Below are 72,089 nucleotides of genomic sequence, written 5' to 3' on the forward strand. Positions count from 1 at the left end.
AAACATTTGACTTTGACACAGTGCAGTGCGGCCAGAGAGCCGCAGTAAGCGTGTTCTGCTTTGTCGGAACTATATATTTCTATTTGTTCATAATTCTGGTTCTACTGATTTTATTTTTGCTGTTTTAGTTTCAAATAATTTATTAAAATGTACTCTTTTTTTCTAAATTGGATTGGGACTTTTCTTATGTGTGTTTTCACTTTATTGCTGTGTGTGCACTGCATACATTTTTTACACATTACCTCTAAGTTAAGCGTGACTGCTTTATGTGCCACAAGCTACCCAGGCTTAAACACAAGATAATATAATGACTTTTTGTGGTTCACCCTGCAAGGGACCGTGGCTGTTGCTTGAGCAGGTCTCACAACCCAATTTCTCTTAATGTATATTTAGACATTTGAACAGAAAATCCAAGGTCATGCATGTAAGTTTTCTACTTGGTAGTACATGTATAGCGATTGGGGGACTTGGACGAAAAAGGTAAGTACTCAACTAGATGAGAGTGGTTTGATGATGTAAACGGAAGGGTTTAGAGAGGGATATGCAGGAGTCTAGGAACAGATAGGGAGAGGTTTTGGGAAGGACATACACCCACCCTCAATGGAGTTAGCCCATTACAATTCACAAAGTGCACTTCTAAAGTTACTACAGCTAAAAAGGGACACAAAACAATAGTAAATTACCCCAGCTCAGAACTTTCATAATTCCTGCACCACAAAAGGATATCCACTGGTACTACACCATACACCCATAGAAAATAATGATGGCAGGGAGTTAAAATAAGACTCCTAGGAAATAATGCAAACTTAAATTAAATTATTTACATTAGATAAATATAAATACATATAATTTCATATTACAAAATCTAAAAATAAAATATGTATTGTTTATTTATAAAATATTATATAATCCTTTTTCAAATATATAAATTAATGTCACATTAACTCTTATTGAAATATAATAACATTACTTTTCACTCATTTTAAACATCACTTTTGATATTTATTAATTAATCTATATAAATAATGTATGTCTGTCTGTTTGTCCTTTATGCATTAATACACCATTCATCCGATCGGCATGAAACTTTAGGAAGTTGTTGAGTACACTCCTGCGAGGGTTTCTGGTAAGAAAATAAAAATAAAAAAAATAATCAAAAGGAAAAATAAAAAAAAATTGTTAAAAGTTGTTGAGTACACTTGTGCAAAAGTTTCTGGCCCAAAAAAAAAAATGTTAAACATCGGCCCCCCAGGGCCCTCATAATCTTTCCAAAACTGAAAGCTTACAGTTTCCGGTGCGACTCACTTTTGCAATGACCATCAACAAAGCACAAGGACAATCGCTGCGTGTGTGTGGACTAGATTTGGAGAATCCGTGCTTCTCACATGGACAACTGGACAACTGTATGTGGCCAGCTCACGTGTCGGAAAACCTTCTGATTTATTAGTGTACGCACCAGATGGAAAAAACAAAAAATACTATGTATCCACAAGCACTCGAATAAATAAACAGAATTAAAAAACACTTTAAAATGTTTTCCGTATTAAAATGAATAAGCTTCAATAAAAATGACACAATGTAAATTGAATGTTATCATAACAAGTTTCCTTAAATTTCCTTTCTTCTGAGATAGCAGCAACGCGCAACGGGTAAGCTAGTTCACTATAAAAAATACTTTAGTGGGAATTCTTTTAATTTAAACATCAGAAAATATTTGTATTTAATTTATTATATTTTAAAAATAAAATATTTAACTGAAAATTAAGATAATCATGTATATTTTGTATTTATTTCCATATATAAAAATATATAAAACAAAATTAATTTATTTTCCCGCACCAGGCAAGTTTAGTTGATGCTGATCACCAGGACAATTTCAGGAAGGCCTCTGGAAGTTTGTTGTGTCCCTATAGCTCACACAGGACGTTAGCCAACTGACCATTGGAGTAACTCAGAGGAGACTGGCATGAAAACAAGCAGGTCCAATCTTGCTTCTCCGAGAGCAAAGCAGTTCTTCAACCAGCAGGGAAGTCCTCTGGCAGCAGGATTCCTTCTGAATCTTCAAAAGGGCCAGGAGTGTTCTGATTAGTGGCTCAGGAGGTCCAATATCAGGTGCCAAGATTTGTGTGAGGGACTCACTCGCCTATGCTCAACACTAGTTGGGGGAAAAAAGGCAGGATATGCCTGGTGTCAGGTTCCTTTGTATATTGTAAATGTAAATGTACATGTATTTATATAGCGCAAATCACCCACCGTGGTAGGTATCTAAGCGCTTGCTTAGGGAACCCGTCCTGGTATTCCCCTGTGAGATAACCCCGGCAGGGTATCCACAAGGTGAAAGCCAGGCATCCCCCCGCGAGGGGCCGTAGTGGCGATTAAGCAAGCTATTGCCCAGAGTCGCAGAGTGTGAGCCCATGAGGCGAGTAGGCACCGGAGCGAAAATTATCAAGTCTGTGGAATTTTTTGAGCCCAAGACCCGTCGAAGCGGGGAATTGAACCCTGGTCCAGGGCCGATCACAGCTTCCGGGTCTGCTGCCTCTAACCCCTGAGCCACACTTCTGTTGGCAAAGTCATTTGAAGTGTAAGTGATGGTGGGAACAGGTCCTCCCCAGCCATCCTGTCCGGATGGCCCACCTGTCCACACCTACGCCCCCTTTGTGTCACTGTCTGGAAGCAATACACAAACCCCAACTGCAGAGCCATTCCTAGTCAGTGGCATTTGCAGAATTCTAATTTAAAATATGACTTTGCAATTAAAGAGGATTTTAAATTAGAATTTATTTACGTGCAAACAGCATATCTCTATCTGCTTGCTATCTGACGTTCGCCCTTATTAAATGTCGTTAGGTCAGTCAGTGTTAGTCAATGGGAGAGACAGGTCTTCCAACAGTGAAAAACGACTTTGAGAGTTTTTTACTATGAGAACATGTAAACTTTAAGTACACATGTTCTACACTTTACATACAATGCACTCTGCTATATGAGCCTTTAGGATCTGTCTTAGGGCTGGTCTATAAGTATTAAAAAGGCAAACTGAGGCCAGGGAAATGTTTATTCTGCCAGGTCTAAATGTCAGTTTAAAACTGCATAACAGGTTGCTGAGGCAGGCCTGAGATGGTTTAATTTACTACTTTAGTGGGTGGCACAATGAGTGCTGCAGACTCCCCAGTAGCATTTAATTTACTGGCCCTGGGTACATGTATTACCATTTAGTAGGGACTTACAAGTAAAATAAATATACCAAAAAGGTGTAGGCCAATTTTACCATGTTTTAGGGAGTGAGCACAAGCACTTCACCACTGGTTAGCAAGGAAAAATCCAAATGCAAACAAAAAAATGGTTTCGGGGGAGGGGGGTGGCTGACAGCCGGCGGGAATGGTCGCTTGCTAACACAACTCCCGACCCTTGCCCGACGATCCACCACATTGCTCCTTCAGCAGACCGAGGATTCCTCTTCTAGTTAGGGGAACCCCGCCAGGACACGACTCTGCCTATATTTGCGGGGTGCTGGCTTTGTCCGGGCTACCTGGAGGCTGTGTTTGAGGGGTCCCTGGGGGTTCCGCAAAATGGCGGCAGCGTCGGAACCCGGACCGGCCTTCTGACTGTCCTCGGCTGAGAGCGGCTAGCCCCGGACTACAGCGGAGCCAGTTCTGCCTCCCAGCGGCACACCGGACCTGCTCTCTACCCTACGGAGGCAAAGCGGGCCCCCTTGCGTGATCTCTGAGGACGCCCCTGGCCAGTAAGAGGTGACGCTGTGGAGGTCGCTCCCACGCCGGGGAGCCGACTACGCAACGCCCCGGCTTCAGGGCCTGCTGACCGCGAGGCCCCGATCAGCCCGCATTTTGCTCGCTGGACCCGCCTTGCCGCACCGCTGCCCACCGGACCTCCCTCCACCCTGCTGTGGAGGGGTGGACCTTTGATTTGCACGTGGCAGACACCTCAAACCCACGGGAGGGTGGATGGCAAAATCGGCTCTGAGCCTCATTACTTCTGCGGCCCTGGAACACTTCCTTCGTAACTTGCTGGGACTTTTGCCCCCCCCGCTAGTGACTCACCAGCAGCACCTTCCCTGAGCTGCGGGGGGTGTGTGCCCTGAGGACCCTTGCGAGTCCCTGCTTTTACTGGGCCTGCTCCGGGCCTACATAGTGGGGACCCACCCGGCCCTTTGAAACCTGCCGGAGGCCGAGACGGGGGACAAATGTCTCGGAGGTGACCCACTCGCCAATTTACACTGCACGCCACACCTGTCCCGGCGCCCGACCTTGTCCAGCGGTGGTGACGGCGCTCCTAGTTGCTGTACCCATTCACGTCTTGGTACCTGGAGTCTCCATTCAATGTTCGGGGGAACCCCCCCTCTCCTGGTCCTAGCAGCATTTCGGAGACCAGACACACACAATTGCACCACAGCGCCTTAATTCTTCCTGATCTCCACGACTGTCCCGTGTGCCCCTATGGGTCTGCCTGAGTAACTTCAGACTTAGATCTCCAGGCACGGAGGTGACCTGCACCTGTGGACCCGCGTGGGGGGTGCCCAGCTGGAGCTGCAGTGGGTGGCCCCGAGGACGCAGTGAAATTCACTTCTGATCTGCTCCATCGCCGCTAGGACGTGTTGACCTTCATCCTATCGCTCGGCCCCGCCTTGCCCAGACTGTTCTGAAATTCTACCTGCAGGAAGAGATGGCGTCCAGTAAGGGGACACGGTCTCCTACTCAAAGACAGATCAATAAGAACTCCTGGGGCGTCAGAGGGGACAACAAGGATGCCGCCCCCCCGGGAGACCCGAAGCTCACTTCCCCCTCGCAAGGGGCTAAGGCACTCACCCTGGAGGACGTAATGGAGGCCATTGCTGGAGTCCGTTCCTCGCTTGAGACCCGTATTGACTCCGTGAACATTGAGGTGACCCTCTTGCGAGCTGACTTGCGTAAAATGGACACTAAAGTTAAGGACGTGGAAGTCAGGACGGCGGCCTTAATTGATGATACTTCTACACTCCAGCAGCAGGTTGCCCAGCTTCAGAAACAGCAGAAGCAGATGAGTGAACAACTGGACTACTATGAAGGGAGGGCGAGACAGAACAACATCCGCATCCTAGGAGTCCCGGAGAGAATGGAGGAGCCCTCAGCTGACCTATTTGTGGAGTCCCTGGTTAAGAAGCACCTTAAACCGAAACAACTCTCGAACTACTTTTCCATTTCCATTCTGCCGAGTAGGGGTGTGGATAGTTTTGAATCCGCGGGCAGGGAAGCAGGGTGGGGGGAAGGGGTGGGGGGTGGGAGGGGTTGGCAATGTTTTGTTGCTCTTATGTGGTTCTCTTTTGTCCTTAGCAGAGTTTCCAATTGTCATCTAGTTTTGCTCACTTATCCTTGTGTTTCCAGCAGAGATGTCTTTAGCTTTGCCTTCTTGCCTGTTCAGGGTCCCGTGGGGCGTGGCTGGCGCCTCGGGCTGCTACCTGGCCCCCGGGGACATCACGTCTTCACCCTCCCTACACTCTGAATCGTCCCAGGAACTGGCCGGCATAAGTGGCCCCTTCCTGAGTGATTCACTTATTTGACTCTCCCACCTCACAGCTATGACTCATCAAATCACTAGATCCCTTACTGTTCTCACATGGAACATCAATGGTTTAGGTCACAAGATAAAAAGAAGTGTGTTCCTTCAGTTCCTTAGGCGCCACTCCCCCGACATAGTTTTGTTGCAGGAGACCCACCTGGTTGGTAACACCTGTCAGGCGCTGCAGAAAGGGGGGCATAAGCTTCTGGTCCATGTTGGGTTCACCTCTGGATCCCGGGGCACAGGGATTTTAGTTAGAAAGTCTCTTGCACTCACCTACTCACGCTGCTGGGCAGACCCCCTAGGCCGTTTTGCATTAGTAGAGGCCACCTGGGAAGGGCATCCTTTGAACATCATTTCCGCATACCTCCCGCCAACCTTAGTACAAGACTCCCTAAGCAACTGGGCACCCAACTACTGGGCCTCTCCCCGGGTACACTCATAATAGGAGGGGACTTCAATGCCACAATGTGCGACGACCTGGACCGTATGCCCAAGAGAGGATCACACCGTCAGAGCTCGGAACTGGCTGATTTTGCTCATGCTTTGGGGCTAAAAGACATCTGGCGCCTACACTTTCCGGACACACCTTATTTCACGCACTATTCTAACGCCCACAACAGCATGTCCAGAAGTGACTATTTCTTTTGCCCCATCGCAGACCTTGGTTGCTTTGTCCGCCCGAGGGGCCTCCCCCGTGGTATATCCGACCATTCGCCACTCATGGTAGACCTAACTTACAATCGCCAGATAGCGCAAGGACCTATCGTCATCAACCCCTGGCTCTTGCAGATCCCCGATATTAAAGAGGGGCTGCAGGAGCGAACGGAACTCTATTTTGCGGAAAATGTTGGCTCGGTAGACTCGGCGGTTACGCTCTGGGAGCCCTATATTACAGTTCTGAAGGGTGAAGCTTTAGCTCTCAAGACGTGTCACTTGCGTAAGCACGCCAAGAAAATCACGCAGGTGGAATCTGCCCTTATCAGCCTTGAGGCGTCCCATAACACTGCACCTTCGGATTCTACTGCTGATCGCCTCCGTGCCCAACAACTGATATACAAGGCGCTGACCCAAGAGAAAGCACAGGCTCGGTTGCTCCACACGCGTCACCGGGTCTATGAATTCGGGGACAGTGCAGGCAAGATGCTCACATGGCTGGAGCGCCGTGACCAAGGACCTCGATGGGTATCGTCCATAAGCAGGCCGGATGGGTCTGTGGCGATGGATCCGCAGGACATCGCGGAGGCATTTGCCGACCACCTCGAACAGGTTTACACTGCAAGTAATGTTTACTCGTCCGCTGAATCCAGACAACTGTTGGAGGAGATGCGTCTCCCGACCATCTCAGATTCTGATCGGATTGCCCTTGACGCTGACCTTTCCGCGGATGAACTCACCACGGCGCTCTTTGAGGTGTACTCCGGTAAGGCCATGGGCCCCGACGGTGTCCCTGTTGAGTTCCTGATATTATTCCTCATCTTCTGGGCATGTTTACAGAGAGCCTGGAGCTTGGAGTTCCCCCCCTTGACCAAAGACTGGCCTCAATTGCGGTCATTCTGAAACCAGCTAAGCCTCCCACTGCATGCAGCTTCTATCGTCCGATTTCCTTGATCAACGCTGGGGCCAAGGTCCTGGCTAAACTATTAGCGACTCACCTTCTCTTGGTGCTCCCCTCCCTGATACACGCCGACCAGTCCGGTTTTCTACCGGGCCGGAACACGGCGCTAAACCTCCGTAGGGTGCAAAATGTGTTGAGTCGTCAGCCCACCATGTCACAAAATGCTGCTATATTATCCCTCGACGCAGCGATGGCACTCGACTCGATTGAATGGTCCTACCTGTTTGAGGTCCTCCACCGATTTGGCTTTGGACCCATTTTCACCGGATGGGTGCGTATTTTATATACAGACCTCTTTGGTCTAGTCCGGGTCAACAATTACACGTCACAGAGATTCCCGCTCCATCGGGGCACCAGGCAGGGTTGCCCCCTCTCCCCCTTGTTGTTTGTCCTCACCCTGGAGCCCTTGGCTCACTGGGTCCGCACCAACGCCTCAATTAGAGGCCTGCGGTGGAGCGACGAGACTGTAGACAAGATCTCTCTCTACGCCGACGACATCCTGATATATGTGTCGTCCCCACAGTCCTCCATTAACAGTCTGTTCCACGTCCTTAGAAACTTTGGAAAATACTAGGGCTATGCCATAAACTGGACCAAATCGGTGCTGTACATGTTGCATGGTCCGCCACCTCGCCTGCCCAGGGGGTTTACAATTACAATAGCCACGGAAGTCTTTACATACCTTGGTATTTTCATCACTCCTGACCACTAGTTGTTTTATGATCGTAATCTACTAGGCCCCATCCGTAGGCTCCGTAGCGACGTGGCTCACTTGCGATCACTCCCGCTCTCTCTCCCGGGCCTGGCGGCATTGTTTAAGATGTTAGCGCTTCCACACTTCTTATATGTCCTACAGAACTGCCCCTTCCTCATTCCAGACTCCTACTTCAGGGCGGTAGACAGCGAGCTCAGAACGCTACTTTGGGACGGCGGCACTGCGCGAATCCCTCTCTGTAGGCTGTTTCAGGGCTGGTACGATGGGGGAATAGCCCTCCCCAACCTCCATCTTTACTATTGGGCCTCCCAGCTTGTAGTGATCAACCAATGGATACACGGTTCACCTCTTAATCCGGCCTTCCTATTAGATAGAGAGCAAATGGGACGGGAAGGCTACCTGGGGGCCCTATACTGCAAACCCACTAAATCTAGATATGTGGGTCCCATGCTACATACGGTGGACATTTGGCACAGAGCCAATAGAAGGTTGGAATGGGCTGATAAACTCACCAAGGCATCACCCTTGTGGTCTGCGCAGCCCCTGGGCTCCCTCTGCTTCTCCCAGGGCTTCAATACATGGGACACGATCGGGATTTCCGAGGTTGGAGACCTTATCCACAAGGGTAAATTGTTGTCCTTTAATGACCTACAAACCAAATATGCCCTGGCACCCACCGAGTTATTTAGGTATCTGCAAATTACACACGCTCTTCGACTCGCTTTTCCAGACATCGCCTCCATACCTGACACCTCACCTTGGAGGACCGGCTGCTGTCGGAACCCCTTCCTGAAAAGGCCATCTCCCTTACCTACCGTAAGCTCTGCAAGAACCTCCCTGACCCCTTCCTGTCGCTACGGACCAAATGGGAATCAGACTTGGGTCCTTTAGATGAAGAGGACTGGCGGTCGGCGCTAATGTCTCCGAGGGAATCGACCATATGTCAAAGGTTTAGACTGATTCACCTAAAAGTGCTGCACAGAGTATACATGTCCGCCCTTACCCTGGCCAAGATTGGTCGGCAGCCTGACGCTCTATGCTTATGTGGATGTGGCCTCCCTGGGACCTTCTACCACATACTATGGGATTGCCCAGTGATACAACGGTTCTGGACGGCAGCGATACATAAAATGAGCAGCTCCCTGGGAAAACCACTTCCCACATCACCTAGGGAATGTGTCCTCAACATGTGGGGGCCAAACGACCTAAATGCCCCGGAGGTACAATGGGCGGCGCTGGGGTTTCTGTTAATCAAACGATCCGTGGCGATGGGCTGGGGCTCCCCAGATAGACCTTTGGTAGTCGGATGGGTGGCTGCAATGGACCAATGCATGATAGTGGAGAAGACAGTGTATAAAATAAGGGGCTGCCCTAAGGTTTGGGACAAGAAATGGGGCCACTGGAATTCGTACCGTGGCAAACTGTGTGATTCCCCGACGGCGGAACTGGCACTGTCCCGTAGGGACCCGGGGATGGGTCTATGAGCTTGGGGGGATTGGACTTGCCTCTGCTGTGACCTGCATAGGCTAATTAACGAAGTATGTGTTGTTCCTATGACTAAGTTTTATATATGCCTTGGGCGATGCGGCACCACTAGTCTGCACTGGACACTTGGGTTGGACTATACGCTATTTTGACTTTCTCTGCTGGATTTATTTATTTGGTTAATTGTTACTGTTCATAACAAAATATGTGGTGCAAATACCTTATCTGTGTCCTATGCGGGTATTAATTTACTCTTAATATGGTTTAGTTATACTAAAATGCCGTCCGGCCTCAGGGTTGTGGACTGAATGTCTGTGTACTACAACTTAACCCGTTTACTGCTCTTCACCTTTCGCCTGCATGTGTACAGATGTGCTGTAACATTTGTTTCTTGGCAATACCACAATTAAAAAAAAAAAAAAAAAGGGTTTCTGCAACAGAAGTCATAAAATCCGAGGCTTAGCCTGCAGAAAGGGCCAGAGTTTACTGTAAATATAGCAAAGATATAATGTTTGTAAAAGCAGAAGGTCTTTAGTATCTCCAGATGTAAAATGTACATTTGATTTCTCAGAGCAGTGATGTCATGCTTAATATCTGTGTGAATTACACTTACACTGATTTCTTCCTATGGAAAGGCCTTCTTGCGAAAGAGGCTCTTAGATTAGGCAGGCAACTCAGTATAGGGGTCGATTTATTTTTACATTGAGAAATAAGCTGCTTTACAAGGAATAAGAAGCTTTGTTTTTGGCCATGCAATGTAGAAGAAAATGGGGCAGGACAGTGATAGATGCAGCAGCTGGCAAGGTAAGGCCACGCGGAAATACTTACATGCTGCAGCCATCTTACAATGGCAAAACAAACCACAAAAGAAGCAACCGTGTATGAAATAGTCACGTTTATGTGTGCCTGGTCTCATTTATAATGAAATTTTTTTTTATGTGCTTGTCAATCAAAAACATATTTTCTTAAAACTTACAACCTGATAAATTTAAAAGGGAATTAATGAAACTAATGCCGAAAGGAGGGTTGATTAAAAACCATATTTTCGTATACTTATTATACTGTATCTCATTTTTTAAAAACATTTCATATTGAAAGTTTTATTATACATTAAAAACCGATATAATGAAATCCAGACAACTTCACAAAGTACTCCACTCTAACAAAAATATTACACTAAATAAGATCCCAAAAGGGAATAAAAAGAATTTAAGAAAGAATGAAAGAAAAATGAACATTGAAAATCCAATAAGGAACAAAAGAGCCATCCCCCTTAACAACCACAGTTTAACCAATGCCCAAGGTAACCTTTCCCCACACATAATACACACCCTATAAACAAATAAATTAAGTCACTAGCCTCAAAAAATGAATCCTAGACTCAGATCACAGGTGAAAACACTCCAATTGCCATAACAGCTAAGCAGACAAAGAAGTATATTTCACACAAGAGAAAAACAGTGAGAGTTCAAATAGGCTTAAAGATGAGCCCCAAATCTCACTGAATAAATACCTGGATTTGATCTTGGACCGTGTAAATCCACCCTGCATCTGTAGCTAAGCAGTAAAGTTCAGCTCGCCAATCTTAATGTGTGGGCACCTGGGTTGTATGTCAATGCCGCAAAGTGCATATCTTAGCCATCATAAGGGCTGTCAACATCCATCTATGCCAATGATTTCTCATACTATCCAATGCGACAAAATCATGCAACAAGGCCACCTTGTCGGACCCCTCAAAAGGAATACCTCTAGATGAGCGTTGGGTCTCCTATACATAGCTCCAACACATATCCAGTGCAGGACATGACGATAGTATATGGGACGAATCACATGCAGTATCTGAACATCACCAACATACGACACAAGGAACCGGTCAAGCCTTATATAGTTTTAGAGGAGATGAATACCAATTCTGGAGAATTTTGAAATAGGTGTACTTTAAATGCACTTCCCTATATGAGTGATCATGATACCCTAGGATTTCTTTTAGATTCACCCTATGAATACTTTACACCAAGCCACTCCTGCAAGTAGGATTTAGCTGCAATGCTAGCATTGTATGAGTAGAGATTGTCAATGAGTATTTAATGCATATTCAACACTCCCCATTAGAAAAACACTCTAATTTTTGGCACGAGTACAACACAGTGCTGTGAAAATGTGAGTATTGGACAACATGTCTATTCCCATGACACCCAACGGAGTTGTTCAGCTATACCAACCAATAAATATGCCAGTTATGATAAATGTTGAGCCAGATAGTAAAGCTGGATGTCAGGTAGCCGTAGACCACCCAATATGGTATCCACATTCAACTTTGAAGATTTAAAATATGGTTTCCTGCCTGTCCAGATAAACCTCTTAATATCCAAATTTACACTATGAAGGGTACTCATAGGACTCATCAAAGGCAGCATGCCAAAAGCATAATTAAATCTGATAGTCATCAACATCTTAATCATGTGTATTCTACCCCAAATAAAGACCTGGAGGGCAAATCATCGTGTGAAGTCCTGTCCATTCTAATCCTCAATGGCTGAATAGTATCCTCGACCATATTGTCCACCCTTTAGTCATCAGCAAGCCCAGATACTTTAAACATGAGCTCTTACATGAGAACCCAAGAGTATCTTGCAAAAATCTCAAATCCCTATTTGTGTGTGGCAACACTTTGCACTTAGACCGATTTATCATATATCTAGAGAAGAATAAAAATGGCTCAATTTAGGGCATGAGTTGGAGAACAGAGGAGTTTGGCTCACTCAGAGTCAATAGGATATAATTGACATGAGTGCTCCAACAGACGTTTTTATTATATGTACAAGGAGAGATTGACGGATTGCTGCAGCTAAAGGGTCGATTGATAAAAGGAACAGCAATAGCGATAGCGGACAGCCTCGTCTAGTGCCCTGCGAGATATGAAAGGGCCTTGATTTATGGCCTGCACAGTCAATCCGCAAAATGGAGCAGAGTATAACCATTGCTGTTTGGCCAGAAGGCCAGGTACTATTCCTGCCCTGCTCAAGGTAAGGAATAGATACCCCCATTCAACCAAATCAAAAGCTTTCTCTTCATCCAGAGAGCGAAGCAACTTATCATCTGAATCATTTTGTACTTTCCATATAACATTGCACAGAAGATGCATATGATTACGGGAAGTATGCCCTCGTAAAAAACCAACCTGAGAGCTATGAATCAAGCTTTGGAGGACTTTCTTTAAGCGGTTTGCTATTATCTTTGCTCGAATTTTCATGTCTGCATTAATGAGCGATATTGGATGGTAGACTGATCAATTAGTAGGATCCTTTTCAGGTTTCAGAATAAGGCTAATGAGTGCTCTATTAATCTCCAGCCTAATGACAACACCACCCTTTAGGTCCTTGAACAGTATACAAAGAAGCTAAATCATGTAAACTCTGTTAAACTTAAAGAAATCAATTAGGAAACCATCATCTTCTAGGGCTTTGTTGTTTTAGGCATGCTCTTAATAGGATCTGAAATCTCGTCCTTCATGATACTCCCCTCTAGGAGCTACCTACTATCCTCAGATAAGGAGGAGAGTTTAAGCTCGCTCAGGAAATATTGCCCAGAGGCTATATCAATAAGAGCCTCCGTTGTTGAAAGTGCTGAGAAGAAACATGCAAATGCTTCTGTAATCTCCACCCGCTGTGTAAGCAATCCTAGTTTCTTGCTATGGATTGCTGGAATTGCAGACTTTTCCTCTCTGTGGCAGAACTGCCCTACAGGTAGCCCACCTGCCTTTTAACCTTGCTCCTAATGGCTCCATTTCAGCTGAAGCAGGGCATATTTAGCTTGCATTGTACAATGCATATTTAGATCATATTTTACTTGGTCTAACCAATGTAAGTAAGTCATCGTGGGAAGTTGTACATAAGCTTTGGTGAGATCACATACCACCCTCTCTAATCGAATTTGTGTATCTCACTTTTCACGCTTGCGTATTGCTAGATCACTGATGAGCATGTCTCTGAAGGTGTCCTTCCCTGCTGACCTTAACACCTGTACAGTAATTGTAGAGGATGCATTATCTAATAGAAATTGATGCAGATGGCCAATAACATTCTGTTTACTCTCTGAAGTACGATAATGCAAGAGATTGAGCCCCCAGCATTTGGATACAGGAGGCACATGTCCAAGTTTCAATTCCAGAACTATCAGGGCATGATGAAAGATTCCCCAATATTACTAGCACAAGCACTCTGGTAGGCCAGTAAGGCATAAGGCACTAAAAAATGTCTATGTGGGAACAAGTCCCATGAACAAGGGAGATACATGTATAACACTTGGATTTGTTAAACACCACAGATCTTTCAAGCCATGATTTCTCAATGCATCATACAAGATTGCTCTATTTCTTGCATTAGCTCTGTCTATCACGCCAGAATGATTCAACTCTATATTTCAGCCCACCCCTATTATTGTTTGGTCGACAAACCTCTGTCAACAGTCTGGATAACTCTTAGAAAAAGATACCCAATCATGGTTGGGAACGTACACTAACCCCACAATCAAAATCGGATCCATAGTTTTAAATTTTTTGTAGATATAAAAAAATAACAGGTCCTACCATGTCTTCAGTGCAGTAATCGGTACAGATTTGTGGAACAAATTGGCAACTCTACACCATTTAGAATAAGGCTGAGTATCAGAAAGGGTTGTTGACAAGAACAACACGACCCACTCAACCTCTTCTCAATTTACTCAATTCCAGGGCTGAAAGATATTTCCTCTGCAAATATGGCAAAGTCTGGGGATTTCGAGGCAATGTTAGACAGTACCTTCTTCTTAATGTAATGTTTGAGGCCATTAACAGTAAGAGACAGTATGGGCAACTCTTTGAGCTGTGATGGCAATGACATGAATCTAGGACTGAATTAAACTACTCATAGCGGGAAGGTGGGGAACTAGTGATGGATTTAGAGAAACTACAGCAACAACTCGTTTTTAAACCCTAATTAATTATATGCAATTGGGTTTAGAACAGTAGATATTGAATATAATTTATAACACTTTTGGGAGAAAGAATGTTTAGTACAGAAATCGTTCAAGATTTAAGGTCTGTGGTGTTGATTGGGCAATGCCTACAATGATTCTCACATTGAGATTAGAATATTAATGATCTTCTCCAGGCCTGAATTCTTTATGTGTGTATATAACAACCACTAATTAAACTCAAACTCCACAATTACTTCAAATCCTGTTTGGGCAGAACATTATAAAAGCTGTTTCAATTATTCTCTAAACATATTTGCCCTTATAGTGAAGATATTGATAATAAAACAAGTCCATTACATCATTTTCCTGCACCCTAAAACCTTCTTGGATTTGTAAGCCCAGGTTTTGTCAAAGTCTTGGTAGAACTCTGCTGCATGTACAGGATCTGGTTTATACATTTTGAAAGTCACAAGGGACACCTCTTTCAATTTACTGGCATTAGTCAATTAGCAAAGGTATTTTACTAAGGGCTTGATTACAAGTATGGCAGTCTTGGGACCGCCGTACTGTCGTTAGTGATCTGACTGCCTAATTATGAAGACTGCGTTTGGACTGCCACAAGACCGCTGTCACTGCCAGGATATCACTTCCCACGGCAGTAGCGGTGGGGGAAGAGGCGGTCTATGGAGGCAGTGCCAATGCTGGCACTGCTGTGGTTATCACAACCTGCCTTTCTGTTGACCTTTTTATGGCGGTGACCTCACCATGAAAAGGACAGCAGAATGAAAGGGAATGGGGCCCAAACAGGACCACAGGGTATTTTAGCCCATTGGAAATTGGGGCTGAGGGTGCATGTTGTTCCCCCTATTCCAGCATTGGCGTACGCACATGGTGTGTCATGCACAACATGGTGCATGGCAACCGTGTACCCAATATGCAAGTGGTGCTGCACTGTGACGGTTTGTGCTTCAGGCTCCCGTTATGACCTGAAGCATGCCGACAGCACAGACACACCACCAGCCCAGCGGTAGTGTCCTAATACGGCAGCCTAGATGCCACTGGCATGGAGGCCTTCTCCCAACTGCTGCAGCAGCAGTCCAGCTGTCAGACCCCTGAACTCATAATCAGGGCCGTAGTAATTAAATGCTAAAAGCGGCCACTGAATTTTATTTTCACACTATCATGCAAGTCGGGCACATGAGCAGGGCTGGACGTAACTCGTGTAATTTGCTGTAGTATAATTACTAGAAATGACAGCAAAACTGCACGATATTTTGCAGAATTACTTGCAGAATACCCAGTATTTTCCGGAAATCGACCCTGGCCTCCAAAATGGGCACAAAATTCAACAAAACACAAATAACAGCAGATAATTTTGCATCAAAAGAGTAAAGCAAAATTATAGAAATTACTCTGATATATTTAAAATTTCACCCAGGCCTACTCATGACCTTTGTCCACCAAATTATTTTTTTAATCATCTTCTCTCTCCTTTTCTTCCTCCTTGTCTCTTTTACTGGTATTACCATTCTGTGGCTAGCCTTTCTTCTTGCCTTACTAATAACATTTCCACAATTCCACTTCTTTTCATCCTATCACTAAGGCTGAGGTTCTGGTTCTGCTATGTAGTGCAGGCCCATTGCTTCTCCTTCTGATCCTCTTCCATCTTGGCTTGTAAAACCAGTTTTTCCTCATCTTCAATCCTATTTGGCCATACTCGTACGTAGGAAATAATACAGCAATCATGAGGTTCTCTCTAGTTTACATTTTCAAAAATACTATAATTCATTGTCTTCTCTTAACCTTTTACCTTACAACTACTCATAATCTAATCTCTCCTACTTGGTTTTGTTCTAGCTGTTCAACTGATATGACCTTGCTTTCTTTTAACAAATTATATTACTCATTCTATGATGTTAATACTATTAAATGTATTCTCTGCTTTTGACAGTGTGGATGATCCTGCTCTTGTCTCTCTGCTTTGGATAGATCTTGTTCTGTCCTAAAATGGTTTTATTTGTATGTAACTGATCACTCCTGATCATTTCTTCTTCCTTGCCTGTTTTGCATGAAGTCCCTTAGGCATCTGTTACTGGTCCTCTATACTGCCTTAGACACCACTCCTCTATTTTCTTTTATCTCTGCTTCTGACCTCAATTGTAATTTTTTGTGGAGTATTCCCTGTTCTTTTCTTCTTATCTTCTTCCTATGTTTCCCTCACTATATTAACATTTTCTCGATTTTGTCAACTGCATTAACATCCTGGATGGCCTCGCCCCATCTCAAACTCAAACCAAATCAAGCACTGCCCTTCTTATTTCTGGCAAACACTTCTAGCTACTTCTCAACCCATTCTCTTTCTTACTATTCAACTTCCTTTATCCTCTAGTGCAAGGATCCTTGGTGTTTGCCACCTCCCTCAAGTTTATTCCTCAGATATTATTGGTGTACAAGATCTGCCAGTGTCAACTTTAAAATTAGTAAATTCAAGCCATTTTCCATTGTTACTTATGTTAATTCCCATTCTCTGTTAAATGTAAATTTAGTTTTCTACATATCATCTACAAATGTCTTCAATCCTTAGCTCCATCGTATCTGTGTTTCCTTATTTCCTAAATAGTCCAAGCTTTCTATTTTCTGCCTCGCTGTGTTTTCTTACCATATCACATCCCACTAGTGCTCCCTGCCATTTTTGCTCCTTCTCTTTACTGTCAGCTAACCAGTGGAATGAGCAACTGCTCTTGGTAAGATCTGCTTCTTCACTTTAAATCAATATTTCTTGACATCTTGTAACTAAGAATGAGCCTGAACTAGTTATTTTTCCCTATGTTCCTGTACTGATAATTAGCATATAAAGCTCTTTAATAAATGAATTAAATAAGAAAATACATAATCAATCAAGGAATTTGTAGAGCGCGCTACTCACCCGTTAGGGTCTCAAGGCGCTGAGGGGGGTCGCTACTGCTCGAACAACCAGGTCTTGAGTTGCTTTCTGAAGGCGAGATGGTCCTGTGTCAGCCGGAGGTGGGTGGGGAGGGAGTTCCATGTCTTGGCTGCCAGGTAGGTGAAGGATCTTCCTCCGGCAATTGGTTTTGCGAATACGTGGGACGGTGGCAAGGGCGAGGCTGGCGGAGCGGAGCTGGCGGGTAGGCTTGTAGAATGCGAGGCGGTTGTTGAGGTACCTGGGGCCCGTGTCGTGGAGAGCCTTGTGTGCGTGGGTGAGGAGTCAGAATGTGATTCTCTTGCTGACGGGGAGCCAGTGCAGGTTCTTCAGATGGGCAGAGATGTGGCTGTGGCAGGGGATGTCCAAGATGAGTCTTGCCGAGGCGTTCTGTATGCGCTGTAGTCTTTTCTGGAGCTTGGCTGTGGTCCCGGCATAGAGGGTGTTTCCGTAGTCCAGGCGGCTGGTGATGAGGGCCTGGGTGACCGGCTTCCTGGTTGCGGTGGGGATCCATCGGAAGACTTTTCAGAGCATGCGCAGGGTGTTGACACAGGACGATGAGACGGCGTTGACTTGCTTGGTCATCGTGAGGGAAGAGTCCAGGATGAAGCCCAGGTTGCGTGCGTGGTCCGTTGGCTTGGGTGCGGTGCCCAGGGCAGGTGGCCACCAGGAGTCGTCCCAGGTGGAGGGCGAGGGTCCGAGGATGAGGATTTCCGTTTTTTCAGAGTTCAGCTTCAGGCGGCTGAGCTTCATCCATTCTGCGACGTCCTTCATTCCTTCCTGGAGGCTGGCTCTGGCGGTGGCGGGGTCGTTGGTGAAGGAGAGTATCAACTGTGTGTCGTCGGCGTAGGAGATGATGTTGAGGTTGTGTTTGCGTGCGATGGCTGCAAGGGGGCTCATGTAGACGATGAAGTGGGTGGGGCTGAGCAAGGATCCTTGTGGGACGCCACAGATGACTTCGGTAGCTGCTGACCGGAACGGGGGGAGGCGGACTCTCTGGGTTCTGCCGGCGAGGAACGAGATGATCCATTCTAAGGCCGCGCCGTGGATTCTGGTGTCGCTGAGGCGTTGTATCAGGGTGCGGTGACATACCGTGTCGAAGGCTGCTGAGAGGTCCAGGAGGATGAGTACGGCGGTTTCCCGGTTGTCGAGCATAGACCTGATGTCGTCGGTGGCTGCGATGAGGGTGGTCTTGGTGCTGTGGTTGGCTCAAAAGCTGGACTGTGACGGGTCGAGGGATCCGTTTGTCTCGAGGAAGGTGGAGAGCTGTTTGTTGACCGTCTTCTCGATGACTTTGGCAGGAAACGGGAGGAGCGAGATGGGTCGGAAGTTCTTGGGGTCTGTGGGGTCCGCGGTGGGTTTTTCAGAAGGGCACTGAGTTTGGCATGCTTCCAGCTCTCTGGGAAGGTGGCTGATGCGAAGAAGCTGTTGATGACGTCGCGAAGTTGGGGTGCGATGATGGAGTCGTCTTAGTTGAAGATGTGGTGTGGGCATGGGTCGGTAGGGGAGCCGGAGAGGATGGTGTTCATAGTGCGTGCGGTGTCATCGGTGCTGACCGGGTTCTAGGTGCAGAGGGTGGCGGTTGGGTGTGCTGGTTCAGTGGTTGGGTCGTTGGTCTGTGCGCCGAAGCTGTCGTGTATGTTGGCGATCTTGCGGTGAAAAAACGAGGCGAGTGAGTCGCGGAGGTCTTGTGAGGGTGTGATGTTGTGTCATAAATAAATACATTAGAGCACCTTAGTCCCTTGTATGACCTTTATTGATCTACTGTATTTTTTGAAAATCTTTTTATTCAAAAGAATCATAAAACAAAACAATACAATACTATAATCTCACAATACAAAAAGTTAATAACAAAGCGAATATGCACATATTGGCGTTGGGACACATTACAAAAGAACATACATTGTCGTTCCATATTAAAGCAATTAAATATCTTCATTGTCTACCACTAGGTAGAGGAGGGGCAACAGGTTGTGCACAGCAAACCTCTACTTTCATTCCAAGAACCCCATATTTTGGACCATTTTGGTGGGAAACCCCTACTTTCATAGATTGCCTTCTCCGCCTGCATACGCCATTCCTTGTCTGACACCCAATCTTTATAAAACAGCTGAGATCTACTTTATTATTAAACAAAAGTATAGTCATGGAAAAGTCCAGGTCTCACAATATTGAGGATCTCACTGGCATGATAAATGGTGAGGAGAAATTAGCAGTTTAATGCACTTAAAATGAGTAATGAGTATTCCCCATACACAAAACAGCTATTAACAAACAATGGCTACTCAAGTCTCTCTACCATGTGCTTTGACTCTCCTCTTGAGGCTTGGTCAAGCTCTAGGTATAATCCTGTGTGGGGTGCTTCAGGATACAAAACCATACAATTACAATTGGAGAATTAAAGTAGATACAATAATGCAAATATATTATCAATATACCCCTTTGAAAAGGTGGTGTATTGGTTAGGGGGACCAAGGTCCACCATAAATAATAGAGGTACTATCTTGTTAGGTCCAGCAAATGTTTTAGTATTTTAAACCTGAGCTTAACCCTTGTTAGCTATGGCACAGAGCAGAAAAACTTAACTGAGAGCAAATGTGTAAAGCATTTAGTACTGACAAAACAGTTAAAAAAAGACTAAAACACAATGAAAAATCCTATTCCAATTCATAAAAATAGGGAATTATTAAATGAACATAATATAACCGATACGACAAAAATTCAAAGAGGGGAAGCAGAGATATGAATTTTAGAAGATTTAAGTAAAAATAGTTGCAAGAAGCAACTTATGCGGGTCAACCGTTTTAAGTAGACCTAGGTGCAATTTCAGGCGGATCACATTGGAGCTCGGGTCATATACATCAACCATTTTCGACCCGTTCCTTAAGACTTAGGGGCATATGTATCAAGATTGGGAATTGTAATTACCAAATAGAGAATCCTATTGAATCTCTAGTGGAAATCCCAATTTCCAATGTGACATAGTAATCGACTCAACTTAGCGATTCCTTAGTGATTAGGTAATTGCTATTTGGTAATCACTACATAGGAAATCGCAATTAGGTAAATCGCAAAACTGCGAATGTCGCTTTCAGGGGCAGCATGATGATGAAATCCCAATGAAGTGAGTCATTCCATGCTGTTTCGGGAACTCATATCCAGAGGAGAAGGCAAACTGAGGCAGCAGAGCAGCTGAGAGCTTCTGTGGAGGTGTTTTTTTATGCAGTTTGACCACCATAGTCACTGATGACAAAGACAAGGAGGCAGGACGGTGTAACGGTGTAAAAAAAGCTTAAATTCAGTGAGCAAGTACTAGAGGTGCTCATTGAGGAGTGTGTGAAACACCATGATAAGCTGTTTGGCAAAAGCTCACTTCAGGTTCGAGATAGTGAAAAGCACAAACTCTCTCAAAGGACATCCAGTAAAAGAATTTTTTGGTTGGTGTTACATAGTACTTATTTAAGGAAATACACAAGTGCTGGTATGATCTGCGGACACAAACCTTAAAAGGTTGCAAGCAGGCTTGCTGAGGCATAGCAAAGAGGCAGAGGACCATCAATTTTGCCACCACCTAGCCCTCTGGAGGATATGATTGAGGCAAAGTTGCAGCATGAAGCTATTGTTGGGGTCACTGATATTGTCACCTCTGTCACACCCAGTACCAGCAAAGGTAAGAAATACATGTTGCTACATATAAAAATGTGTTATGTAAAAAGGTAACTAATCAGGAAATCACAGTTACCTTCTATCAAAACCACTCCAAGCCACATTGTATCATTAGCTCACCACTGCATTTTGGGATTTGGAGTTTGAATTCCAATACTGAAAAAAAGTCCAATAATGACATGAATAAATACTGTGTAAGTTCTAGAAATGTATTTCAAACAATGTATGTTAACTGATACACACAACAACATATATTGAACTAAGCTATTTACCATTCAAATCACAGAACTACCTGCAACAATTCCAGGAGAAAATTAACTTGTGGAAACTCATGACACTCGGCCACAGATATAGTCTGAAAACATTGTGCCGCTAACACCCACACCACCTGTATTAACCAGACACAGAACAACAGTGTCTTCACTCCCTAGTTTTGTGGAAGAAGAGGATAAAGTCACAACAAACATGCTTACACCTCCATCTGATGTGCTATCCTTCCAAAAACTTTGGTCCCTTATTATTTGCCGAAACAATGCCCTCAGATTACAGTTGTGTTGTAAGACGTGCATCAGAGGAAGGTGACAGTACAGTTGCAGTTGGTGGTCTGGAGGCATCAACGTTAAAGGTGCGCCGCCTGCAGTGCAACCATATGAAGCCAGTACAATGATTGAATGAAAACATGTATGGCATCAAGCATCTGACCACAACAGTGGAAGAGGGACAGAAAGCAGCTGGAGACAATTACAAGGAGCTGACAAAGGCCATAAAGGTACTTTACATATTCGTGTATGTACTAGATCTCGATTGTTCCCCATGCTCATAGAATGTCATGAGGTCATGAGGTGATACATGGATGGGAGCTGTGAAGGGCTGGACAAGGAATGAAGACCTCTGTTGGTAGAGGTGCTCTAACTGGGTTCGAGTCAGGAATAAACTTTTCCCGAAGACCTACAAGGTATTGTGATTGAGTACTTAATAATTTGGTGATGAGCGACTTGATCCTTAGGAACCCAGCATTAGAGCAACCCACACAATTGGATGGTATACTGCAGCTTCAGTGGAGGTTTCAACAAAAGAACCCACCATTCCGCAAGTACTTTTATGTTCATTGTTGGTTTGTAATTTTTGCGTGAAAACCTAATCTACAACTGTAATAAGGTAATTTAAGATACTTTAACACCTCATCTTAACATCAATTAAAAATATTGATGTACCTGCAAGGGAACCACTCACGGGAACCCGTCCACTAAGGCTACTCGTGCCTGATATTCTGTTGCTGACGTTATAGGACACACAGGTGGAATACAGAGCATAGAGATGACATCAGCATGAGCACATTGTTTCACATTGTGTTGACCATCTTGAATTGGGCAGAACACAGCTTATGTGCTCAACAGCTCCTTGCTGTCACGCACGCCAAAAAGGAAGCATGTTACCTAAGAAGCGCTCAGCATGGATATGTGCCAGGCAGAGCATGTCTTCTTCACGTTGGAGCAGCCATCTTCAATTGGGCCGATAACAGCTTTTGTATTTAATAATTACACTGTGGCACGCACACCTACAAAGAAGTGTGTTACCAAGGGCAACTACATTGGAGGAGCTCTAATTCTTATGTTAGTGATTGCACAGTGACACGCACAAATGTAGCAGGAAGCGTGTTCCCAACAAATAGCATCATATTTTACAAATATTTCAGGTGACAGGCACACCGCAAATCGTGTGTTACAGTGAGGCATCTTCTGTGATACACACACGTGGTCTGTTGATAACCAGGTAACTGTTTGTATCATATATTCCACATCTAATTTACTTTTGTTCCACCTTCACCAGTTTAACCAATCTTCCCACACATATGGTGAAGGATGATAAGTTAAACAATTTGAAACGTGAAAAATGTAAAGATTATATCATTAATTACATTGACTCTTTTGAGAGTGATGAAATGACACCTGACAGGAAGAAAACAATACTTCTACATTGCTTTGGGCCTGGGGGTTTTAGAGTGCATAAAGAAAAGAACCCGTTCTCGAGATGGAAGGGAAAGATTTCACACACGTTCTAGTGGATTTGGATGCATATTTTGCCCCTGTAATGTGCAAGGCAATTCGCCTTTATAACTTCTACCATTGAAAACAGGGTCCTGATGAAAAGATTGAGGACTATGTTGCTGTGTTAAGAAAGTTAGCTTTATCTTGTAAATTTGGTGGGATAGAGTATAAATTGGTGCGTGATCAAGTTATAATGCACTGTAATAACTCTAATCTGAAGGATACAATTTGGGTCTGTTGAGAGTCTAGTTTCCAAGAAGTCACATCCATTATCAGCAAATCGGAACTTACCTCTAGGTGTGCAAAATCTGTAGTGTCTTCTAGCAAAAATGAGGTAGGTAATGATATGGTTAAAATTATGAAAAATAAGGTTCGTCAGAAAAGTAACCGAGAAAGTTTTAAAGAAGAAGAAAGGAATGTAAGTGTCACAGGTGTGGAAGTACTTCTCATTTAGCCCATGATAAAAGGTGTTCTCCTTTTTATCGTGGGGACGTGAGCGGTGTTGCAGAGACCTATACGACATATATATTGAACTAAACAATGACTTTGGGAAAGTTGAGATGATATCTACTGAGATGATGTCACAACTCAGGAGACCACAGCACTGAGAGTATTGGCATTTATATATTGGGAACGAATAGATTCAAGGTTTAACAACAACTGAATTTAATCTGGTAGCAACCGTGTCCACCACTGGCAGGATCAAAAGCGGCTGTCCCTAGGAAGTAGGCTCCGCTGGACAAACGAATACATAGTTGGAATACTGTCCCAGATCTTTGATGCCTTAGATTCTTGATTGAAGATTAGATAACAGAAGTAGGTTCTCCTGGACAAACAAGCAAATATTTTGAATACTGCCCTAGATCCTTGATGCCTTAGATTCTTCGCTGAAGATTAGATAACAGAGATCCCTGGGTGTAGAGAACAAGGTGCAATATTTCTGACGGGTCCTGAAGAAGGTGGCTCCGATTGTCGTTGTATGCCACCGAAACGCGTTAACCAAGTCTTTTGTAAAATCCTACTGAATGTAGTAACCCAGTATTGGGCAATAGATGAAAATCAACTAAACGTGTCAACTTGTTGAGATAGATAGTTTTATGATTGGAATGTGTATGAGGTATGAGTGAGTGGTTTGGCTGTGTTGGTTCTCTACCTAGGAATGAATGGATTGCAGTTTGGAAAATCATTTATGCATTACTAGCTTACTACATTATTCAGCTCACCATGTGGGGTTCCTCAGGGGTCCTCTTTGAGCCCCACCCTTTTTAATTTATATGTTGCCCCTTTAGCAGAAATTATAAGGGGATGTGGCTTCACTCCAGTGTCCTACGCCGACGACACCAAAATCGTGGTGTCCATCGGAAAGGAGGTGAAGGAGAAGGCAGAAAAATTTAAACTATGTATGTCATAGGTCAGCCAGTGGATGCAGAAGAATTGCCTAAAGCTTAATGGGGACAAGAGCGAGGTGATGATACTGGGGGCGATGCAAATGTCTGGTCCCCAGCATGGTGGCTTAATAACCTGGGCAGGTGTACAGATGCGTTAGAAAAAGTGAAGAATCTGGGCATTACTCTGGATACCAGTCTTTCATTTGACGCCCAAGCCAGCAAACTGGCCTCAACAGTCTGGTTCATCTTAAAGATGATAAAAAAAATACTGCCATACCTACCAGAGGATTCTCGCAAGACAGTGGTGACAGCTTTAGCTTTGGCAAAACTGGACTACGGGAATGGTTTGTACGCCGGGGCTAGAGTGAAGATCCTATCCAAACTGCAACGCCTGCAGAACGCAGCCTCTAGGCTGGTGCTCGGCACACCTAAATTCGAGCCAATTAGCCAGAAATTAAAAACCTTACACTGGCTTCCAATTGCAAAAAGGGTGCAATTCAAATCACTATGCCTAGCCTACAAGGCACTTCAGGGAAGAGGATCACAATTCCTGAAGTCCCACCTAAAAGCGTACGAACTGGCCAGACTTCTCAGATCCAGCCAACTGAAACTCATCAGGGTCCCGAAATTTAGACGAGCCAGTTGGGGTGGAAGAAGTTTCCTGGTGCACACAGCACGAACCTGGAACCGGTTGCCTCTTTTTATAAAAAACAGTCCATCTTTGGGGTCCTTCAGAAAGGCAGTCAAAATTGGCTGGTCACTGTAAAGCTCTAGCTGCCTGTCTCAATAGTTGGCGGTCTGTCATAGCTCCAAGACGCCTTCGGGCATTCGCACGCTTTACAAATGGATAAATCAAATCAAATCAAATCAAATCAACCCGCCACGCGTTGCAGCTATCTCAGAAGAAAGGAAATTTAAGGAAACTTGTTATGATCACATTCAATATACATTGTGTCATTTTTATTGAAACGTATTCATTTTAATATGGAAAACATTTTAAAGTGTTGTTTTACTTCTGTTTATTTATTCGAGTGCTTGTGGATACACAGTATTTTTTGTTTTTCCGTCTGGTGCGTACACAAATAAATCAGAAGGTTTTCCGACACGTGTGCTGGCCACATACAGTTGTCCATGTGAGAAGCACGGATTCTCCAAATCTAGTCCACACACTTGCAGTGATTGTCCTTGTGCTTTGTTGATGGTCATTACATAAGCGAGTGGGGCCCTGGGGGGCCAGGGGGCCGATATTTAACAATTTATTTTTTTGCCAGAAACGTTTGCAGGAGTGTACTCAACAACTTTTAACAACATTTTTTTAAATTTTATTATTTTTTATTTTCTTTTCTTTTTTTTTTTGCCAGAAACCCTCGCAAGTGTGTACTCAACAACTTCCCAAAGTTTCATGCCGATCGGATGAATGGTGTAGTAATGCATAAGGGACAAACAGACAGACATTCATACGTTTATATATATATATATATAGATAGATCTCTGATGTTTGTATTTTTTGATAACGTTTTATGCTGAAAATATTAATATGGAAAAAAAGTATTAATAGAAAAAAGTAATAAAATAAAAAAGAAAATGAGAAAGTAAAAAATGTCTTTGGTATTTGGTATTTGGTGTTGCCCATGGTGGAATTCAGTGTTTGAATCTTTTGATAAAATAGGAAGGTCACGAGGGAGCTTTTTCATAGTGTTGGTTGTTTTTTTCCCTCTTCTCCCTGACCTGAAAGCATTTCCATTAGAGGGGGTCCCTTAACTATAAATAGTTCTCCTTTGAATCAGAAATGTGCTAAATGTGGAATATCTGGGCATTATGCTTGCGTGTGTTGCATATCTAAATCAGTCAAATGCGTTATTGAGGAATATGATCAGGAGGATGAGCATTCCAATTCTGAAACAGTTCCCCCCCAAGTTCTATGCATACAAGAGGGCGAGAAGGATGTTGGGGCGAATATGAAAAAAAACTGTTTGCAAAGTAGTTGTGGGTGGTATTGAGGTGACATTGGTTGCTGATTCCCGTTCTCCATACACTATCATCAACAAAGACACATGGATGAATTTATTCCATAGTAAAACTGGCCCTGATTTGGACAAGCCAGACATTCACCCACAGAGTTTCACGGGTGAACCTATAAATGTATTGCGTTAACAGAAACTCGTATGCTAATTTAAAGGAAGAGAAGCAGAACGTAAACTGTGTCTACTTCTGGTCCATGCTTCCTGGGATGGTAGGATCAATGCAAATTTAATTTGCGCCTCAGGTGACTGTGCATAATGTAGTTTGTGGCACAGGCTGATGCTAAGTACAGTGATTACCAGTGTTTACTGGTTGTACCTTTATGGGTGGGTATCTTATGTTTTCTACCAATGGGTCCTTTATACTGAAAATAGGATATTACATTCACTTCTACACTAGTGCAAGATCATTTCCTGCAGTGCAAGCTCACTCTTGTTCTACACAAAAGCTTGACAAGCCTGGAGGGCAGGTGCAGCTCCTCCACTAGAGGAGCGTCACCCCACTGCTTTCTTGCAGTACAAAAATCAGGAACATAAAATGGTAATAACTTCCAGTTACCATTTTATGTTCAATTTCGGGTTTGTGGGTGGGTGGGGCTGCTCAGCAAGCAGGGGAGAGGTGGTGTGCCCACTCCTGAAGGTGCAATGACTGACTGGTCAACCCTCTGGGGCCGCCCAAACCAGTCATGCGCACTCTGCCCCTTCTCCATGCAGGCTGCATGGCCTGCCCGTAAGCCCCTGGCTGGGGGGCGTCCCCACCAATCACAACGCAGCCATTGCAGCATTGTGATTGGCTTAGGGGAGGGGAGGGAGGCTGCCTGCTTCCTGTTCCTGCCTGAGGTAGGGGAGCAGGTTCGGAAGCCGAGAAAACAAGGGACCCGGATGGCAGACTGGTAATTTCCCCGCATTACCCCCACCCGCCCCCCACCAGCGATTAATAGCGGCCGCAACTGCTGGAGGGAGAAGATCTGCAGCAGCAGAAAAGTGTCCATAGACATGGAGGGGTTCAAGCAATTATGCAATACTGTTTTTTGTTCAACCTACGAGTAAATATTGACCAGCTATGGAACTAAAGTACTCAACATGTTCATTCTGCTTTGCCTATGTGAGATGAATCCCTGGGAGATGATATGTCTCTTTTTCCAGCTCAAGCACTTGATGTTTGTGTTCAACCATTCCAGCATTTTGAGTAGGTCATCAGTATTTTCATTTTCAGGTACAGTAAACATCACTGTTATATTAGAGATTTTGTAGAGTGTAAAGAGTTGTGGACATTTCCCTACTTGGACAATTGATTACTTGCCTACACCTCTTACCCAAGGCTTTGGAACCCACACAGTTCATAAAGCTGTAGTATGACTTCACAACATCACAATCTCTTAAGGCTTATGTATAAGAATTGGATGTCTGTGTCGTGTTGTCCTGTTTTCAAGAAGTTCAACTTAAATTCCATTTCACAGACCTTCTGGAGATGGGCTGAGTATGGTATATGAATGGTTGTTCCCTCAGCTCTATATGGCAATGAACATAAGATTGTTTTACTTGAGGCTGATTCCACATAGCAACTGGTCAGATGTCTAAAGTAGGTTTTGCATGACCAGAGGCCACTCCTTTTGCTTAGGGTTTATATTTTAGGAAATGCAAATGTACTAGTTACCAATATCACTCCTCAGGATACCACAGCTTTCACCTAAGGTCTTCTTTCAAACTTGAGTCATAAGAATAGTTCTTCAAGTTGGGTTTTCTGGTTCTCTAAAAGACATTCTTCTGCCAGTTTTGTTCCGAGATCCCATGCCTGCAGGATTGAAGTGGGAAGGTTCTCCAAATCCCTTCTTTCCTTTACTGTTGTGTCCAAAGGTAATGAGCAATGAGCAGAAATAGTCTTGATTGGTGCAAGATAATAGTGAAAATGACATTCAGTTCTGTTAAAGCAGAGCCTATCTTCTACAGCAATATCACCATCTTAAATAGCTTGCCAATCCAGTTCTACTCTATCTTCAAAAGGTTTTTAGAGACAGAGTGGGTAGGCCATAAGTGGAAAGTGGCACAGTGGGTGTTTTTCTATTCAGTAGGACTAGGGGCTGCTCACTCTACTCTCTTATGTTAAACATTTGAAGCATTTTTTAAACTGTTGTTAACTCCATGGCTGCTATGCGTTTTCCCCATCTGTTTAGGAATTTGTTGTTTTACATTGTTTCATGACGAGCTGGGCTCGTCATGAGTGTACGAGGAGGCTACACCATGACGAGCCCAGCTCGTCATGAGTGTGGAAGGGGTTAAGAAAGAGGAGCCCATCCTAGGCAGTGTGATCATTAAAATATCTCAAAATTCTTATTGGAATGTCATCTCTATATTTGATGGGAAGTGAATGGTGTACAATTAAGGGACATGTGGTGACTCTTTACACCAATACACAGTTGACCTCTGAGAGGCATTGAGGTCATTAGGTATACCATTGATTCCTAGGTACTTGCATAGGCATTTCTTTCATCCAAAGGAGCCACTCTGACTGCTCACTACGAGCCTTTCAAAAACATTTCTTTGAACCTGCTTTCTGTAAAGGGGTCTTCTTGATGACAATCATCTCAACCTGAAAGTGCTCAAGGTCAGAGCTTTGAAGTGGCAGGTGCCTAGTGACCATGCCCTGATCAGGGTTGCAAACTCAGGATGACCTTTCTTTATGGATCAGCATATCATATTACTTGTTCTCTATTTTTACCCAAACTCTCCTGAAATGTCTCCCATAAGTAGGAGGCAGGCCTTCTGTTTTGATCCTCAAATATGAGATTAAATCAGCCACATCCATGGCATACATGCTATCAGGGTACCTCTTGCATTTTATATGGAAGGAAGATCTACTAGAGCCATTTCAATTTCCGGACTGGACAGCCAAGATTGGTGTTAGAAATTGTATTTCTGGTTGGCTAGGGCTTGCGCCTATGCCAGGCAGAAATAACCCCTCTAGTCAGGGCAAGGGAGTTACACGCCGAAGATAATCCCTGCTCACCCCCATGGTAGCTTGGCACGGGCAGTCAGGCATATCCTGGAGACAATGTGTGAAGCTTTTGCGCAACACACACACACAGCAGCGACACACTAGGCACACCACAAAAGAAACTCCACCTAATGTATATAAAAATGGCCTTTGTATTATCATAAACACATTAGAAAATAATTCCAAATGTACACTGTGCCATCTGGCACTAGTTTATACTTCACAGGGGACTATATACATGACAGGGCCAATCCAGCCGCTGTCAGAACCGTTAGAAAGCACAAGTAGTAAATATAAAACAACCAGCAACTACTGTTAAAATACTGTACTCAGCATCACATTAGGCATAAACACATTATTCATCACACTAGGCATAAACATATTATGCATCACATTAGGCATAAACACATTATGCTTCACATTATGGCCTTGCGCCCTACCAGCACCTCAGGCGCTCACAGGCCAACCGGCCTTCCTCAGGGGCCCATCTGGAACTTCCCTGCCATGCCTTATGTCCAAATAGTCAGGGCTCTAAGCTGTCACTGCAGCAGGGTGCAGGCCCAAGAGGCCGGCACCTGAAATGGGGCGAGGGTGCAACTCCCTCTGGTCTTGCTTTCCTCAAAGAAGAACTCCCCCTGTTATGCCAGCTGCCCGCAACCTCGCAGTGCAGCTGTGAAAAACTGGCACGCAGTGCCTCTAAAACCCCACTCACCCGGACTCCTAAACAGAATGCCCCCATGAAGCAGGTCAACGCCGTCTCTTTCTCCTGTTTCAACACCCTCTGCATGCTTCGCAGGATCTTCACCACTGTCCCCCGCATCGAAGAGTGACCACCTTGCCGCCAAGACATGGAACACCCACCCCATCTGCCTGATGCAGACTGAGGACCTCCAAACCTTCAGGAGACGTCTCAAGACCTGGTGTTTCGAACAGTAGCAGACGCCCCCCTAGCGCCTTGAAACCCTCACGGGTATGTAGTGCGCTTTATAAATGCTATGATTGATTGACGTTGCAGCTACCCGAAACCTTGCGGTGCAGCTGAGTGAATTGTAACTGGCACCAATAGTGCCTTGGGAGCCCCCCTCACCGGGGCTCTTCCCGATGGAAAATTGGCACCAACAGTACCTAGCACTGGCCCCACTCACCGGGGCCTTTCTTCTCCTTCATAGGCACTTACCATAGCAGGATAGGCTCCCACCTTGATCTCCAGCTCGGCTTCATCCCTCCGTCAGGTGCGGGCCATGCCCACAACCAGGCCTTCTCTTGCCTGGCTTTGCTCTGTTTATTATTGCACTCTCGTGCCAACAAACAGACTTGGCAACATGCAGTGGCTCTCTCTGGCCATGGGAGCCCCGCCTACAAACAGGCACAAGCTGGGCCTGACTTCCGGCTGTCGCTTCTCTGCTGTACGGGCCCCGCCCACAGTCAGGCAAAGTCTCTGTCTGAATTCCGGCCCGCAGCTTTGCAAGGTCTCCGTCAATTTCCAGCTTCCCTGCCATGCAATATGGAGCAAAGCCTCTGCAACTTCTTTATGAACCGATTGCTGCGCTCGCCCCTAGCAATGCGCCCACCGTATCTAGGAATGTTGACCCCACTTCTAGGGCTCACAGGCAAAGAAGCCAAAGCGCTTAGCATGCGCTCTTTTTAGAACACTCCCCTCCAGTCTGGGCAGGGTCCTTCTCGCGACAAGTGCGCTCTTCAGGGCAATGGCCATCAGTTCCCCATCAAGCAGGAGGGGTAATCCAGGGCTGCCCTCCCTAAGTCCAAGGTCACCAGGGCAGAGCTGGGCACAGGCAGGCCAGCACGTAGGGACCCCCAGTAGATAGCAGCTGGGTTCCATGGCGGTTCCTCTTGACACCCAGCAGTCTCTTGCCCCAGAACAGGTACAAGCAAGCACAATTCATGGGGTCACAGCCCCAGTATTTATACCCCATATGTCTTTGTTCTCTCCACCTGGCACAGACCTAGACCTTGATCCAAACCAGTTCTAAGAGGCACTCCAACCCTTCTATGAAGTGCTAAAACACCTTCATTGTTAGAGTAGGTCCTGGCCCCAGACACACCACAGGGGAGCAGAGCCAGCATTGTACCAGGCAGGCACAAACCTTTTCAGGGTCAAGGACTACTACTCCAAATGCAGATCTGCCTATTCAGCCCAGCGCTAACTCACCAGCTCCTGTCACTCCAGAGTCAGACATGCAATACACATCCGGCAGGCACAAAGACACATAGCACACAGAAAGGCCAACCTCTAAAATTGGCATTTCTAAAATAGTGATAATAAATCTGCGCACACCATTACGCAGCATTTATTATTACTATTCCAAACATACTAAACTTGATCACGCTGCTCCTCTCATATCAGAAATTACCACTGAAACACTTATCAGGGAATACCCAATACATTCCTATGAGAGAGCAGCCTCACAGCACTGAGAAACCAAAATCGTTGTTTGTCACTACCAGGACATGTCACACAATTAAGGTACATTTCCTACCTTTTACCGACAATGCACCCTGCCCATATGGCTAGCTGGAGCCTACCTTAGGGGTGACTGATATGTAGTAAAAGGGGAGTCACAGACGTGGCACCCACTTTAAGTGCCATGTCATAGCGGCAGTAAACTGCGCACACAGGCCCTGCAATGGAAGAAGCCTGAGACAGGTTTGAATGGCTACTTTGGTGGGTGGCGCAATGAGCGCTGCAAGCCCACCAGTAGCATTTCATTTGCTGACCCTGGGTATCTGAGGTACCACTTTACAAGGGACTGACGGGTAAATTAAATACGCCAAACAGGTGTAGACCAATCTTACCATAATTACCACAGAGAGCACACACACTTTACAGTGGACAGCAGTGCTAAAGTGCCCAGAGTCCTAAAACCACCACCACCAGGTAAAAAAAAGACTAGGAGGAAGGCAAAAAGTCAAGGGATGACCCTGCAAAAAGGGACAAGTCCAACAATTGGGTTTTTCAGAAACTGGCTATGCTGTTACGTGGACTGTGCCTGACACTTGTGTTAAACATTATCCCCTCTTAGCCAGTTGCTGGCAATTTGTCTTTAGTGAGGGTGTATTTCATCTGTATATTATGGAATATTGTTTAACAATAAATTTACAGTGCCTCAGCATTCTGGGGTCAAGTGTGTGTGTTTTATTAGGGTGCAACAGGGCTGCTTGGGACCTCTTCATGAGCAAAAGCTATGACAAGGAAGGCAACTGAGATGGCAAAGCAATAATATGACTTGGTAGCCTTTATTATTTCAAGTTCCTTACTTTGTTCTGAAAGCCCTTCCGACTCACCTAGGTTTTCTCACTAATCCTTTGCTAACAGCAGTTGTATCATGAAACAGGAAGGTTTAACAGTTGTAAAAGAATGGAGGTTTAAAAAGAAAAATACACAATACCCCTTTGTAAGGATATAAAGTGAGTTATTGTGTCTAGCTGCTACGTGAATTGTCTCTCTCATTAAAGAGGACTTTGCTCACGATTAAGGACTGGATGTGACTAAAATAGACATGGAATAATTGCGATTATCATTAAGTGATCAGAATACTCTGGCCTTCATAAGTCTGTGTATCATTAGGACAGAGAAATACAGTAGTCAGTCCACTCTTATTGTACAAAGGGGGCTGGCAATTCCTTGGTACCGGAGGTTGTAGCATTGCAGCCACCTACGGTTATAATGGTCAGGTTAAATGTAAATATGCAAATGGACATGGATTACAAAAAACAGGGACAAAGTGCACAGGTAAAGTAAAAAAAAAATCTGATAAAGGAAAGAATCCCAGGTACACAACAGAGACATATGGACAACATACAGTTTTGTCCAAGGCGTAGCCTTTTTATTCACATCAAACTAGGTAATTCACCACAAACCAATACGAGAGTAACAGTATCCTACTTGGATATTTTAGTACGGACCCCACCGGGGACGGGAGCCCCGAGAATCTCAAGATGGCGCCCGACCTGACCCAGCCGGAAGAAGAGGTCGGCAGTGCAGACACCTCGGCCGTCGCAGGTCTGACGTCAGGCAACGAGGGAAAGGAACACTGGACGTCACGTGAGGCACGATTTACACAGAGGAGAGCGGAGTGGAGACGGCGTTTTCTCAAGGAGTACCATCGGTAGTCGCAGAGCGGCTGGATGAAAGGACGCACTGGAGCCCGAGAGGAGAGGAGCTAAAAAGGGAGGTTTCCCCAACACCCACTGCTTTTGTATCCGGACGTCCCCAGGAGAAGCAGGATGCCGAGATTCCCCACTCTACGGTCACGGAGGACCGTAGCCTCAGGCAAGTGCCTTCAGGAGGAGGTTGGCGGGGAGGGGAGAATAGGAAGGGCGGCCTTTTTAAGTCGGGCACAAAGTCAAGACCGCTATACCCTCACAACCCCAATTCCCTCACGGACCTTGGTGATTGGCATGCTCAGGTGAAGGGTCAGCACATTAACAGTATAGCACTAAAACATTAAGACTGACCAGAGGTTGTTTTCTGTTTCTTTGCTTCCTTCTGGGAACCTATAGGGACACAAAGCCACGTAGGAAACAAAAAAGGAGCTGATGAAGCTTCCTGGAGAAGGAGACCTGTGGGATTGGCTAATGGACTACCTATGTCCTAGGATATCACCGTACTTGAGAACGGTGTCCTTATGTTAAAGACTGCTCTTTTAATTTCTTAAATAAAATAAGGAGGTGTTTATACACCCCTTTGTTTCCCTCCAACGCTCTGGGAGGTCACTTTATTACAGATATATATGAATTATTCACAGCATCACACTTTAGGGGCATCAACATTTGAAAGTCATTAAAGAAATTGGGCACGACATTACACGTGAACTTGGCCGTACACTTGAACTTGAACTTGGCCGTCTAGGCCCACCAAGCACCCACTCTGCTGCGCACATTGTGCCACCAGGCCCCAAAGTGCTACAGTAAACGGTATGCAACGTTTACAATGCGCGTTGCCACGACGTACCATTACCACGCGGTTGTAGCAACGAAAGTTGTTACAACGAATTGCGCTGGGGGGCGCTCGAGGATAGTAAATCATTTAATTTACTATCCCAACACCTTCCCTACTATCCACGGGGACTGGTGTTGGAATAGTAAATTAAATGTTTTAAATTTGCGCCCCCCCCAACGCAAGTCGTTGTAACGACTTGCATTGTTACAACCGCGTTGTAATGGTACGTCGTTGTAACGCGCGCGTGGTAACGTCATATATCCCAGTAAACAGTTGCACTACTTGAAATCCAGGCCACTGCATAGGGCACTGGCCCACCAGGTTACCTGAACACAGGCAGCCTCCCCAAAATTCTACTCATTCCATACGTTGTGGGTTAGGGCAGTAGAGTCCAGGACCACCAGCAGGTCAGTCCCTCCTCCCCGCCTACCCTCTGTACACGTCAATCCTACTTCTCCTAGAGTCCATTCAGTCGCTGAACCTCCATTGTTGTGCATCCTCCTTTGTTGTTAACTGTCAGTGCTCCGCGAGGCCTTGCTCTTCTGCCGGGTGGGTGGGAGGTCGACGACACACCCCTGCAGCTTGCCTTAGGTCCAAGGGGACAAAGAGGTTGAAACCCCTGGGGCGCAGGCATTAATAACTTACCAGGTTTTCCATGCGCAACCCGATGACGTCACCTGACCCCTTCCTCATCCAGCCCCCTTCTTGGCCCCCGGAGGAGGCTCAGTCCCGTGGCGCTACTAAGGGCGCCCCTTTCCTAGGCGCAGAAGGTGCCTGTTGATTTTCACAATTTAGTGATGCTCTGTCTGGCACTTTCACATTTAAACGAAACCATTGTTATGTTGTCATCATTTATATAGCACATCTGAAATACTTTTATTAGGTTTATGGGGAGATAACTTTAACTGCCTCACAAAGCTGATCTCAACTACAGGCAGGGAGCAACAATTCGGACCCAATGTTTTTGTAAGTCTTTCCGAGCGCACCACAGTACAAAGTTTGCTCTGTTGGCTGTGATGGAAGAAATCTGGGGGAGTCTTGATGCCGGCAATTCCACGGCCCTGGTTCTTCTGGACCTAAGTGCCGCGTTCAACACTGTCTCTCACATGATACATTTAAAGCGCTTATAGGAAATTGGAATCAGGGGTTTGGCTTTGGCCTGGTTTCGGTCCTTCTTGGAGGGGAAATCTTTCCAGGTTTTGGTGCCACCTTTTCATTTGCAGGAGTATGCCTTGCAACAGGGGGTGCCTCAGGGCTCAATACTTAGCCCCCTACTATTTAACATTTATTTTTTTAGTTATTTATTTAAAAGAGTTTTATATAGCGCTGGCTAGACCCGAAGGTATCAGAGCGCTTTACATGAGAATCAACATTGTAACAGAAAAAGTTCAACAATTACACAATACATCAAAAAATAGGCAATACAATTGGGAGAGGAGAGAAAGGAGAGAGAAAAGTAGAAGATGGGGCAGGGGAGATGAAAATGGGAGGATAAGGGACGAGACTACAAGGAGAGATGAAAAGAAGTCTGTCTAAAGACCGACTGGGTAGGTGACAAACAAGGAGGAATCCACTGCCCATCTCCCATATAGCTAAACCAGGTAGCTCCATCGGGCATCAGACAAAATAGTTCAGTCTCAATACATTGATAGAGGAGAGAAGGAGAGACATAAATAGAGGCAGGATGCGGGAGGAGACGACAGGAGAGATGAAGGGAAGTGCAACAATGTGGTTAAGCAATATAACAGAAAAAGATCAACAATTCCACATTACATCAAACAATCAGCAGTACATTAGGAGAAGAGAGAAAGGAGAGAGAAAAGTAGTGGGGGGTAGGGAAGGTGAGAAAGTGAGGATAGGGGAAGAGACAACAGTAGAGACGAAAGGAAGTCTGTCTAAAGACCGACTTGGTAAGTGACGACCAAGGAGGGAATCCACGGCCCATCACCCCCATAGCTAAACCAGGTAGCTCCATCGGGCATCAGACAAAATAGTTTGGTCTCAAGTGGCGAGGGAAGAGGTTCACAGAAAAACAGGGTGGAGACAAAGGGCAAGGGCAGGTGAGGGCAGAGGACAGAAGCTGGAAAGAGTAGGAGCGGAGAGGGGTGAGGGTTGGGGGAAGGGAGAGGGGGAAGATAAGGTCAGGAGCAATGCGGGAGTGTTTGCCCGAAGTACGGCTGGGTAGGTGATAGTCAAAGGAGGGAGTCCAAAGTCCATCTCCCCTATAGCTCGCAAGGTAGCTCCATTGGGCATCATACAAAAGTAGCTAGGTCTCAGCTGGCATTGGTGGCTAAACGAAGAGGGCTGTCACTAGTGTCGTATGCTGACCACACCCAATTGGTGATCACCTTCTGTAAGAAATGTAGTGTTAACCTAAAAAAAATATGGAGGACCTGCTAGCGGTGGTGGACTCTTTGGCTGCTAACTGCTTGCAGTTGAATGCCAGTAAGTCAGAGGTTTTGCTGTTCGGGAAGGACTGGGACATGTGGTCCGAGCAGTGTTGGCCGGATCATCTTAAACCGGCTCCCTCGCCCAAAATGCAATAAAGAACCTTGGGGTGTGGATCGACAGTGGTCTTACTTTTGAGATTCAATCAAAAGCGGTGGCAGGGGTTTGTTTGGGCTTCTGTGAGGTTTGAAACATCTTTTGGGTTTTTTTCCTCCCAAAGTGCGTCAAACCATCGTCCAGGCGACAATTTTATCTAGACTCGACTATGGTAATTCTCTCTATCTCGTTGCTAGCGAGTCCAGTATTAGGCGCCTGCAGAGAATTCGGAATGCAGCGGCACTTATTCTGGTGGCACTTCTGAAATCTTGCTCTGTTTCCCACGTTCTTCCTAAACTACATTGGTTACCTGTTGAAAAGCTAATCCAGTTTAAAACACTGTGTGTGTCCCACAGGATTCTGACTCATCAGTCACCTTTGGGGCTGGCCAATTTGTTAGAGTTCTGTGTGCCGCGGAGCACCTTAAGGTCTGCTGACCAAGCTTTGGTCAGTACTCCTCGAGTCATGAAAGCTAGAGCCAAAGGCTGTTTTTTTTTCACAGTCTTGCTGCAAAACTCTGGAATTACCTTCCTGTTTTTATCAGAGGGATCCAAAACCATTCTGCATTTCGCAAAGCCATAAAGACCTGGGGCCTTATTTATGAAGGACTTGCAAGTCCTTCATAAATAAGGCCCCTGGCTTTTCCCGGCCTAACTTTAACTCTTTCCCTCCATGCTCACTCTCGTTGTCTTTGGTGGCGCTGGGACGCCCCGTCGCTGGGGCAGCCATGGGCAATATAAATCAGACTATAATATAATAATAATAATAATTCACATGTGAAAAGGCACTTGTTCTTAACTTTTGTTGATGGCAGCTGGCAATCATGATGTATGGAGTCCTGCTAGTGCACAGGAAATGAACATTTCATTACAGTAGATGTATGAGTCTGCCTAAGGATTGCTGTGCACTTTTTCCCAGTGCACTGGCAGAGAGCTGAAGGGGGAGTGGAGCAATCTCTGGCTCCTCCGTGGCATCCGTAGAAAGTGTTGGTGGAGCTTGTTAGACTTCTGCCTTAGGGTTCCTCGTGGGCAGGTGTCATCAGTTAGTAAGGTACCCTCAAAGTTGTGGTGGAGTATGCCGTTCTATGCTGATGAGGGCAGACTCGGGCACCTCTACAGAATTATATCTGGACAATCTCCTAGGCACTTCCCACCCTTAGGAGGGAGAGGTGCAGAATAATCCAGATTTACAGTAGTATAAAGTCGCAGCTACCATGAACTACAAGGACACTAACTAAAATCAATGAAAACGGATGACATCAAAGTTAACAGGCAGAGAATAAAGTCAAAACACAAATACATGTGTTTCCATCAATATGTGCTTTGCCTCATTTCAGCACATATTTAGTAACTTTGAATTTGCAGGCATAACTAACTTTTGCAGTGTTAATTTTTACTTTCCAGTCTGGTAGTGGTAGTTTTATTTTTCACATGATAGTTGCAGGACTACAGGCCAAGCAATGCATATGCAACCCCCGCACGGCTGAAATGGCATAACTCAAAGCAAACACTTGAGAATGCAACGTGTAACAAGTGGGAGAAGCATGTCAACATTTCTTTTGTGGTGGAAGAGGTGGTGTACTTATTATAGATGTCAGGACAATTTAGGCGCTGAGTGAATCATTCAGGCCGCCGTGGCATTTTAGCCCACAGCACTTATGTAACACATTCTTGTACCACTAGAACTGAAACTGCAACTTCCTGAAGGTAAAGTTCCGATGGCTACAAAGCCAAGGTATGATAACCATGCGTCATGTATGATACGGGACAATACTTTGTAATTGTGAAATACTGGTATTCCTGCATTAGGAAGGAATAAGAAACTATTTTGAGTCACGGGATACTGCTAAATTGGTGCAGACAGGCATATGATTTTTAAACCAAATACTCTCAATCAGGGCGGGCTCTCTGGGTTTAGACCAGGTGATCATTAAAAACTGACTTTGAAGCGGTCATAGCGGGTTTTATGTTGATGTCTTTTACATGAAAAACAGTGACCGATATATCCGCAACAGCAAAACCCATAAAGTTAATGTAAAGTAGCTCCTGTTTACATTCCACTTTTCACTTAATTTGCTTCGTTAAGTGTTTCTGCTTGTTCTAGGATGTCGCCGTCTTGCTGTAGTTTTTCATGCTGCATATTAATTTTGCATTGTTGCTTTCTGTCAGCTGGGTGTCTTTGTGACCTCACATTGTGGGTGAGTGTTTATAAACGGATTACACTGAGAGCTCGGGGGCCTCATTTATGAGAAATGACGCATCGCTGCGTGAAAGCAGCGATGCGTCACTTCTCAGTGCGCACTCCTTGCGACCTTCCTGATGCGTCATATTTAATGTATGACGCATCATGTCGCAAGGAGTTACAGATACGTCAGTATTTCTGACGTATCTGTAAGCGCAAAAGTGACGCATTGCTGGAGTGTGTCACAAAAGTGACACAACTCCAGCAATGCATCCTTTCACATGGGGCAAGCCCCATGTGAAAGGGCCTGCGTCAGTCTTACGTCTGCTGTGACACAGGCGCAAGATTTTGACGCAACGGCGTCCTAAAAGTGACGCAGTGAAATCTCATAGATTTCACTGCGTCACTTCTACGACCCTTCCTTGCATAAATACGCCCCCCCCTTGCATACATTATACTTGGTGTAGGTATAATGTGGCGCAGGGGTTTACAAAGTGACGCATCTACCTAGAGGCGTCACTTTGTAAATATGGCGCAACAAGGCACATTTTTTACGCCACTGGTGCGTCACAAAAAGTAATGCACCGGCGGCATAAAAGTGACGCACAGCCTCATAAATGAGGCCCCTGGAGTTTAGGCTGAAGGTAGCGTAAGTGTCTCAAAGTGCCTGACAGTGAGTCATAAAGGTGTTCAGAATAAATGTTCATCCAGTCCTGACCGCATCTACAGTAACCCTGGGCGAAGCACTACGCTACGCTCGCGTAGTTTGCAAACTTTGCGCAACTTCACACTACGCGAGCTGCACGTAGCACAGTGCGAACACGCGTAGTGCAGCGTAGCGTAGTGCAGCGGTCATTTTTTGCTTGTTCGCGGTCCTCAACGTCATGTTCGCGACCGCGAGCAAGCAAAATGACATCCCGGCGAGATTCTCAACGCGGGGAGGTCAGGTTTTTCATTGCGAGTGGTTGCGCATGCTCGCGACCACTCGCGATGAGAAACTACCAGTTCGCGTTGAGAAAGCTGCTACTCAAGTACAAATCTACTCGAGCAGCAGAAAACTACAGCTAGCACTGTGCAAGATACCGTTTTCAATGATTGCACAGTGCGGGATGCTTGTCCGCACTGTGCAATCATTGAAAATGCATCTTGCACAGTGCGAACATGCTACTACGCAGCTCGCGTAGTGCTACGTGAAGTTTGCGTAGTGCGAAGTGCACTTCACGAAGCTTCGCGTAGCGCTACTTCGCGAACTACGTCCACCCTTAATCTACAGAGCTCACAGAGTAATGGTGTCATGTGCTAATTGCAAATGTGATTCTATGCTAAAGTGTGTGAAAGAGATACAGAGCTGTCAAAGCGTTGACACAGCAAAAGTAAATGAAAATGTAGTACCCTCAGGTAAATGTGTGCGGGGATGGAGAAGGGAATATATGCAAGTACATGCAGAAGGAGAAAGAGAAAATAAGGTGCACTGGAGGAAGAGTGAGGTGTGAAATATGCAGATTGAGGATTTCAGAAGCATGTGTAGAGTAAAATTATGTACAGGTCTTACGAAGTGCTTGTGGAAGAACGTGATCTGATGAAAACAGGAGTGATTGGGACACTCTGCAGACCAGAGCTCTTCTTCAAACCTCTGTAATGTTTAATTTACATTCTCATATTATCATAATTGAAATAATTTTAGTTCTAAATTTTTGCAACAAAGTTCAAGTTCAAGTTTAGCATTTGTATAGCGCACTACTCACCCAGAGGGTCTCAAGGCGCTTGAGGGAGGGGGGTACTTTACTTATCGAATATCCAAGTTTTTAGTTGTTTTTTAAAGGAGAGGTGGTTCTGTGTAAGGCGGTGGTGGGTCGGGAGAGAATTCCAGGTTTTGGCCGCTAAGTAGGAGAAGGATCTTCCCCCCATGGTGGATCTATGGATGCGTGGAATTGCGGCAAGGGCTTGATTGGACGATCGTAGTTGGCGGGTGGGGGTGTAAAAGGACAGGCACGTGTTGAGGCATTCGGGTCCTAGGTCGTAGAGGGCTTTGTGTGCATGGGTGGGGAGATGGAACGTTATTCTCTTGTTGACGGGGAGCAAGTGGAGGTCTGTCAGGTGACCGGAAATGTGAGCTTGGCGGGGGATGTCTAGTATGAGTCTGGCGGAGGCGTTTTGGATGCGTTGGAGTTTTTTCTGTAGTTTGGCTGTGGTTCCGGCGTAAAGAGTGTTTCCGTAGTCCAGTCAGCTTGTGACCAGCGCTTGGGTGACTGTCTTTCTTGTTTCGGTGGGGATCCAACGGAAGATTTTTTTGAGCATACTTAGGATGTTAAAGCATGATGATGAGACGGTGTTGACTTGTCTGGTCATCGAGAGGGAGGAGTCCAGGATGAAGCCCAGGTTACGTGCGTGGTCCGTAGGTATGGGTGCGTTTCCCAGGGCCGGTGGCTACCATGAGTCGTCCCAGGCGGAGGGGGATGATCCTAAGATGAAGACTTCCGTTTTGTCCGAGTTCAGTTTTAAACGGCTGTTGTTCATCCACTCGGCTGTAGCTGCGATGAGGGCGGTCTCGGTGCTGTGTTTGGCTCGTAAGCAGGACTGTGAAGGGTCGAGGGATTTGTTGGATTCGAGGAAGGCGGCGAGCTGATTGTTGACGGCTTTCTCAATGACTTTGGCAGGGAATGGGAGGAGCGAAATGGGGCGGTAGTTCTTAAGTTCAGTGGGGTCTGCTGTGAGTTTCTTCAGGAGGGCGCTGAGTTCGGCATGTTTCCAGCTTTCCGGGAAGGTAGCGGAGTTGAGGGTGCAGTTGATGACGTCTTGGAGATGGGGTGCGATAATGGAGTCTGCTTTATTGAAAATGTGGTGGGGACATGGGTCGGTTGGCGAACCTGAGTGGATGGAGTTCATCAGGCGGATGGTGTCTTCAGTGGTGATTGGGTTCCATGCGCAAAGGTTGTTGGAGGGGGGTTTTAGTTCGGAGGTGGGTGGGGTGGACTGGTCTCCGGACTGGTTTTCAAAGCTGTTATGTATGTCAGCGATTTTGTTATGGAAGAATGAGGCTAAGGAGTCGCAGAGGTCTTGGGAGGGAGTGATGTCGTTGGTGCCGGCGGTGGGGTTGGTAAATTCTTTGACGATGTTGAAAATTTCCTTGCTGTTGTGAGCGTTGTTGTCGAGTCGATCCTTGAATGCTGATTTCTTGGTGGATCGGATCAGTTGGTGGTGTTTGCGGGTGGCGTTCTTGAAGGTGGCCAGGTTGTCAGTGATAGGGTTTTTTCTCCAGGCTTTCTCGAAGGTGCGACAAATCTTCTTGGATTTCTTAAGGTCATCGTTGAACCAGGGGGCTTTTTTGCTGCCTTGCTTGATTTGATGTTTTTTCAAGGGTGCTAATTTGTCAGCGCTGTGGGTGATCCATTGTGTGAGGTTGGTGGCTGCAAGGTTAAGGTCCGATGATTTTGCAGGAGGGTTTTGGTGAAGCGATGTGAAGAGCTGGTTGGTGGTAATTTTGTTCCAGTTTCTGCGGGGAATTGGTTGTGGGTGGATGTGGGTCATAGTCTTTTTGTAGTTGAAGTGAACACAGCTGTGGTCTGTCCAATGGAGAGCTGTGGTGTGATTGAAGGAGATGTGCTTGTTGGAGGTGAAGATTGGGTCGAGCGTGTGCCCGGCATAGTGGGTGGGGGTGTCAACAAGTTGTTTGAGTCCGAGATTGGAGAGGTTGTCCAGAAGGGTGGTGGTGTTGCTGTTGTTGTTCTTTTCCAGGTGGAAGTTGAGGTCTCCCAGTAGAATGTAGTCCTTGGAGGGGAGGGCGTGTGGGCTGATGAAATCAGTGATGTCTTCGCTGAATTGTGTGCGGGGTCCTGGTGGCCTGTAGATGAGGGTGCCTCTGAGTGTGGTCTTGGGGTCGGTGTGGATCTGGAAGTGAAGGTGTTCGGCAGCTGCGAGGTGATCGTTGGCACTGGTCGTGATGCGGATGGTGTTCTTATGAACAATGGCGATGCCTCCTCCTGTTTGGTTGATGCGGTCCTTGCGGATAATCTTGTAGCCGTCAGGGATGGCTATGGCGATGTCGGGCGTTGATGAGGCGTTCATCCAGGTTTCTGTAAGAAAGGAGACGTCCGGCAAAGGGGTGTCGAGTAGGTTCCAGAGTTCAATGGCGTGACTGTGGACCGAGCGGGAGTTGAGCATTGTTGCTTATTTATCTAATATTGATAACAAGCACTGGCAAGTCAATAGCCCTGGTGTGTTTAAGGTGTGTGTCCATAATTATGCAATATGTCTTTTTTTTCTTTTTCAGAGTTTTATATAGCGCAAACTTGACCCGAAGGTATCAGCGCGCTCAACATGAGTACCAACTGTATTACACAGGACACATTCATTTTTGTTAGGCACGGGGAGATTAAGTGATTTGCCCAGAATCACAGGATGTTGAGCGTCATAGCTGAGATTGAACCCAGGTTCCACAGATTTGAGATCGAACACCCTCGCTGTCAGGCCATATCCTCTCCCTGGATTCAATAACTCTCTCAGAGAGGAACAAGAGTACTAGGCAGGTGGCACACAGTGTGAAGCACAGGATCTTAGCATACATATATTAGGCTATACCCTAATTACATAAGCCACAACTCTTGCAAGGTATTCCTACAATGCTAACAAGTGAAACTAGATACTGCAGGCCTTTTTCTGCCCTGCTTTCCAGAGAGTTCCAAAGGCAGAGAAAGTCAGAAACCAGGGAAATGAGGAATCTGAGCATCTTCAATTTAAGTTGATGAATAGAAGGCATTTAGAAACACCTACCCACAGAATACAGGTGCTAATGTACTTTGGGATACCCACGCACATAGTAAAACACCTTCAAGCATTCATACTGATACATATCGAAACAATGCAGACACTACACACACACACACACATATGCAACATTCATATGACACCACACACACACACACACACATACAGAACTTTCATATATCCATGTTCACATGCAGAGATTGAGGAAACCATCTACAAATATCCATGCAGATATGGATAAACCTAACATATGGTACACATGTAAACTGAACAGGCTTTAGGTACACATGCAGTGTTTTCAATGGGAAGGAATTGTCATACTCGGAGTGTCTGCACTTCTTACATTTGATAGGGAAGGTACCACAATTGCTCAACAGAGGGGTAATACTCTTAACAGGTGTGCTCCAAACTCTCTAGGTAGAAAGCAAGTTTTCAGTGACACTAGGGGCCACATGTACCATCACTACATCTTGTGAGTTCCTGACTGCAACGTTTTGCAACTCACAATTAGGAAGTCACAAAATGCAATGTGCAACAATGTGTTTGACACTGTTTGCAATTCCCAGTGGGTCACTAATGGACCTGCCTCTTTAATGTTAATGAGGCAGTTTGCAATTTGCGACCCATTGGGAATTGTCAAAATCACAGAGATGGTGGCCTTCTGGGGTCAGCAGACCACAATGGCTGTGATTGCATTGTCATCACAAAGGGGAGAGTTCCCTTGGGGACCCTTTCCTATTTGCGAATGGGTTACCACCAACTTGAAGTTGTTGGTAAACTGGGCATGTTTTGCAATTGCATTCCAGTCTCAAAACATTCAGACATCCCCATGCGACTCGCTATTAGGAAACTATGGGCCAGATGTATGTGGCCATTTACCGACCGGTAACGGCCGATTTCGGCTGTTACCGACCGGTAAATGGGTATTTGTGATGTAGGGGCCCTATTTTACCGATTCGGAAAATTTACAGAATAGGTAAATTTACCGAATCGGTAAAATACCGAATTGGTATTTTTACCGATTCGGTAACTTGCAGATGTAGGTGGGACTCTTCTGAGTCCCAAAGGCCTTACAGAATCTGTATTTTACCACCCAATCCAATTGGGTGGGAAAATACCGAATCCAGGTGTGCATGCACATGTGTGCATGCACACCTATGCCATGTGACAGACAGACATGCCCTTAGGGCATGTCTGTGTGCGACATGTCACACGTGCCTGAATTCGGAGTGCTAGAGGGTGTCAAAGTGACACCCCCTGCACCCTTGCAACATTCGGTATTTACCGAATCGGTAAATACCGATTCGGTAATGCCCATTGATTCCTATGGGCTTCAATGCCCAAAGGAATCAATGGGCATTACAGAATCTGTATTTACCGAATCGGTAAATACCGATTTTTACAGAATCGGTAATTCAATTACCGATTTTACCTAAATTTCCCCCCTTCTATTTTACCAATTCATAAATACCGAATCGGTAAAATTCGGTATTTATGAATCGGTAAAATAGAATTTCCTACATCTGGCCCTATGCGTTTAAACACACCCCATACTAATACAGGCTTGCAACCCCTATTCTGCAATTTGGGAATTGGTTATCAACTCGCAAAATAGATTTTGTACATTTCAAATGGCTATTTAGCCGTCGCAAATGGCCTGATTCTCAGTTTGCGACTGCTGATACCTTTTATATATGTGGCCTATAGTGCCTTCCCTTCTATTAGACACTCCTACAATGACTCCAGGACACACATATCACCAAAAACACACTCACATGAAAACATGCACACTTGACCACCTACATAGAAGCAACACAAAAAGAGGAGCAAATACAAACACAGACAACACATATACTTGTGAATATATAATCACAGACTACATGCATTACTCATTTTTATCAGGATATCATCGAAACACTAACACACAGAAAACATTCCACATCTCAGAAGGTGATAAATACATAACAATTTAAACAGGTGATAATACCTGATACAAATACATCAAGTACGGTTGTCTTTGTCCTGGAAACAACAGAACATGATCTGTTTTTCCCTAGAGCTACTATAGTGTTCACATATCATGGTTGCTTCTCCCTATCCCAAATGTGAAAAAATAACTGGCCTCAAGCCAACCAATCTAACCTCTTCTGAGCCATGTCACCTCGTCTCATTCCGAAGCTATGTCCTCTGCCCTCGTCAGAGCAGAGAGCCAGTGCTGTGGTGACAGGCTCTCAGGGAGGCCTGTCAGTGAAGTCTGAAATTCTTTTAAAATGGAGCTACTGTAGGCAACAACTTTTGTTTCCCATTGTTGCTACATCATAGCAAGGAATAACCAGATTTGGAATCTGCAGTTCACATTAGCCGCCTCAATGGCAGCCTTACATAAAAAAGAAATAAAACATGATGTACATTTAAAAAAACATTACCTCGTAATGGGTAGCTGTAGGGATGGAATCTTGGGTTTGCTGTTCCCTGCGTGCACCTAGAACAGGGTTTGGAGGTTCTAGGGATCGGCAGTTGTAGCTGGGACGGAGAGGAGAAAACCTGCCTTTGGTCTACTGCACGTCTTAGACATCTTTTCAGTGGCGACAATTCTTTGTCCAGCGGTGCCTCTGCTTCCATCGTGCATCAGGTGGCGTTTGTTGGTTGCCGGTGCTCCTGCCTAATTGGGACCGCCGAAATTGTGTAGGTGGGTCTGATGTGCCAGTAATAACGGCATACAGTGGTAAATTTAGTTTTTGCCCCACATGTGCGTTTTTCGGGCAAATTGCTAGGCCAAGAAACACTGCATGAGTCATTCCGCATCGTTGCGCTTGTGCAGTGGCCCTTTTGAGTGATCAGGACGTTTCCCAGAACAAGCACAATCTCCTACAGAAGCAGAAGCATCGCATGCACAATGTGTCTTGGAAGAGGATTAATCACCTATATCAATAAATGTTACTTGGCATTTGCTAGTTAACCTGCCTGCACTGTTATCTCGGTGAGAGGCACACCAAAAAGGAAATTAAAAGATAGATCTGCCTGCACCCTACTCCGATGACTGGCACAAGTGCTAAGCTCAATTGTCCAGCTGTTGTCTACTGGCAGGGCATTTGGAATTGTGCTAAATACATGTCTGCTTTCGGATTCTGGTCATCATCTGTACCAAATATAAGAAAATACTGGGGTGGAATACACTGTGTCTGAGCTTGTATTTTGTGACAACAACTCACCCACGTTAGTCATCTCATGGAGAGAATAATAGCGCAAGCACCATTTCTGCAAGGAACAGGAACTCTGCTATTGAATTGGCAACATTAGATGGAAACCTTTGGGGGTTATTTGGAGGCAATTGATGGCGATACATTTAACTCCAAAAAGAAGAAGGTGCTTTTAGTGTACAATTTAGGAACTGAAGTCTGGATTATTTTGAAGACTCTACCGTTAGGAATTGTAAGTGTCTTTACATTGGGTGGGGAGGACAGTGTTTCTTCAACACCGATTGATGAATATGCGTCCATTATTAGCACATTAGAAAAATGTTTCAAACTAAAGAATAACATTGTTCTTGAACCCCACAAGTTCCAGTCGAATCGATTGACGATTTTGTTGCAGCTCTTAGAACACTTGGTGCAACATGTACCTATAGGGGATTCAAAAATGAAATTATTAGAAATAAATGGATAGAAAGAACTAGTAATAAAACTTCTATCAACTGAGGATCCTGATTTACAGACCGCATTGAAGCTGGCTATGAGTACTGAAGAATTACAAATCTGCATGAAAGAAATGAAGAAGTGTACTAACCCTGTTGAGGTGAAACATCCTAACACCAAACTAAATCCAAATTAAATACTAAGCAACCTACTAAAGGAACTAATGCTGATTCTTTCCGTAATGCTGAAGGGTACTCATCCAAATCTAGGAGCGAGAAAGTTGAGAAGAATTAAACCATATGTTTCCGCTGTGTCAGCAGGTCCCATCTTGGCAATGCCAGATTTAGCAATGAATCAAACTTGTTTTAAGGGTAGCAAGAAAGGTCATTTTACATCCGTGTGCAGAGCAAATATTAGTAAATGGCCTACTCCCTTGCAGTCCGTCAAGAGTATTGAGGAGGATTTCTGTGACTCTGATGGGTTTCTGTGACTCTGACAGGGATGGCAACATTGTTCTAATATTATCTTCAACAAGTCAACAAGCCAAGAAGAGAGTGGGGGTGTGGAGATATCATCCATGGCGGGGTTACGAAAGAGGAAACCCCTGTCTCATATAATTTCCATGAACAAGAGAGGTACAAAAGTATTGGTGGATTCTGGTACTCCTTCCAGATTGTTAAATAAAATGGATTTTAGTAAAATTAAGGACACTGTTTGGCATGAATCTCACATTAGAATTTTCACATATGAGGGCAAAAGAGTCGAGGTTGTGGGGAAATTTGATTCCGATTTGCAATTTGATTGGAAATATGCTGCAGGACATATATACCTAGTCAGGGATGGTACTAACTTGTTAGGTTGGGATACACAAGGAGAACTGGGAATTATTTTGGACCCCAATCATCCTGACATGGTACTGTCAAAACAAAAAGGTAATAGTACATTTTGATCTCGTTCATTGATTGTTTTTTCTAATTACAGACAGGTCAACCAGGTAGAACCTTGGGATTGGGTCAAAGGCTACTCTGAGGTTTTAGTGAACAGTTGGGGAAGCTTAAGGGTTTCCAGCACCACATAATTTAAAAGTATAATGTGTGGTCTGTAGCTCAGAAGGTGTGCAAGGGGCCATTTGGTTTGTGTGATTAATTAAAGCTCAAATTGGAAAAACTGTGTTCTGCTTGCATAATTGAACCCATTGAAGGTTCGGAATGGCTAGCTCCCATAGTATTTGCACGCAAAGCAGATACATCTGAGATTTAGTGTGGACCTTGGGGATCTTAATTCTAACATCTGGGTAGATTGCCTTCCTTTGCCCAATATAAACAAAATGTTGTCAACTTTGGATAGTGCTGCATTTTTTACTTCTCTTCACATATCTTCAGTCTATCACCACATTGAGTTGAGTAGGTATTCGAGACACTTAACATCATTTATCAGAGCTGATGGGGCATATCAGTATACCTGATGCCATTCTGCTGTTTTCCAACAGTTGATGAACAATCTATTCAACAACATCAAAGGCATTGTGTTTTTCCAGGATGTCATTTTAAGTGGAGAAGTGTGGCTCACTGGTTAGAGGAGGCATACTCTGAAGCAGAGGTCAGACCCGGGACCAGGGTTCAATTCCCGACGTGGCAGGGTCTGAGCCCAAGTGTCCACGGACTCGATAATTCTCACTTCGGTGCCTACTCGAATCTTGGGTTCACACTCTGCAACTCTGGGCAATAGCTTGCTTAATCTCCACTACGGTCCCCCGCGGTGGGATGCCTGGCTTTCACCCTGGGGATGCCCAGTATGGGATATCTCACAGGGGAAAAGCCGGGACAGGTTCCCAATGCAAGCGCCGAGATGCCCAAGGGTAAGTCGAGCGCTATATAAGAACACACATACATACAATATTTGGGGAATCAGAGGCAGTTCATGACAGCAGGGTGAGGGTGCTGCTAGACATTATCAAAGCCAGTGGGTTGACCTTAAAGAAAGAGAAATGTATAATTTTCACAAGAAGCTTTTGAATATTTGGGTCATCATATATCTGGGAAGGGAGTTGAACCAAAACTAAAGATTCTAGATGCCGCTCAATGTGCGCCTAAACCCAAGAACATGGACCAGCTTCATTCTTTTCTTTGGCTGGTGGAGTACTACTCCAAATTCATGAAACAAATTCTGAATAAACTGCTGGTTTGTGCGGTCTCCTGAAGAAAAATGTGAAGTATGTATAGAACGATGATTGTAATAAGGATTTTTAATTAATCACAAAGGAAATAGTGGTTACTTGTCCCCTCGAAAAATTTGACATCAATGATTTATGCATCATTACCACTGATGCTAGTAATGTGGGAATCGGTGCAGTGCTTATGCAGAAAAGGGGTGATGGGAAGGAAGAGACCATTGAATTTGCATCTAGGACATTGCAGGGAGCAGATTTGTCTTAGTCCACAATAGAGAAGTAGTCATTGGCCATGTGGTGTTGGGCACAACATTTAAAAACTGTGTCTGGGGAAAGAATTTGTTCTAAGAACTGACCACAAGCCTTTGTTGGACCAGTTCACCAGGGTGGGGGTAGAGCAACCCCAAGCATTGCGAACTGGCAATATAGGTTGCAAGAATATCTGTTAAAGTTGGAATATGTCCTAGGTGCAAATAATTATGTTACAAACTGTCTTTCCAGATTGTCATTGGAAGGGATTGAGGAGGATCAGGAAGAGGCAGATGATCTTGAGATGGTGTGTGGGGAGTTTGGTTAGTGATACCGAATGGTTGAAAGCTTTATTAATTGACAAAATGTTACAAGAGGTGAAGATGTTTGTGGTGGATGGTTGGTCTAATATTAGGAATACTCCAGAGGTGTTTATCCCTTATAGGATGGTGGGGGAGGAATTATCTATTGTGGGGAGCATTGTGTGCATTGTTCCAGAATGCCCACGGAAAAGAGTATAGAATCTGGCACATGAAGGGCATCTTGGAATTCGAGCCATGAAAGAAGAATAAGGGAAGATTTCTGGTGGGCTATGGCTGACAAGGCTATCGAACATTATGTCAGAGACTGTTGCATGTGTGTCCTCAGTGACAAGTCACAGGTGACTTGTCCGTCTCCTGTCAATCCTATTGTGGTTAAAAATACACTTTGGAGTAAAGTAGCACTTGATATCTCTTGGACATTTGGTGTTATGGCCAATACACCTAAATATGTGTTAGTCATGATGGTCTATATGTCAAAATGGTGTTTATGAATGAGTGAGAGTGCAAATTATGGCCAAGCTGTAAACCCTTGAATCTAAGAAGCCGTAATCATGTAGGGGGATGGGATTGTAATCTCTTGTGAGATATGTTAATCTAGTTAGTGCTTTATGCAGTTGTATTATAGTAATGTTTCTAAGCTGATTCTTTTTCTATTTTAGTATACCACTGGTGTGAACACCCTGAGGAAGGTTTAAAACTGAAACGTGCTGGTGGCAACAATGCTTTGTAACCAGTGTTTTTCCCTATAATAAGTGTAGGCTACAAGTTTGATAACTACAAACTGTAATTAGTTTGCTTACAAAAGAGCATCCACAATTGAAATATCTTTTACAGTGAAACTGTTGTGATTATTCAATCAATCAGGGATTTGTAAAGCGCTCTACTTACCCGCTAGGGTCTCAAGGAGCTGAAGGGGGGGCTGCAGTTAGTGGTCAAAGAGCCAGGTCTTGAGCAGTCTTCTGAAGGCCTGGAGGTCTGCGGTCTGTCGTAGGAAGAGAGGGAGGCAGTTCCATGTCTTGGCGGCGCGGTGGGAGAAGGACCTGCCCGAGGAGGTGGTTCTGTGGATGCGTGGGATGGCGGCCAGGGACAAGTCGGCAGAGCGGAGTTTCCTGTTGAGGGTGTAGAAGGAGGGTCTGTTGTTGAGGTAGGCTGGGCCGGTGTTGTGGAGTGCCTTGTGTGCGTGGATCATGAGTTTGAATGTGATTCTTTTGTCGACAGGGAGCCAGTGCAGGTCTCAAAGGTGGGGGTGATGTGGTCTCAGCACAGGACGTCTAGGATCAGGCGTGCAGAGGCGTTCTGGATTCTTTGGAGTCTGTTGATGAGTTTGGACGGGGCTCCGGCGTAGAGGGTGTTTCCGTAGTCGAGTCGGCTGCTGACGAGGGCGTGGGTGACGGTTTTCTGTGTGCCCGTCGGGATCCACCTGTAGATCTTGCGGAGCATGGAAAGGGTGTGGAAGCAGGAGGAGGAGACTGCGTTGACTTGGTTGGACATGCTGAGCTTGGAATCGAGGATGACCCCTAGGCTGCGTGCATGGTTTGTAGGTGCCGGGGGGGTTCCCAGTAATGTTGGCCACCAGGAGTCGTCCCATGCTGAGGGGTTGGTCCAAAGGATGAGGATCTCCGTCTTGTCCACGTTCAGTTTCAGCCTGCTTGCCTCCATCCAATCAGCAGCGGCTTTCATACCCTGGTGCAAGTTGGATTTGGCGATGAGGGGGTTCTTGGTGAGGGAGAGGATCAGCTGGGTGTCCTCGGCGTGGGAGATTATGTTGAGGTTGTGTAGTCTGGCCATGCGGGCGAGGGGAGCCATGTAGACTTTGAACAGCTCGGCCTGAGTGAGGATCCCTGCGGGACGCCGCAGATGGTTTTGGTGGTTACGGAATGGAACGGGGAGGCAGACTCTCTGGGTTCTGTCGGTGAGGAAGGAGGTGGTCCAGTCCAGGGCCCTGTCTCGGATCTCTGCGTTGTAGAGGTGTGTGCGTAGTGTGTGGTGGCAGATGGTGTCGAAGGCAGGGAAGAGGTCCAGGAGGATGAGGGCTGCTGCTCGCTGTTGTCGAGTAGGATTCTGATGTCGTCTGTGGCGGCGATGAGGGCGGTCTTGGTGCTGTGGTTGCTGCGGAAGCCTGACTGAGAGGTGTTCAGGATGCTGGTGTCTTCTAGGTAGCGGGTGAGCTGGGTGTTTACGATCTTTTTGATGACTTTCGCTGGGAATGGAATCAGGGAGATTGGCCGGAAGTTCTTGAGGTCGCTCGGGTCCGCCTTGGGTTTCTTTAGTTGATCTCAGTGTGCTTCCAGCTCTCGGGGAAGGTGGCTGTTCTGAAGGAGAGGTTGATGATGTAGCGTAGGTGGGGTGCGATGAGGCTGTCAGCTTTGTTGGTGATGTGGTGAGGTAGGGGGTCAGACGGGGAGCCTGAGTGGATGGTGTTCATGGTCTTGATTATGTCTACGGTGCTCACGTTGGTCCATGTGGTCAGAGGTTCGTGGTGGGTATTCGACGCGGCGAGGTCCTTGGGGTGCCGCCGGGGGTTGAAGCTGTTGTGGATGTCGGTGATCTTGCGGTGGAAGATTATTACTTCTCTGCACTTTATAAAAAGACCATGCCTCATTGTCATTTTGTCTCTGTGGTTATATTTATATAGAAAAAGTTTTGTGATGAATGTTTTAAATATAGGAGTATTGAATTGTATATATGTATGTCTCTTCTTATTATTTGATATCAACTTCAAGAAACAAAAAAAGAAAAAGAAATAAAAAGATATATTTTTGTAAAACAGGAGTAATAAGTATATCATTGTCCAGAAATCTATGAAATGACAGCTGCACAACTGGATATATAGCACTATGCCCAGTGCGAGTTTGTTTTCCAAATAAAAAGCCTTTGGGACTGTGCCTCCACCCCCGTCAATTTGCTGCTGCCTCGCCTTCCTTGAAAACGTGTCCCTGAGCTCTTAGCAGAAAAACAGCCTTTTGCGGACCTGTGCATCCGCTGGGGCTCAGGCCGCCCGGCTCTTGGTGGACGTCATCATTCTGAAAGCAACAAAGCCCTTTGATGCCCCTGAGTGAAGGCGGCTTTGGATCGCTCGATAAAGCTCAATGGCCAGATTGCACGCACTTCACCGCATTAAGAATATACTCAGCTGGGGGCGTGGCTTCGGAGCCTTCAGAAATGGCCGCTGTTCTTTGGAGCTCTGCCGAGACGTGAGCTTGTGGAGCGGCTCCAGGACTTATTTCTTCGGTCCGGACCATAATTTTCTCCTTTCCGGACGTCGGAACCTGCGTTGCTTCCAATGCGACGAAAATCTGCTCTCATGGTGAACTCAATGACTTTATTTTCTTCAAATTGTTATTTCCCTTAGCTTAACGTCGCTGCCGCCATTTTGTTTTCGGCGTTCCCGCGGACTTTCGCTCTTTTCTCTGTGCGATGACTCTTTCTCTCAGGAACATTTTTTCTCTGCATTGACAAACTTTTTCTTTTAATATTGGGTACTTTTGACCTTTCTATCACCACATTGACTCTTCTATTTTGCTCTCTGCTGACTGACTGATTTTTTCCGTCTTTACCTCACACTTTGGGATTCTCCTCATAATTTTCCTGACGGACCTCTTTTGGAACGTCTTTTCATGGCAACGTCTCGCACCAACCAAGGTGGGTCTCTTCAATCTAAACAAGCTGGTTTGGAAGACTTTAATCCGTTCAATGTTCTCCAAGAACCTGTGGACGAATCTAACACGAATTCTAATGTTTCTAAACGTTCTGCATCCTCTTCTAGCTCTCGAACCAGCTCGAAACAAACTACTAAAGTACTCTCTACGTCAACACCAGCTTCTGGCAAAAGAGTGAAAGTTAACCCGCCTTCTCCAACTAATTCCTCTTCCTCAATATCGATGGAGCTCCTTCTTGAGGATATTCGCGCCCTTAAGCCACATATGGAAGAGACAAATGCCCGCCTACAAAATTTAGAGTCCTCATGGTCCCTCACTGGACAACGAGTTGGGGATTTGGAAAATCGTATGGACTCAGTTCAAGGACTTGCTACCCAAGTCCCTCTCATGTCTAAGGAGATATCTCACCTTAAACAGCAGATTGAGCAATTGGAAAATCGTAAAAGACGCAACAACCTATGTATTTACGGTTTGGTTGAAGGTCTTGAAGGTCCGAACCCAATTTCCTTTTTTCAAACTTTCTTGCCAACTCTTTTGGGTCTTCCTGATACTCCTCCTTTAAATATTCAACGTGCCCATCGTCTTGGTTCAATTTCTCAGTCAGCTTCGTCCTCTTCAAAACCCAGAGGTGTTATCCTTTATTTTTTGGAATACACGGAGCTACTCAAAGTTCTTCATGCTGCGAAACAACGTGGAAAATTGACTTGGAATGGTTCTACTCTCTTTTTTGCCCAGGACTACGCTAAAGTCACTGCAGATCGTTGAAAAAGATTTTTGGACATGAGACCTGCACTGCGAAGTTTGAATGCTAGATATGGCCTGTTCCACCCTTGCCTCTTCAGAGTGACTTATAATAATAAGACAACCACTTACGAAGACCCTGCTCTCCTCCAGAAATTTTTGGACAATTGCAATGGAGAATCCATGGAAGTTCCTCGACCATCATGTCTTATTTTTTCTTCTCTAAAAATTTTGTTGTGTTTTATCAATGTTTCTTTCCCTTTATTTGTAGTGTGTGCTGATTTTTTTAAATTTTCTGCATTGATTATTCTTGTTTTTCATTGCTACATGTGTTTTAACGCTCATCTTGTTCTTTTTTCCCTCATATTACTTTTAGGTAAGCTGTATTGTGGTCCCTCACCAATTTGTACCTCATATGTCCTTCCTGGTAGTTGTTCTTCTCCTCACGATCCCGTTTTGGAGTCTCCTGTTCAGCGTTCCGTTTCCCGTATGTCGTTCAACCACCCCTGTTCATTCCGTTTTCTTGTTGGTATGTCTTTTGTTACATTATTTCTCCTTCACGCATTGTTCTCTCTTTGCTTATCTTTATTATGTTCTATTTTCTCTCTGTGTATTTTCTTCCTTTTGTCTGCTCTTCTGTATTTTTCTTCTGACTCTTTTCTTTTTTCCCTTTCTCTTCTTTTGGTTTTCCTTCTTTCTCAATTTTCTGCCTTTGTAGTCTTTTCTAATTTTTCTTATCAGCTTCTTCTTTTCTTTATATTTCACTATCTTTTCATATCTATTTTGTTCATATTGTTTTTTATTTACTTTGGATCAGTTGTTATTATATACTCATGTTATTATTTCATTATTTTTGCATCTTCGATATTGTTTCAGATTTTATTTTTACGTTAAATGTCGATTAATGTAATTTCTTGGAATGTTAGAGGTTTGGGGTCTCCTATTAAGAGACAATGTGTTCTTAATTTGGGACACATTTAAAGCTGCTTCTAGGTTCTTCATTATTTCATATGTTGCCAAGAATTGTCGTCTTCCTTCCAAATCTTTATCATCTTTAACATCTCAAGTTAAAGAACTTGAAGATTCTTATTTTTCATCTAAATCTCCTTCTGTTCTCACTCAACTCTTTACAGCACAACTCTCATTTAATAAATTATCTACCAATTCTGCCAATTTGGTCTTACTTAAATCTAGTGCCAAAGGTTATTCTTCGCAAAATAAAGCAGGTAATGTTCTCGCTAATTACCTTAAAGTTAAAGAAGAGCGCGTGAAAATTGATTCAATCCTATCTTCTTCTAATGTATCTTTACATAAGGATGAAGATATTTTGGATGAATTTTCGAACTTTTATCAAAATCTTTATACTCCTGAATCTCCTCCACTCCCCTCTCTGATTGACTCTTACCTTTCTTCCATTCTTCCCCCTTCAGTGTCAGATGTTGATTTTTCACCCCTAGATAAGGATATTCTTCCTAAAGACATACTAGAGGCAATTCAAGTTCTTAAAAGAGGCAAGGCTCCTGGTCCGGACGGATTTTTGATCGAATTCTATTCTCATTTTTCTTCTTTCCTAATACCTAAATTACATCAGTTATTTTCTTACTTTATTTCCTCTCAGAGAACTGAAGGCTCTTTTCAGGAAGCATTAATTTGTCTTCTTCCCAAAGATAATAAGGATCATACTCTTGCAAAAATTATCGGCCTATTTCTTTAATTAATTTAGATTATACATTTTTTGCAAAAATGTTAGCTTTACGTTTAGATGAAATTCTTCCTCAACTCATTGGTCGAGAACAATGCGGTTTCATAAAGGGTCTTCATCTTTCGGACAACACTCGCCTTTTCTTTAATATTCTCAGTAAATCCCCTTCTTTTCCTCGCCCTTTGACTGCTATCGCACTGGAAAGCTTTCGATAGAGTCAACTGGTCTTTTATGCTGTATACTTTATCTTGGTTTAGTTTTGGCCCTAAATTCATTTCCTATATATCGTTATTGTATTCCTTTCCTAGATCCTTTATTTTTGCTAACGGTCTAGTGTCTTCTTCCTTCCCTCTTCTTCGAGGTGTTCAGCAGGGTTGTCCTCTTTCGCCTCATCTTTATATTTTAGCATTAGAACCCTTTTTGTCCTGGATTAGATTAAACAATGATATCTCTGGGTTTCCTTACGGAGAAAATCAATTGAAGCTGTCTGCCTATGAGGATAATATTCTTTTCTTTATCTCCCAACCTCAAACCTTTGTCCATGCCTTTTTATCCGAAGTATCGTCCTATGCAGCTGTTTCAGGTTATAAGCTTAACGTTGATAAATGTGAAATTCTCCCTCTTAATAAATATTGTTTTCAGGCTGACTTTTTGGTCTCATCTTTTCATTGGAATTCATCTAAAATAAAGTACTTAGGTCACTGGTTTACCCCTTCTATTAAAGACACCGTTGCCTTAAATTAAATATTAAAAATGTGCTGACTACTTTAACAGATACCACTACTAGATGGCATCCTTTATTTCTCTCCTGGTGGGGTAGATTAGACTCTATTAAAATGATGTTGGTCCCGGTAATCTTATTTTTTCTTTCTAATCTTCCTATTAATCTTCCCAAATCTTGTTATAAATCCATTTACTCTATTCTTTCAAAATTCTTATGGCAAAATAAAAAAGCTAGGATGTCCTTTGCCAAACTCAAACGTCCTAAATGTTTAGGTGGAGTTAACTTTCCAGATTTCTCCTCCTATCATACGTCCTTTTTTCTTTCTCATTCTGTTTCCTTTCTATTAGATTCTTCTGCTGATGTTTTCTCTTTTCCTTTATGGGTTTCAGTTGAATCTTCTTTCTTTCTTCCCTTTACTTTTAAGGAATGTATCTCTTTACCACATATCCCACCGAAATTATCTCTTCCTATTCTTAAACAATCTTGGAAAATTTTCCTTCCTCTTTTTCTCAATGGTCTTGACTGTGATTGTTTTTTACAATCCTCCAATTGGTGTGATCATTTGATTCAGATCAAAAATAGAAAGATCTTCTGGAGTGATAGGCACTCTCTTGGTCTCTTTTGGGTTCATCAATTCTTTTAGGATGGCTCCTGTCTTCCTTTTTTCTCTCTTCAGTCCCGTTTCTCTTTTCCTGATTCTTTTCTTCCCAAATATAACCAATTGTGTGTGGCTCTTCAATCTAGTTATAATTCTTTCTCTACCTCTCTTTCTCCTTCATTGTCTTCCTCTCTTACTATTCCCTTTCTCATATCTTCTTCTTCAGCCTCTCAAATATATTCAATACTGCAGAATATCTCTCCTCTCCGTGATAAATCCAAAACTGAACTTGATTGGGAATCTGATTTAAATGTTTCCTTCGATATCCCTTTATGGCAAGCTATATGGAATAAATTACGGAAATCCTCTAGAGCAGCTAATACTACTCAAACGCTATTTTTTGTTTATAACAGACTTCTCATCACCCCCTCCAAACTACATGCTATTGATTCATCTATCTCCTCATCCTGTTGGTCATGTCCTCATACGTCTGCTGACCTCAAACATATGCTTTTTACATGCCCTTTGATTCATCTTTTTTGGTCCAAAGTTTGGCAACAAATCAATTCTATTTTTTCTACTCACTTCCCGTTTTCCCTTCCCCACATTTTTCTAGGTAGTTTAGCTAATATTTGGTCCTCCCACACCTCCAATATTTCCATTATTGATCTTCTTTTGGCAATGGCTTTTCAACAGATCACTAAGTCATGGAAGAATGCTACAAATGTCTCTTTTCAAGCTTGGTGGTACGGTATTTGTTACAATCATAGACTTGACAGAGCATATGTATATCCTGTTCAACTTGCCATCAAACAAGATTTATTATGGTTGCCAATTACTGAGTTTTTGAATGTATCCGCTAAATCTTACCTATTCCATACCCCCTCTGGTGAAGAAGTTTCTAAACCCCCATGATGTGGTTATATTCTCCAGTTTCCTATTTTACATGAATATTTTCTCTTTATTATGTAACAGCTTATGTTGATTTTCTACATGTTTTATACTCTTACTGCATTTTTATTAGAAATTTGTTCTGTGATTTTTTCCTCTTTCACTCTTCCTTCTTTTTCTTTTTCTCACTTCCTCTCTTTCTTTCCCCCTCTCTTTCTTTTTTCTTTTTCTCCTCTTTTCTCTTTCCCTTTATATTTTAATTTCGTTATTGCTTTGACCTGATTGCTATTCTGTTTGCATTAAGAGTATTATAATGTTATGTATTGCAATCTATATTTCAATAAACTCCTTTTGAAACTTAAAGAATATACTCGGCTGATGGCAAGGACATATACTGTCTGTCAGGGGCAGATTCTGTGCAAGTAATGTTTGTTCCCATCCATACTCGGCTCTGATGTATGAGCCTCTCAGTTCAGGTAAACAGTGTTCTATGTAAATGGCTATCGGTAAAAGTAGCACTTTCACATTTGGTTAATTATAGACAGTGATGCAAGGCTTCCGGGAAAGTATGTTATGTGTTCGGCAAAAAAACATATCAATCATTACTATTTTTTAAATTAGGAAATTAGGGAAAAAACTCAAATGCTGTCCAGTCAAGCATTTGACACCATTATGCGCATGACTTGCTAATTTTGCAGTCACCCCCATTTCAATGGAGACAACCTCTAAGCAGTAGAAAATTGCACCTTCCACAGATGAACTCTGCTGTGCCAGTTCAATGCGATACCAAAGAGATAATGGACGGATTGTTAGAGCAAATCAAACACTCTCCCCCACTTGACTGATCTTGGTTTAATCCATCATCATTGGTTAGCTCACTCCACCACCCTTGTTCAGACATGGCCATATATAAATCAGTCTGACTCTGTGCCTCATGGGAACAGTCCAGCCCAAACTGCCAAGCCATGTCTTCCCTGGACCAGAAACAAGCATCCTGGGACTGGTTTCGGGATCATAACCCTCATCAGCCAGGCTATCTTGAATCGAGTGGCAGAGTGAGCAAGGGACCCACATCTGGGCATACCCTGCCAACTTAGGGGGAACAAAGCGATACCAATGGGGATGATGGATGGAGCGTTTGAGCAAATCAAATACTCACCCCCGGTCAACTGATCTGGGTTTAATACATCATCATTCTTTAGCTCACTCCACTACCCCAGTTCATACATGGACATATGCAAATCAGTCCGACCCTGTGCCTCACGGGAACAGTCCAGCCCGAACTGCCAAGCCATGCTTTTCCTGGACCAGAAACAAGCATCCTGGGACCAGCTTTGGGTTCATAACCCTCATCAGCCAGGCTATCTTGAATCGAGTGGCAGAGTGAGCAAGGGACCCATGTCTGGGCATACCCTGCCAACTTAGGGTGAACAAAGCGATAACAAAAGGGATGATGGACAGAGCGTTTAAGCAAATCATACACTCACCCCCAGTCAATTGATCTTGGTTTAATCCATCAACATTCTTTAGCTCACTCCACCACCCCAGTTCAGACATGGCCATATGCAAATCAGTCTGACTCTGTACCTCATGGGAACAGTCCAGCCAGAACTGCCAAGCCATGTCTTCCCTGGACCGGAAACAGGCATCCTGGGAAGGGTTTTGGGTTCATAACCCTCATCAGCCAGGCTATCTTGAATCGAGTGGCAGAGTGAGCAAGGGACCCACGTCTGGGCATACCCTGCCAACTTAGGGCGAACAAAGCGATACCAAAGGGGATGATAGATGGAGCGTTTGAGCAAATCAAACACTCTCCCCAGTCAAATGATCTGGGTTTATTCCATTATCATTCTTTAGCTCACTACACTACCCCATTTCATACATAGCCATATGCAAATCAGTTTGACCCTGTGCCTCATGGGAACAATGCAGCCCAAACAGCCAAGCCATGACTTCCCTGGACTGGAAACAAGCATCCTGGGACCAGTTTTAGGTGCATAACCCTCATCAGCCAGGCTACCTTGAATGCAGTGGCAAAGTGAGCAAGGGACCCACGACTGGGCATACTCGGCCAAGTTAGGTTGAACAAAGCGATACCAAAAGGGATGATGGAGAGAGCGTTTAAGCGAACCAAACACTCACCCCCAGTCAACTGATCTGGGTTTAATCCATCATCATTCTTTATCTCAATCCACCACCCCAGTTCGGACATGGCCATATGCAAATCAGTTTGACCCTGTGCCTCATGGGAACAGTCCAGCCCGAACTGTCAAGCCATGTCTTCCCTGGACCAGAAACAAGCATCCTGGGACCGGTTTAGGGTTCATAACCCTCATCAGCCAGGCTATCTTGAATCCAGTGGCAGAATGAGCAAGGGGCTCACGTCTGGGCATACCCTGCCAACTTAGGCCAAACAAAGCGTTACCAAAGAGGATGATGGACAGAGCGTTTGAGCAAATCAAACACTCACCTCCAGTCAACTGATCTGAGTTTAATCCATCATCATTCTTTAGCTCACTCCACCACCCCAGTTCAGACATGGCCACATGCAAATCAGTCTGACCCTGTGCCTCATGGGAACAGTCCAGCCCGAACTACGAAGCCATGTCTTTCCTGGACCAGAAACAAGCATCCTGGGACCGGTTTAGGGTTCATAACCCTGATTAGCCAGGCTATCTTGAATCCAGTGGCAGAGTGAGCAAGGGATCCACGTCTGGGCAAACCCTGCCAACTTAGGCTGAACAAAGCGATACCAAAGGGGATGATGGACGGAGCGTTTGAGCAAATCAAAGTCTTACCCTGACCCTGTTCCCATGAGGCACAGTGCAAGACTGATTTGCATATTGCTGGGTACAAACTGGAATGGCATGGTGAGCAAAAGAAAGATGGATTTATGCCCAGATCTCTGTACTGTGGTGAATGTATGACATTGTTCTACATTTTGTCCATCAATTGTTCTTTTTACATTTGTCACCCCGAGTGGGACTGCATTACTTTTGGCTCCTGGCAGTGTTCTCCGGCCACCCCCACCATGCGCCGCAACAGTACAACCCTCTCCCGAAGAACACTGACAGGGAATTGGTTTAAGAGGGTATTGCTTATGAAAGAGTCTTATGTACCGATGAGCATGATCCCCTGTAGCAGGTTCCCATGAGTACTCCTTCCCTTCCAAGACACCTGATACCATAGCCTAGTTCGATAGATTTTTGAATCCGCAATACCCCTTACTTCATGTTCCAGTTTATCGTTAACGAAGATAGGCACAGATTCGCCCTTGGCCTTAGAGCGAGAGGCCTTAACCAACGACGTGTGAAAAGCAGGGTGCATCGGTAAACTAGAAGGCAAAGCCAATTTGATGGATTAGTTTGACAACTTTATATGGGCCAATGTTTTAGAATTAAAGATACTATATTGTTTAAACCTGATATTTCTGGTTGAGAGCCATACACAGTCTCTCTTCCTGTATACTGGTCCTGGTTGCCTGCGTTTGTCTGCATATGTGTTAGGATCTATGCTTAATGGAACACTGAGCGAGTTGCTAGGAGCTCAGAATGTTGTGTTGTAAGTGCAGCTCAGTAAGGAGAGGTTGGTGAAGGAGCTGGAGGTCTTTTTATGTATGTCTTTCTGAGTAAAGCTTATTTCATCCTACAAACTGCTTTGGACTGATCTTTACACTGGCGACGAGGGAAACTACTCTGGCAGGGGACAGATTGCCTTTGACCTCTACCCCTGGACGGTACTACCTGGAGCTGGTAGTATACATTTACTCCTTCAATTGTAATTCTACTGGATTTGGATCTAAGATATAAAAGTTCTTCTTATTATTTAGTTGTGGATTTGCCAATAGTTGTGGATTTGTTTCGATTTGCAAAAAAAATCGTCACACTTTTATTCCATCGCAATCTGCATCTTTTGAACTACTTAAACCGCCTACCTGAGCGCGTTGTTCGACATCGTCGTTGGGAACTCTTCGCGCTCCTGTTGCCAAGCATTAGAAGCTGCTCGCGTCCGACATTCCTGCTTCTCCTGCAATTGCTGAGTGATCTGTGCCTTCGTCATCGCGCTGCGTAGTGTCACGCAGCGTCAAGAAAACGCGGCGGCCATCTTAAATTGGTCTCAGTATCACGCAGCATCAAGAGAGCGCGGCAGCCGTTTTAGATTGGTCTTAGTGTCACGCAATATCAAGAAAACGCGGTGGCCATTTTAAATTGGTGTACATACTGTTTTTTCTTCCATGAAGCGTTCGGCAACATCGGAAAGGCACGAAACAATGGGCAATATCGTGATGGCATGAAACAATCGCGACAAGAACCAAGATCCAAGAATATATAAGAGTGGGGACTTTTTTCTACATTGTTCTTTGGGGACATTGTTTTTGATGTTTTGTGTTTAATTGCTATAGTGAATATTGTGTGGAGTTTACAATATACAGTCATATACAGTCAATATACAGTCAATATACGGTTTACAATACTACAGTCATGGCTGATCAATCACTTGCTGCTCCTCCTTCCTTTCTTCCTACCCCTGGTGAGCCTACTGTCCCATGGAAAGAATGGAAAAAGCTGTTTTTAACTTACATTCTTGCCACTGGTGCAGACAAGTTTGGACCGATTCGCAGACAAGCAATATTACTCCATAATTTAGGTGTAGAAGGTAGGAGACTTTATGAAGACTTGCCAGAAATATCCTTGGGTAGTGGTAATGGTCAACCCACTAATGTCTAGTCTACAAAATGAGCATGCAGATGTTAGAGAAAAGATTTGTGGCTAAGATTAATACTGTTCTGGAAGGACACAAATTCTTTTGTCGTGTGCAAAGAAGCGATGAAGACATTTCTAGTTATGTTGCAGCTTTGAGGGGACTATCTTTGAATTGTAAGTTTAAAGATTTGGGTGATTCTCTAATTTGAGACCAAATTGTTAGGTGCACTAATAACAAGAAAGTAAGAAAAAAATTACTCATAAAAGACTGTACTTTGGAGGAGGCAATACAAATTGCTAAAGGGCTTGAAAATACCGACTTATGGATTAAGGAAATGGATAAGTGTACCAATTTGATAGCATCTAAAGATACTGTAAAGGTGTCTGAGCATAGTGAAAAAGCTTCTCAAGTTTCGGCTAATATTGAGGAAACTAAAAGTGTCAAGCCTGCTGCAAAATTTGATTCTAAGGCTACTAGTAAATTTCCGACTTATCGTCCAAGTAGTGTTGGGCAACAAGGAAACTTTCGTCAAATTAAATGTTACAGGTGTGGAGCTCCTGGGCATATTGCTTCAAGTACACGATGTATGGCCAGAAATGCTATTTGTAGAAAGTGTGGCCGATGGGGGCACTTAGCAAAAGTTTGTAATGCTAAAACACAAAATGTCAATGAGGTTGATGATTGTTGCGAGAATGTTCAAGAATTGATGTTGTGTTGAAGGTTTGCCTATGCCTAACAATGAAAGTATCCAAGACCAAGTATCTCTTGTTGATATACCTTCCGAGAGTACAGATAAATTAGAAAAGCCACATTGTTTAATTAATTTTGATAGCAGAGATCAGAAGCATCCTAAGACCAGAGATGTTTAAATGTTAGTTGATTCAGGAAGCCTCTATACATTGTTATCTAAAGATATGTACATTGAAGTTTGGGGAAATGATGGTGATGTTGCTTCTTGGGGGGCGCCAGATATTAAAGCAGTAGGTTGTAGTGGGAAGACCATAGATATCCTTGGATTTAAATGGATGATAATAAGTTTTTTAAATAGGAAAGTATTTGGACGAGTTTACCTTACAAAACAAGGATCCAATTTACTTGGTTGGCGCCATCAGAAGGATTTGGGTATTTTGTTAAATCCCAATGCTCCTGTCCCAGTTTCTTCACTTTCTGTCCTTAATGTTTACAGTTTTGAAATTGACATCATGACAAGATTTCCCAATGTCTTTTCTGACAATTTGGGGACATTAAAGGGGTTTTCGCACAAAATTATTCTCAAGAAGAATACAGTCCCAGTGGTTCATAGAGTTGGAAATGTTCGACATTTAATGAGAGCCCCTCTTAAAGATGAATTGGATAAACTGTTAGATTTGAGAATTATTGAGCCCATTGAAGCCTCTGAATGGCTCGCCCCCATTGTCGTCGCACCTAAGGATGGTGGGGCTAAGATTCGGCTCTGTGTGGACCTTCGAGACTTGAAAAAAATATTTGGGTGGTTAGAAAACCGTTACCAAATATTTCTGAGATGTTAAGTGCTATGGGTGGTGGTGTGATTTTTAGTGTGATTGACATGTCTGCAGCTTACCACCAGATAGACTTAGATGAACAATCACGACATCTCACTTCTTTTGTGACTCCGCTGGGTGCATTTAGATATTGTTGGATGCCCTTTGGGTTGGCGTCCGCCTCGGCGGTGTTTCAGAGAGTGATGCAACAGGTTTTGATTGGGATACAGAATGTTTTATGCTTTCAAGATGACGTGTTGATTGTTGGGAAAAGTTGTGAACATCATGTTAAGGTCTTAACCGAAGTGTTGGAACGAATGGAAAGTAATGGCTTGACCATAAAGAAAGAAAAGTGTCAATTAAAACGAGACAGTGTGACTTCTCTGGGCCATGAGATATCTGGGCTTGGTATTAAGCCCAAGAAGAGCATAATTGCTGGAATTGTCAATGCTCCTATACCGTCCAACAAAGATCAGTTTAGGTCTTTTTTGGGTCTTGCTGAATATTTTTCAAAGTTTATAAAGGGATTTTCCAATGTTGTAGAACCATTGAGGGTGTTAATGAAGAATGGAGTTGCATTTAAATGGTGTGAGGTTTGTTATGAAGCATTCAAATGTGTTAAAAGTGGAATTGTGCATGCACCGACCCTCGGTCACTTTGATGTGAAAGCTAGGACTTTGGTTACCACAGATGCTAGTGCTGTAGGGATTGGTGCAGTTTTGTCCCAGATTTGTAATGGTGTGGAGAAGATCATAGTATTTGCATCAAGGAGACTTCAGGGTGCTGAAGCTTCTTATTCCGTTATTGAGAGGGAAGCCCTCGCTTCCACTTGGGGAATAAAGCATTTCAGATATTTCCTTTGGGGTTTGCCTTTCAGAGTAAGAACGGATCATAAACCCCTTGTACATTTGTTTAAGGGAGGAAGAGGTTTGGAAGGAAATGTAACTCCTAGGATATCTAAGTGGATTCTGTCTGTGCTTGAGTACAACTTTGAGATGGAATATGCCAGAGGTGAGAAGAATGTAGTTGCAGACTATTTGTCAAGAATGCCCGTTGAGTCAGTAGGTGAAGATTTAGAAAATGATGACTTTGTAGCTAGTTGTAATTAAATCTTGACATTTGATAAAGCAGATTGGGAATCTGCCATGTCTGAGGATCAGGTGTTATCAATTGTCATAAGAAATGTTTCTGAGGGGTGGTCTAGGGAGTCTAGTGCTGACATTCGTTTAAAGGGTTTTTATCATTGAGGGTGAATTAAGTGTTTCAGAAGGGAAGTTGTGGGAAAGAAACAGGTTGGTGCCACCATGCAATCTTAGGTCTAAGATTATGACTTTGGCGCATGAAGGTCATTTAGGAAGAAACGTGGCAAAGAGGAGGATTCGTGACTCGTACTGGTGGCCAGGCATGGATGGAGAAATAGATGATTTGGTTAAAAATTGCTATGCCTGTGCTGGTAGTGATAAAACTAAAATCGTTAGGCAGCCTCCCCTTTTGTGTGTTGATTTTCCGGTACGTCCCTGGGAAAAATTGGCTATTGATTTTCTTGGTCCAATTTCCAAATTGGGTGTCCGTAAGAAGTTTTTGATGGTTCTGGTGGATTACCACTCGAAGTGGTTTGTGGTGGAGTCTACTGAAAGTATTGATACCAGAAGAGTGATTGGTTTTATGGAAAGAGTGTTTCTGAATGAAGGGATTCCAAAACCTCTAGTGTCAGACAACGGGGTGCAGTTGGTTTCTAGAGAAATGAAAGATTTTTTGGATGGTATGGGAATCTGTCATGAGAGAGTTGCGTTATTCAGGCCGCAAGCTAATGGCCTTGTGGAAAGGATTAACAGATTGTTGATGGAAAACATTCAACTATCTCTTGCTAACGGTCTAGCATGGTCAGATGAACTCAAGAAAATGGTGTGGTCTTACAGAGTCACGCCACATTCAGTTACTGGTGTCTCGCCTTTTGTTTCCCTCAAAGGGCGGGAACCGTGTACGAAGGAGGTTCCGGGTTGGTTGAGGAACAAAGAGTGTGTTTGGGTTGATCATAAGGATGTGAAATGTAGTGTTGATAAACGGCAAAGTGATTCTGCTCAATCATATAATTTGAGAATGAGGGTACGTGAGAATGACATCAAAGTAGGTGATTGGTTTGTGACTAGGAAGGGTGGTATAGTGATTAAAGGGGAGAGTAAGTTTTCGCAACCCAAACAAGTGAAGTGTGTCAAAAGAAACATTCTTATCTTGAGCGATGGTTCTGCTTGGAGTAGTGGTAATGTTGCTAAATGTACTACTCCCTAATGTTTGTTATTTTACGAAATGAAATCTTTATTGAACATGTTATATCATTCTGTATAGGTTGCATTGTATTTTGTTTGCATTTGTAATTTGAATTTGAATTTAAAATTTCTTATAGAGCGCACGTATACCTGCGGTTTCTTGGCGCTATTACTGACGGGATCCTAAATTAAAAAGCTGGGGGAACAGGAAAGTTATTATTCGAAAGATTTCGTGAATAGATAGGTCTTGAGTTGTTTACGGAATTGTGGGTAGAGAGAGATGGTGCGGAGTTCAAGGGGAAGGGAGTTCCAGAGGGTAGGGGCGAGGGTGGCAAATTTAGAGCCTCCCCACTTCTTTCTCCGGTAGCGTGGGATGGTGAGGTGGGACTGGGAGGACGAACGAAGTTCCCTGGTGGGAACATAGGAAACAATCTCGGAGGAGATGAACTCAGGAGCGAGTCCGTGTCGGGCCCGGAAGGTGATGGAAGCAAGCTTGAATTCAATTCTGGCTCGCACAGGGAGCCAGTGGAGTGATTTCAGGAGCGGGGTAGAGTGGTGAAATTTGGGGAGTTTGAAAACTAGGCGGGCCGCCTGGTTTTGGATCTGTTGTAGGCGACGCAGACTGTAGGCGGGGATGCCGGCATACATGGCGTTGCCATAGTCCAGAAGGGATACCACCATGGCCAAGATGATGAGCTTTAGGGCAGAGAAAGTGAAGAAACGGGACACCCTGCGTATAGTGCGCAGTGAAAGAAAGGAAGAAGATACCACAGAGCTAACCTGGGAGTGAAGGGTGAGTTGAGAATTAAGTTTTATACCAAGTGGTTTGACTGAGGAAGCGGGGGTGGGAGGAGGGCCAAGAGAAGGGGGCCAGAAAAGAGGGGACCAGGGGCTGGATGAACCACCCGTCAACACCAACTCGGTTTTGTCGGGGTTGAGTTTAAGGTGGTTGTGGTTCATCCAGTCCCTGATGTGAAGCATAACAGATTGAAAGTTTAGAATAGAGGAAGGAGAAGATAGATTGAAGACAAGCTGGAGGTCGTCCGCATAATTAAATACGCCGACCTCCATCTGTTGAAGGGAGAAGATTAGGGGAGCAATGTACAGATTGAACAAGAGAGGAGAAAGGGAGGAACCTTGGGGAACCCCGCACTGAACTTTACGGACGTCCGCCGTGAAGTCACCCAGGCGAACAGCCTGGGTGCGGTCGCTCAGGAAGGAGGACAACCAGACCAGGGCGGTCCCCCCGATCCCCGCCGCTCCGATACGGGAGAGGAGGATGGTGTGATCCACCGTATCGAAGGCGGCTGAGAGATCGAGGAGCACAAGGGCCTGGTGCTGATTAGTGTCCATGCCCTCCCTGAGGGTGTCCAAGACCGACAGGACAACGGACTCCGTAGAGTGTGCAGGGCGGAAACCGGCTTGACGGGGGGCAAGAGCACCATGATTCTCCACAAAAGAGCTCAGAGCGCAGGTGACGTGGCGCTCGAGCACCTTGGCCAGGAATGGTAGGAGGGAGATAGGACGGAAATTGGCGGGGACAGAAGGATCTGCCCCGGGTTTTTTTAGGAAGGGCACAATTACCGCAGATTTCAAGGGTTTAGGAACGATGCCTTGGGCAAGAGAGCTGTTAAGAAGATGGAGGGGAGGGTCAGGGCAGGAAACAAAAATATGGCGGAGAATGTGAGCGGGACAGGGGTCTAGCGGAGAGCCGGATTTGACCAGGGGAACCAAGGTGATCAGGCTCTCCCGAGTGATAGGGGAAGTGAGGTAAGCTCCCCCTTGGGGGGGGGCATTGGGGGTCAACAAAAGAGGAGGAGGGTGGCGGGATGTTAGCCTTGATGGTGATGATTTTGTGAATGAAATAGTTGTTGAGGGAAGAACAGAGTTCTTCGGAAGGGGCCGGCTTAAGAGTAGTTCTGTCCGAGAACGCTAGGTTGTGGACGATGGTGAATATCTCCTTGGACTGGCCTTCCGCGGCTAAGATTTTGGAGGAGAAGTAAGATGTTTTTGCCTCCAAGATGTCTTTTTTATACTGGCTCAAGATGTTAGTGTAATCCAGTTTCAGAGTGGGGCAGGAATTTCTTCTCCATGCCCGCTCCGCGCGGCGAACTGTTAATTTGGTGGTCTTAAGCTCTTCAGTGAACCACCGATTAGCGTCCTTGTCGCGTTTGGAGGTAATGCGCTTGAGCGGGGCAAAAGCGTCGCGTCCGTTGGAGAGCCACTGATCTATGGCGTCGACCTGGGAAAGTGTGGGAAGACCCTGTAGGGGGGGGATGGACGAGGTAAGGAGGGAAGAAAAATTCTCCAGGTTGACACGACCCCATGATCGGACCCAGGTGTTTTTAGGCCGGGGGGGCTTAGCTGGAGGGTGGATGGGAAGAAGGAATGAGATTAGGTGGTGATCCGAACAGGAGCAAGGGGTGATAGAGAGTGAATCCACAGGGCAGTTCAGGGACCAGATCTGATTGAGTATATGACCTTTGATGTGGGTGGGGGAATAGACGTGGGAAATGAAGTTGAGGGAGTGAAGGGTTTCGGAGAATTCCTTGGAGGATGGGCACTCAGCGGAGTTGGAGGGCCAGAAATTAAAATCGCCAAGGAGCAGAATGGAGGAGTTGTTGACTGTGATGGTGGCCAAGACCTCCAAAAAGTCGGGGAGAAACTGTGAGGGGGACTTAGGGGGACGGTAGGTGAGGAAGCAGGTCAGGGGGGGAGAGGTGGAAACTGTGCGGATCACCAGAAATTCAGTTGTCGCGATGTCGGGTAAAGATAAAATTTGGAAGGGGAGATTGGTGCGTGCGATGACCGCCACGCCACCCCCGGCCCTGCCAGAAGGGCGGTCCGCCCTGAGGGCATAGTAGGTGGCCGGTAGGGTGGATAGTAGGGCAGGGAGGGAGTCATCGCAGAACCATGTCTCGGTTAAAAAGAGAAGGTCGGGAGCATGGAGATCAAGTAAGACTGAGAGTTCATGTGCAGGGGCAACAGCAGACCGGGTGTTTAGATAGAAGGCTGTGAAGGCTTTGGGGGTTGATGAGGGAGCGGCGCTACAAGACACGGGAGGGGTGTCAACTGCAGGGGAAGGACAGAGAAAGGGAGTAGCAGGAGAAAGACCAAGGGAGGAGATGCGAGAGCAGACAGAGGCCGAGATGGGCCAGGAGCCCTGGCAGCAGCGAAGTTGGTCAGGGGTATAGATGATAGGCGGGGCAGAGTGACGAGCCCCTAGTCCCGGCCCACTGCGCTTCCTGCCAAGACACATGATTTATGGAGAAGAATCAGGAATTTGGAGGGGGCGTGGCCAACCGAGGGGGCGTGTCTATAGGCGCGCCTCGCCCTCATGAATGGCGGCCAGAAGGAGGGGGTCGTTGCAGCGTGGAGCGCTGTTTAGAGGATGTGAGCAGAAGGTAGGTAAAAGAGCAAAGTAGTAAAAACACAATATCACATCAAAGTGTTAAAATAATGCAGAAGCAATCTCCCGGCTTTTCGCCTCAGGAGTCCGTTGTCAGTGCAGCGCCCAGCGTTTGGCGCGCGCTATTTATATCGTGGTGAGGGGGCGTGGCCAACCGAGGGGGCGTGTCTGGAGGCGCGCCTCACCCTCGTGAATGGCGGCCAGAAGGAGGGGGTCGTTGCAGCGTGGAGCGCTGTTTAGAGGATGTGAGCAGAAGGTAGGTAAAAGAGCAAAGTAGTAAAAACACAATATCACATCAAAGTGTTAAAATAATGCAGAAGCAATCTCCCGGCTTTTCGCCTCAGGAGTCTGTTGTCAGTGCAGCGCCCAGCGTTTGGCGCGCGCTATTTATATCGTGGTGAGGGGGCGTGGCCAACCGAGGGGGCGTGTCTGGAGGCGCGCCTCGCCCTCGTGAATGGCGGCCAGAAGGAGGGGGTCGTTGCAGCGTGGAGCGCTGTTTAGAGGATGTGAGCAGAAGGTAGGTAAAAGAGCAAAGTAGTAAAAACACAATATCACATCAAAGTGTTAAAATAATGCAGAAGCAATCTCCCGGCTTTTCGCCTCAGGAGTCCGTTGTCAGTGCAGCGCCCAGCGTTTGGCGCTCGCTATTTATATCGTGGCGAGGGGGCGTGGCCAACCGAGGGGGCGTGTCTGGAGGCGCGCCTCGCCCTCGTGAATGGCGGCCAGAAGGAGGGGGTCGTTGCAGCGTGGAGCGCTGTTTAGAGGATGTGAGCAGAAGGTAGGTAAAAGAGCAAAGTAGTAAAAAACTGTAATGGGGGAGATGTGTTAGGATCTATGCTTAATGGAACACTGAGCGAGTTGCTAGGAGCTCAGAATGTTGTGTTGTAAGTGCAGCTCAGTATGAAGAGGCTGGTGAAGGAGCTGGAGGTCTTCTTATGTATGTCTTCCTGAGTAAAGCTTATTTCATCTTACAAACTGCTTTGGACTGATCTTTACAATATGCCTTTACCTCGTTTTGGCCGCCCTCAAATTGCTCCGCATCTCCCTCAAGGTGTTGTGGATATGTGTCACTCTTTCATGTACCTCAGGGACGAACGCGGAATGAGCAGGGTGTACAAAAAGGGGTGAAATTAGGATGAAAGCCATAGGTACAGTAAAAAGGGGCATGTTTCGTGGAGCTATGTGTAGCGCTATTGTATGCTATATCTGCTAACCATAGTCTGTCTACCCACGCTTCTGTAGTGACCTCCACATAACACCTGCAGTCAAGGGACTGCTTTAGGGTTTGATTCACTCGCTCCGTCTGACCATCCGTCTAGGGGTGGAAGCTGGTAGAGGGGTTGGACCTTATTTCTAAAGCTGAGCACCAAACCCTCCAGAGGTTGGCTGTGAACTGTGTCCCCCTATCAGAAACGATAACCTGAGTCAATAACGACTGGGCCAACATGCTAGCTGAGGGTACCTGTTTGCATGCTATGAAGTGTGCCATTTTAGTTAAAATATCCACTATCACCAATATGACAGTATGGCCCTTATCGGCGGGCCTTCCAACCACGAAGTCCATAGAGATATGTTCCCAGGGTTGGTCTGGAGTGGGAAAAGGTTGTAGCAGACCCTTCTGACTGCCATGCATGGTTTTCATCTGGCTGCAAATAGCACATTCAGCCACCCATTTGGTAACAA

Source organism: Lissotriton vulgaris, chromosome 10 (assembly GCF_964263255.1).
Source record: "Lissotriton vulgaris chromosome 10, aLisVul1.2, whole genome shotgun sequence".
Classification (NCBI taxonomy): Eukaryota; Metazoa; Chordata; class Amphibia; order Caudata; family Salamandridae; genus Lissotriton; species Lissotriton vulgaris.